The sequence below is a fragment of the Mesoplodon mirus genome (genome assembly GCF_964341445.2).
Source record: "Mesoplodon mirus genome assembly, chromosome: 15".
Lineage (NCBI taxonomy): Eukaryota > Metazoa > Chordata > Mammalia > Artiodactyla > Ziphiidae > Mesoplodon > Mesoplodon mirus.
This window is the reverse complement of record NC_138991.1, coordinates 21,445,532-21,513,572: the sequence shown is the minus strand read 5'-3', so window position 1 is coordinate 21,513,572 and position 68,041 is coordinate 21,445,532. Positions and strand designations below refer to the sequence as shown.

General features: G+C 48.5%; 1 protein-coding gene across 2 annotated transcripts; it reads right to left on the bottom strand.

Moving 5' to 3' along the window:
• Positions 1-17,993: 17,993 nt before the first annotated feature.
• On the bottom strand, positions 17,994-50,809 carry TGM2 (transglutaminase 2). Of its 2 annotated transcripts, XM_082600626.1 has the most exons (13): positions 50,721-50,809; positions 47,092-47,271; positions 42,064-42,306; positions 37,836-37,954; positions 35,015-35,143; positions 33,825-34,002; positions 31,406-31,541; positions 30,655-30,758; positions 28,834-29,076; positions 26,767-27,039; positions 22,264-22,424; positions 21,136-21,272; positions 17,994-20,416 (listed from the first exon to the last, which is right to left on the bottom strand). In XM_082600626.1, the coding sequence occupies exons 1-13, from the start codon at positions 50,728-50,730 to the stop codon at positions 20,266-20,268; spliced, it is 2,064 nt and encodes a 687-aa protein (XP_082456752.1). In that variant the 5' UTR covers positions 50,731-50,809; the 3' UTR covers positions 17,994-20,265. The 2 variants fall into 2 exon arrangements, with proteins under 2 accessions (XP_082456752.1, XP_082456753.1); XM_082600627.1 differs by lacking the exon at positions 42,064-42,306.
• Between the last annotated feature and the right edge of the window lie 17,232 nt (positions 50,810-68,041).

Below are 68,041 nucleotides of genomic sequence, written 5' to 3'. Positions count from 1 at the left end.
TGATGGAAGTGATCTGTTAGCATTCGTCAGGTACCAATGGTGAAGGTAAGTGGGGCTTATGACAGATGGGAAATGGCAGATGAGGGGGTCACACAGAGGCCTGGCTTCTTGTCCTGTTCTCACTCACTCTGCATCCCGGGAAGTCTTTCTCTGTCTCTGGGTTTCAGTTTCCTCTGAGGAAATTGTCTGGCTGGTTTCTGAGCCCTGGAGTTCTGTGATTCTAACAAATTATGTTTCAGAGTTATAGTTTTATCATCTTCCCAAGGACTTTAATTTTTTTTTAATTCAACAGGTGTTTCTTAAGCATCCCCTGGTGATAGGCACTATGGATGCAGCTAGCAAAACCAGATACAATCCCTGTCCTCATGGCACTTAGAGTCTTGGGGGGAGACAGACAGCGACCAATCAGATAAAGGCACAGTGGGCCCGGCAAAGTGCTATGACCAGAAGATGAGTCTTCAACAGGTGACGTGAACCTGGGTTGCGGCATCTTCCAGAGCTCATGGCCCCCTGTTTGCCATGTTGAGAGTCCAAAGGGAGGTGCCGAGGGGCTACCCCAATCCCCAGAGACCGCCAATAATCGCAGACAACATGTATGCAGCACCTTCTGGATGATGAGCCCTTACATTCACCATCTTGTTTAATCCTCACAATAACCCTGCGAAAGTAGGAAGGCCTATTAGCCCCATTTTGCAGGTGAGAAAACCAAGGCTCAAGGTCAGGTAGCTAGAGAGCACAGGACTGACCCAGGTCTGCATGCTTATGTGCTCTACCTCCTGGGCCCCTCTGGTGAGGATTATGGATTTGGTGGCTGAGTGGTATGGGGGAGCTGCTTTGGGGGATAAGGTGGCAAAGCTGAGAAGTCCAGGCCCTCCATCCCTGCTCCAGTGAAAGCAGCTCCACTGTTCTGTGTTGTGCCTTTGTGTTGTGCCTTTAAGGGACTATGTTAAATTTCACTTGAAAAACAGTTACAAAAACCAAACCAAACCAAACCAAACCAGATGGCATGGTGTTTCAGAGTGTGTGGCCTGAACTGAGAAAGTCCCAGTCCCAAGTCCCCCCACTTAGTGACCTGGGGAGCTAAGAATAGGTCCTACCTCATGGGGACTCATGGGGGATTCCATGAATCAAGCCCGTAAAGCCTTAGCACGGTGCTGGGCACCAAATAAATACTCAGTGGGGTGCTATTTGCAAGGAAAGATTTGCCTTTATCAAGGGGGTCTGTGGTGGTGGAAAAAAACCATGACTCTAGGCAGCAAGACTTTGAAGGCTTTGAACAGGGTGAATCCACTCAAATTTGTGCTTGTGGAGAAGCCCGTAGGCCGGCACCTACAGCCATCAGGGGAGCTGTTCCGTTTGCCACAGACCTTGAACTTGGTAGATAAGTCTGGTGGGGCCGGGGGCGGGGGCAGGAGGCAGGGCAAGAGAAATGCCGTTGTGGGTTTTCTCTGAAAGGAAAGCCTAGGAGAGGGAAGTGGACAGCGATAAGATTAGGGATTGTTACAACATGTTCTGGAGCCGTAAATCCTGGTTTATTTTACCCACTTTACCAGAAGGATTAAGTTGATTCTGAGAGGAACCAGAAGAAAGGAGAGAGGCTGCCTCCCAGGGACAAGTGTGAGAAGAGCTGAGGTCCAGCATGGGGAGAACCAGTCTCTCGCTCTGGGCCCAGTTTCTTTCTCCAGCACCCCTGGACGCAGCCCATCCTGTCCCTGCTTGAACCCTTCCGGTGACGGGAAGCTCACTCACACACAGGGTGACGGGAAGCTCACTCACACACAGGGTAACCTGTTCCAACAGGTTTATCTCTGAACGTTCAGAAGACCTTCTTGTCCCCCAAGTGCAGATCTTCCCCCCAGTAGCTTCTTTCAGTAATTCAGTGGGTGATTGATTATATGGAAACATATTTTTAATATGTTTATTTTGAAGCCAATAAAAATGCTAAATTTTCTTGTTAATTTAGATAACATAGTTGTAGATCATTTGGGGTTTCTTTTTTTTTTTTTTTTTTTTTTTTTTGTGGTACGTGGGCCTCTCACTGTTGTGGCCTCTCCCGTTGCGGAGCACAGGCTCTGGACGCTCAGGCTCAGTGGCCATGGCTCATGGGCCTAGCCACTCTGTGGCATGTGGGATCTTTCCAGACCGGGCCACGAACCCATGTCCCCTGCATCGGCAGGCGGACTCTCAACCACTGCGCCACCAGGGAAGCCCTGGGGTTTCTCTATACATACTAATTATAGCACCTTTGAAAGATGACTTTTATTTCTTTTCCAAATCTTACATCTTTTATTTCTTTTTCTCGCCTCACTGCACTGGATAAGACTGCCAGTAAAATGTTGAATAAAATGGGTACAGTGGGCATCTTTGACGTCCTGATCTCAAAAGGAAAAGCTTGCAATATTTTACCATTAATTATGGTAGCCACAGACATAATCTTTATCAAATTAAGACAATTCCCTTCTGTTCATAATGTAGATTATCATTTTTTTAGTTTTAAAATCATGACTAAATATTATTTTTTTATCAAATGGTTCTCTGCGTGTAGTTTTTGTCCTTTAATCAGTTTATGTGCTGAATTGTATGAATAGATTTTCTATTGTTAAATCAGCCTTGTATTCCTGGGATTAGCCCACTTTTGTGGTATCCTTTTATATAGTGATTTTTGTGGCTAACACTTTATTAAGGATTTTTCATTTATATTTACGAGTAAAATTGGTCTGTAACTTTCTTTTCTTGCTGTATCCTTTTGATGTTTTGGTAGGCAGGTTATGTTAATTTCATAAAATGAATTGGGGCTTATTTACTGTTTTTCTATTCTCTAGAAGACTAAAATTGTTTCTTCTTTGAATGTTGGATAGAACTGGCCAGTGAAACCATCTAGACTTAAAGTTTTGTTAATGAAAGCGATTTTCAGTGTTCTTAATTATTAGAGGACTCTCTAGGTTTTCTATTTTGTCTTGAGTCAAAATTGGTATATTACACCTTTCCACGTTGTCCGTTTCATTTAAACTTTCAAATGTATTGACTCAAAGTTGTTCAGAATACCCTCTTTTTTCTTTAATGCTGGCAGCCTCTGTAGTGATGTCCCACTTTTTATTCCTAATATTGTTTTTTTGGTGCCAATTCTGTTTTTCTCTAGACCAATTTCCTTCAGGGGTCTATCAATTTTACTACCTTTTCAAAGAACTGTCTTTTGGCTCTGTTTTAATCTTTGCTTTCTTATTTTATTATTTTCTGTTCATGCCTTTATTATTTACTTCTTCCTACTTTTATTGGATTAGTCTTGACATTCCTTTTTTTTTTTTTTTTTTTTTTTTGGCTGCGTTCCGTCTTCATTGCTGCACGCAGGCTTTTCTCTAGTTGCAGCGAGCGGGGGGCTTCTCTTCATTGCAGCTCACGGGCTTCTCATTATGGTAGCTTCGGCTGTTGTGGAGCACGGGCTATAGCCGTGGGGGCTTCAGTAGTTGTGGCTCGTGGGCTCTAGAGCGCAGGCTTAGGAGTTGTGGCACATGGGCTTAGTTGCTCCGTGGCATGTGGGATCTTCCCGGACTAGGGATCGAACCCGTGTCCCCTGCATTGGCAGGCAGATTCCCAACCATTGCACCACCAGGGAAGTCCCATGCCTTGACATTCTTTTTACAGCTTCTTGAAGTCGATGTTTATTTTATCAATTTTCAGCTTCTTTTCTTCTCTGACTTATGTATCTAAGACTATAAATTTCTCTCTATGTACTGATTTACCTACACTCACAAATTTTTATATGAATTAATTTGCTATCAGTTCATTCAAAATATTTTTTGGCTTCCTTTATCAGTTCTTCTTTAACCCATAGGATATTTAGAAGAGTATTTAAAATTTTCCTAGCATATGGAAAATTCTAATTATCTCTTATTATTGATTTATACCTTAGTTATAAGAAATAGCTGGTTAGCTAATATGCTCTATATGATTTTGGTTCTTTGAAATTTGGTGAGACTGGCTTTATAGCCCAGGTTATAGTCAAATTTTGTGAATTGTCTTATGTGTCTGAAAATAAGGTGTTGGACACAAGAGTTATCTATGTATGTCTATTAGGTCAAGTTTTTTCACTGTTTTGTTCAAATCCTCTGAGTAGAGACTATAGATTCTCACTCCTGCCTGGTTTTCCTTTTTTGGAGGCATAGGCAGACTACACTTCTCAGTATACTTAGAGATGGGAGAGAATGTGTGACCAGTTCTAGCTAAAGAGATGTGAATGAAAATGATATGTGTAACTTCTGAGCCAAGGCAGTTAAGAGCCAGTGTGCTTCCTCCACACTTTCCCTTCTTTAGAAGCATCTGTGGGAACCACAGAGTGAGATGGCAGAGGCATGTGATGAGAGCAGACTGGATCTCTGGGTCACTCCTTGGAGGAGAACTGTCCTGAGAATTGCCTGACTTCACTGGACTTTGTGTGACTGACAAATAAACCTTTGTTGTACCAAGCCACTGAGACTTCGGAGTTTTTCATTACTGAGGCATAACCTATCCCTATCTGATAAATACATCTTTTATATCCATACTGACTTGTCTCCATGTTCTGTCAAACACTGAGAGAGATGTATTGAATTATCATTCTATCAATTTTTGTTTTGTATGTTTTGAAACTATGTCATTAGGTGTATATAAAATTAAAATAGCTATATATTCTTTTTTTTTTTTTTTTTTAGTTTCTGCTTTATAACAAAGTGAATCAGTCATACATATACATCTGTTCCCACATCGCTTCCCTCTTGCGTCTCCCTCCCTCCCACCCTCCCTATCCCACCCCTCCAGGCGGTCACAAAGCACCAAGCTGATCTCCCTGTGCTATGCGGCTGCTTCCCACTAGCTATCTACCTTACGTTTGGTACTGTATATATGTCCATGCCTCTCTTTCGCTTTGTCGCAGCTTACCCTTCCCCCTCCCCATATCCTCAAGTCCATTCTCAAGTAGGTCTGTGTCTTTATTCCTGTTTTACCCCTAGGTTCTTCATGACATTTTTTTTTCTTAAATTCCATATATATGTGTTAGCATACAGTATTTGTCTTTCTCTTTCTGACTTGCTTCACTCTGTATGACAGACTCTAGGTCTATCCACCTCATTACAAATAGCTCAGTTTCGTTTCTTTTTATGGCTGAGTAATATTCCATTGTATATATGTGCCACATCTTCTTTATCCATTCATCCGATGACGGACACTTAGGTTGTTTCCATCTCCGGGCTGTTGTGAATAGAGCTGCAATGAACATTTTGGTACATGTCTCTTTTTGAATTATGGTTTTCTCAGGGTATATGCCTAGTAGTGGGATTGCTGGGTCATATGGTAGTTCTATTTTTAGTTTTTTAAGGAACCTCCATACTGTTCTCCATAGTGGCTGTACCAATTCACATTCCCACCAGCAGTGCAAGAGTGTTCCCTTTTCTCCACACCCTCTCCAGCATTTATTGTTTCTAGATTTCTTGATGATGGCCATTCTGACTGGTGTGAGATGATATCTCATTGTAGTTTTGATTTGCATTTCTCTAATTAATGATGTTGAGCATTCTTTCATGTGTTTGTTGGCAGTCTGTATATCTTCTTTGGAGAAATGCCTATTTAAGTCTTCTGCCCATTTTTGGATTGGGTTGTTTGTTTTTTTGCTATTGAGCTGCATGAGCTGCTTATAAATTTTGGAGATGAATCCTTTGTCAGTTGCTTCATTTGCAAATATTTTCTCCCATTCTGAGGGTTGTCTTTTGGTCTTGTTTATGGTTTCCTTTGCTGTGCAAAAGCTTTGAAGTTTCATTAGGTCCCATTTGTTTATCTTTGTTTTTATTTCCATTTCTGTAGGAGGTGGGTCCAAAAGGATCTTGCTGTGATTTATGTCATAGAGTGTTCTGCCTATGTTTTCCTCTAAGAGTTTGATAGTTTCTGGCCTTACATTTAGGTCTTTAATCCATTTTGAGCTTATTTTTGTGTATGGTGTTAGGGAATGATCTAATCTCATACTTTTACATGTCCCTGTCCAGTTTTCCCAGCACCACTTATTGACGAGGCTGTCCTTTCTCCACTGTACATTCCTGCCTCCTTTATCAAAGATAAGGTGACTATATGTGCGTGGGTTTATCTCTGGGCTTTCTATCCTGTTCCATTGATCTATCTTTCTGTTTTTGTGCCAGTACCACACTGTCTTGATTACTGTAGCTTTGTAGTATAGTCTGAAGTCAGGGAGCCTGATTCCTCCAGCTCCATTTTTCGTTCTCAAGATTGCTTTGGCTATTCGGGGTCTTTTGTTTTTCCAAACAAATTTTGAAATTTTTTGTTCTAGTTCTGTGAAAAATGCCAGTGGTAGTTTGATAGGGATTGCATTGAATCTGTAGATTGCTTTGGGTAGTAGAGTCATTTTCACAATATTGATTCTTCCAATCCAGGAGCATGGTATATCTCTCCATCTATTTGTATCATCTTTAATTTCTTTCATCAGTGTCTTATAATTTTCTGCATACAGGTCTTTTGTCTCCTTAGGTAGGTTTAAAATAGCTATATATTCTTATAAATTAAAACATTTACATTACATTAAAACATTATACAGCAGCCTTCTTATCTCTAGTAATACTTTTAATGATAAAGTCTCTTTTATTTTTTGTTAATATAGTCACACCACCATTCTTTTGTAAGTTATATTTTATTACATCCTTTTACTCTCAATCTTTGTATATCCTATGTTTCCTGTATGCTGCTTGTAAACCACATATAGTTGGATTTTTCAAATCCAAGCTATACAACGATCTTTATATTTTAACTGAAGCATTTAGTCTTTTGATATTTAATATAATTATTGATGTATATGGGTGTAAATCCACTCGCTTATTTTGTGTTTTCTTTTCATCTCACCCTTTCTATGTTATTTTTCTATTCTTTTTGGCTATTCTGAATTGATTATTTTTTAATTCTATTTCCCTTCTCCACCAGCTTGGAGATTATACATTTTTTCAATTTTTTAAATGTTGTCCTTGAAATTACAACATGAATATTTAAATTTATATAATCAGTACCTTTTATCTTTTCCCAGCCACTGCAATGCTACTTTGACATATATGCCATAGTTTTCATGTATTATAATTCTATCAAATACTAAAGAGAGAAAGAAATTCTACCAGACATATTATTGTTTATATATAGTTAACGTTCAAATAGACCTGCAGATGTATTTATGTTTCTTTGCTCTTCATTTCTACTTTTATCTCAAGCCTTCCATCAGGGTTAATATTCCTTTTACACAAAGTATATCCTTTAGAATTTTCTTTAATGAGGTTCTATGAGCAGAAAGTTCTGATTTTGTTTGTCTGAAAATGTCTTTATTTAAACTTTGTTCTTGAAGTACATTTTGGTGGGTATAGAATTTTATTTGGGTAGCTATTTTCTTTTGGCCCATCAAATATAGCATTTTACCATTACCTGGCTTCCATTGTTGCTATTTAGAAGTCAGCATCACCTGTCATTCTTTTGAAGGTAATTTATTTTATTCTCTAGATGCTCCTTAGATTTTTCTCTTTGTCTTTGATGTTCTTCAGCTTTACTATTATGTATTTAGACATGGATTTATTCTTATTATTTAGCTTGGGGTTTGTTGGGATTCTTGAATTTGTGGATTATTAGCTCTCATCAGTTTTGGAAAGTTCTCAGTCATTATCTCTTCAATTATTGCGTCTGCCTCTTTTTCTCTCTTACATCCTTCTGAAACTCTTAATAAATGTATTTTAGACTTTCTCTCCCTGTCTTCAATGCCTTCCCAATTATCTTTCATGTTTTACATCTATATATTTCTCTGTGGTATATTCTGGATCATTTATCTTCTGCTTCACTAATTCTCTCTTCAGTTCTCTCTAATCTGCTATCAAACTCAATCACTGAGTATTAAGTTTCAGTTATTAATAGTTTTCATGTCTAGAAGTTCTGTTTGGTTCTCTTTTAATTCTTCTAGGCACCATTTATGGTTTCCTATACCATGCAGATATTTGCAAGATCATACTCCTTCCTTCTTGCTGTTCCCTATCTGGATTGCAAATCCTCACTTATCCCTACCCATCCTCCACACCTGGAGGTAAGTCTCACCTCCTTTCAGAAACTTTGGCCGACAGTTATGATGGAAATTAAAGCCATTCATCATTTAATCATTTTGTGTTTACTCAACAAAAAAACCTACTAAGTGCTAGGCAATTTCTATGGGAGATACAATGATGAATCAGGCCTGGAACCTGCCATTGAGAAGCTGTGTCCTGGGAGGAAGCTGGTACGAGAAAAAGGAAATGTAGAATGAAATCTACATACCTTTCTTGAATGCCTTTCCTGTGCCAGTCACTTGGCGGGTTCTGAGTACACAGAAGGGAACAAGATACAATCTCCTCCCTCCAAAAGGTTACAGTGTAGTAGCAGAGATGAAATGAGGTCTTAAATAATCATGTGAAATGTGATAAGTGCCAGACAAATGATGGATGCCTTGTAAATTATCTCTGAGTGAATGATGTGAGTCAATGCGGCAATTCAGAGGAGAAAGAAATTACTTCTGATGGGAATGGATCAAGGAAATCTTTGTAATGACATTTGAGTTGGGCCTTAACAATCAGCTATTTTGGGGGCATTCAGATAGCAAGGAGAAGGTAGGGGCAATCCAGGTATTGCATGAAAAAAGGCATGGAGTATCTTTTTATTTTTAAACAGCTTTATTGAGATATAATTTATATACCATAAAGTTCATCTATTTAAAGTGTACAATTCAGTAGTTTTAAGTATATTTGAGTTGTGCAACCAACATAATAATATAATTTTATAACAATTTTCATCATCCCCAGAAGAAAATACTCATTAGCAGTCACTGCCTATCCTCTTGACCTCACCCTTCCCCATCCCCTGACTCTAGGCAACCACTCATCTATTTTCTGTCTATGTGTCTATTCTGGACGTGTGATATAGAATGGGATCATAGAATATATGGTCTTTTCATTTAAGATAGTGTTTTCAGGTTTCATCATGTTGTAGCATGTATCAGTTCTCTATTCCTTTTTATTGCTGGATAATATTCCATTGTATGGATATACCACATTTTATTTACCCACTCATGAGTTGGTGGACATTTAGGTTGTTTCCGCTTTGTGTGGGGGAGCGGGGGTTGTTTCTACTTTTAAGCTACTATGAATAATGCTGCTATGAGTATTCATGTTCAACTTTTTGGGTGGACATATGGTTTTTTTCTCTAATTCCACTAGGAATGGAATTGATGAATCAAATGGTAACTCTATGTTTAACCTTTTGAGGAACCATCAAACAGCTTTCCAAAGCAGCTGCACCATTTTATGTTTCCAGCAGCAGTGTATGAGTGTGCCAACTTCTCCACATCCTTGCCCACACTTATTATCTGTTTACTGGTTATAGCCATCTGGTTGCTCTGAAGTGGCATCTCTTTGTGATTTTAATCTTCATTTCTTAATGTCTAATAATGTTGAACATCTTTTCATTTGTTCATTAGCATCTGTATATCTTTTTTTGAGAAGTGTCTCTTCAAGTCCTTTGCCTATTTAAAATGTGGTTATTTGACTTTTTATTAATGAGTTGTAAGAGTTCTTTATATATTTTGGGTACTAGACTCTTATCAGATAGATGATTTCAAATATATTCCCCATCCTGTGTGTTGCCTTTTCACTTCTGGATGGTATCCTTTGAAATGCAAAAGTTTTAAATGTTTATAAAGTCCAATTTATCAATCTTCTCTTTTATCACTTGTGCTTTTAGTGGTGTGTCAATTGTTCTATTTTTTAACCTGGATGCTGGTTTCATGGCTGGGTTCAGTTTATGATTTGTGGACTTTTCTGCACATGTACTTAAGGCTTTTTGTTAAGGGGTGATAATAATAATTGCAGCTTCTTCCCCTGGGTCATTGTGGGGACCAAATGGGCAAATGCCTGCACAGTGCTCGGCACAGCATCTGGCTCCCCTCAGTGCTAATACACGGCAACTGTTATTGTTCTTTTATTGTTAAAATCTAGCTCTGCCCCTGATTGAGCGGGTGATCTTGGCCCCAAGTCACTTCACCTCATCAGACCTCACTTTCCTCATCTGTAAAATGGGTTAGTACTACCCACTTCACCAGGGCCACCAGGTGCCTCAGTGATACAAGATACAACATCATCGAGCTTCAAATCTGCCCCAAGGATGCCCTCACGAAGGTTTGAGTCAATAAGACAGGGAAGAGGGGGAAAAAAACCAGTCATGACTGAGGAGAGACAAATTGGCAGCGCTGTGAGCATCTGGGTGGCTGCCAAGAGCTGACTGTGGGCCTCTCAGAGTTTCCATGAGCAGAGCTGGCCAGGCCTGGGAAGGAATGAAGGGGGAGTTGGCTGACAGAGAGTTGGCTTCCATGTGGAGCTGGGTGTACCAGGCTTGGGCAGGGCTGGAGCTTGAGCCTGGCCGGGCAGGGGGCAAGGAAGCTCATTCTGGAATGATCAGAGACCAGCCCTCCCTCTCCTCCTCAGCCCCCCACACTGGGTGCCCCTGTTCCATTTCAGTCTCCCTGTCTTTGCCCAAAATATCCTCCCCAGCCACCTCCACCTCCCCACCCCTGTCTTGCCTTTGAGGTCCCGCCCAGGAAGAATTCTTTGCCCTTCCCCCATCACTGGGCATCTCTGCAGCCCCTCCCAAGCCTCCCCTCTACTACCCTGGCGTTATCACTCCCTCCCTGGGGTGGCTGGAGGGAGCTTCCTTAAGCATCAAGGAGATCATATCACCTCCTGCTCACAACCGTCCAGTGGGAACCACTGCATGGTAATAAATTCCAAACCCTTCTCTGGTCTCAAGGTCAAGTCAAGGTTTCAAGGGGCTTGAAGCTTATACCGTTGGAGAGGGAAGCATTCATTAAAGTACAACATGCATATAGAAAAACATACGGCATAAGCGTATGGCTGGATGAATTCCCCCAAATTGAACACACCCATGTAAACCGGCCCCCAGCTCAACAATCAGCCCAGCATCAACACCCCAGATGCCTCCCTGATGCCCCTTTCCAGTTACTAACCATTCCCTAAAGGCAACCGCTATCTGACTTCTCACATCATAGATGAGTTTTGCCTGGGGTTGAACTTCATATGAATAAAATCATTCAGTGTACTGTGCATCTGGCACCTTTCCTTAACATGCTTGTGAGATTCAACTAAGTTGTTGCATGTAGGTGTCATTTATTTTTTTCTCATTCTTGTAGTGTTACTTTGAATGACTATACCAATTTATATATCCATTCTGCTAGTGTAGGACTTTTAGGCTGTTTTCAGCTTTGGGATATTATGAAGAAAAAAAAAAAAAGACTGCTAGGAACATTCTTGCACATGTCTTTCAGAGAATATATGGACTCATTTCTGTTGGGTAAACATCCATGAGTGGAATTGCTGCCTCATAAAGATAAATGATTGTACATTTAGAAGATATGGCAAATAGTTTTCCAAAGTGGTTATAACTATTTACATTCCCCTCACAGTCACATAGGAAAGTTCTTATTGTTCCATATTTTCGCCAACAATTTGGATTTTTTTTCTTTTGCTTTGCATTTTAACCATTCTGGTGAGAAGGCTGTGTTATCACATCATGGATTTAGTTTTAATTTGGGGCAGGGGGACCATCTTTAATACAAAGAATATAAGATAAAATTACAAATATAAAATTGAGTATAAAAGTGATTATTTATGAAGAATGTGAAAAGAAATCATAATAAATTGCTGGAGACTTGCTAGCTTCAGATTCCCTTCTTGGCGTTTTTCAAGCTATTTCCCAGAAATGTTTACATTGAAATGCTTCCTGATAGCAATCTGGCTCCCCTCCCTGCCTGCAATACTTCACAGCTGCGTGTGATCTTTATGTGAACAAGGCCCCCACACAAGTGAGGGTCCCAGAACCTAGAGCATCAGCTTTCTGGGAAATGGCCTCTGCCCCTCCCCCACCCCCAAACCTGCCCCCAACTCTTCCCTGGGCTGGCTCCTCCTCCCTAGGGTTTCGGCTTCCACATCAGCTTCTCAGAAGGCTTTCCCTGACCTCCTTGTCGAAGAAGACCCTCTTGTTTTGTAAGTCCACATCACAAGACAGATGACAACAGAGCAGGAGGTTAGGAGCAGTTGCTGTGAACCCAGCCTGCCTGGTTGGCATCCCAGCTTCCTTGTTTTCTAGCTGTGTGACCTTGGACATGTCACGTAACCTCTCTGGGCCTCAGTTTCCTCGCCCACAGAGTGGAGAAGGTAATACTAGCTCCCACCTCACAGGGTGTAATGAGGACCTCGCAAGTTCAGGCATGTGATGCATTTAAAAGGGTGCTTGGCACCCTTGCTTTTATGATTGTGCTGACGGCCCCATTATCCTGAGCCTTAGTCTTTTTTTCTGACACATCTCACTTCACACTGGTGATCTGCTTGAATGCTCTGTAGGACAGGCCTGCCATGGTGATCACTGTATCCCCAGGGCCTAATGCAGCACCTGGTCCACAGTTGGGGCAAAAAAAGATGTTGAATGAATGAATCTCCTCTGTGTACCTCAAATCCATTCCGATGACTCCAAGACAGCCACACCCCGGTCCAGGCCACCTCCTCCTTTCCCTTCAGGCAGCAGCCACCTCTGCTGACCCCATAGCTGCCACTGGTTAAATAAATGAGCTTCAGTCGCTCGCCTTGATCTTGCCTTTCTCATTCATGGCTGGAGTTCCTGTTGGCTTCCATCTCTACAGCCCTTTACAGTTTATAAGGCCTGTTCCCATCATAATCACATCCCTGGGTTGGGTGACAGGGCAGTAATTGGGAGCTCCAGTGCGACAAAGGCCTGGAGAGGGAAAGTGGCTTCCTCAAAGTCACACAGCAAGAGAGAGAGGGGAGATGGGACACAGGCCCAGGACTCCTGGGGAGGGGCTGCCCACACTTGGTCAGAGGCCCTCTCTCATCCCTTCTGGAGAGCACCTCAGGCTGAGCACATAGTAGGCTCTTAGGCTTGTTCAAGACAAGTGGAAAGAGGAAAGTCCTTGGGTTCAGCCTTGGATCTGGGACCGTGGACCTGCCCCTGCCCCATCTGTGCCTGTTTCCCCATCTGTAAATGGGCTTCACTTACCAAGTGAAGGCGGATCCCCGTCTCACCAGGTCTGGCTGGCATTTCTCCTTGGTCTCTCTGTATGTTTACTCCAGATGACTTTGGAATGAGCTGACGTGGAGTTGGGAACTGACTAAGGGCCTAGAGAGAAACTGGGATTTCCACTGCACCTCTGGTATCCTTGACATGGAGCAGTGCCTGAAAGCAATGTTTAGAAAAGCATCTCTTCTCCCATTTTTAAAGGCTGTTGAGGAAACGTTGCACTTGTGACCAGAGTGCAAAGATCTCATGAACGGTGAGGGGTTTCCTAGCCCTGGGGGACCCCCAGACTCCACAGGCTGGGCCAGGAGCCTATGTGGTCATGGATATGATGCCCACATCAGCGGTGTTTCAGCACTCCTCTGCTGCTACTCTCTCCTCTCCCCTGTGATAGCAGGGCCAACTAAGGCCCAGAGAAGGGAAAAGCTTTACCCAAGGTCACCAGCACACCCAGGCAGACCTCCTGAATCTGAATCAAGCCAGATTCTGGGGCTCAGCCTTCTCCTTTTTCCCCCTGTTCATTATTAATTATTTTTAAACAGCTTTATTGAGATATAGTACATATACCTTGCAACTTACCCTTTTTTTTTTGCAACTTACCCTTTTAAAGTGTACGATTCGATGGCTTTTAGTATAAAATTGTGCATCTATCATTACAATCAATTTTAGAACATTTTCATTACCCCAGACCCCCTCCCAGTCCCTCCAGCCCCCCAGCCCCAGACAGTCACTAATCTACTTTCAATCTCCATACATTTGCCTCTTCCGGACATTTCATATAAATGAACTCATACAAATGTGGTCTTTTGTGACTGGCTTCTTTTCACTGATTATAATGTTTTCAAGGTCCATCTATGGTGGAGTATGTATCAGTACATCATTCCTTTTTCTTGCCAAATAATATTCCATTGTATGGATATGCCACATGTTATTTATCCATTCGTTGACTGATGGACATTTGGTTTGTTTCTACTTTTTGGCTATTATGAATAATGCTGCTATGAACATTTACATACAACTTTTTGTGTGGTTATATATTCTCAGTTCTCTTGGACTTATACTTAGGAATAGAAATGCTGGGTCATACGGTAACTATGTTTATGAGCCTAGCCTTTTAGCTCTGGCTTTCTCAGACCTTGGGGGGTGCTGATGGGAGACTTGTAACTCCCAGTGGCCAGGGTCTGTGGATCAAGTCTCCACCCCACTTTGGACTTCATTTTAGAAACTTCAAGGACTATGCTTTCTGAACTTGACACATTTTCACAGGCTGAATGTACTTGTTTACCTAGCACCCAGATGTAAAAAATCAAAGCCATCCCAGTGCCCCCAAAGCCCCCTCGTGCTTCTGTCTGGTCTTTCCCCTGCCATGGAAAACATGACCCCAACTTCTAACACCACAGATGAGTTCATGAACTTTGTCCGAGTGGAATTATGTGGATCATGGTCTTTCATGTCTGCTTCTCTTGCTCAACTTCAGGTCGTTAGAGATGCTGCGTTCTCAAGGCTGTATGCACCACCTTTTTTGTCATTCCTTCTGCTTTTAATGGAACACTTTGGACTTTGCATCTTGAAACAAGACACAGGGCTTCACGGTCTCGTGGGCGTGCGTCTCTGTGTGTGTGCTCAGGCCTGTCGGGGAGGGAAGTGGGGAGGCTGGGAAAGTGTATGTGATGACCTAGTCCTGGCCCCAAGGCGCATGTGCCTCTAGGAGGCCCCTACCTGGCCCTTCAACTTAAGCCTCTCCTCTTGGACTCTGTCAAAGTTCTGTTATTCTGGGTTTGACTTGAGGCCAAGGGGCGGAGCTGGCAGGCCTCCCAGGTAAACAAGAGCAGCTGGAAAGGAGAGGGACTTTTGGGAGTGGAAAGATAGACCTGATCAGACCTACATTCCACGAGGGCTTTTGTGGAGGCCTGTGCCCCGTGCACCCTAGCACTTGGTGGGAAGGGAGGGTTCCAGTAGAAATCGGGCCTCCTCTAGGCTAGGCCGTGCCCTGGGGAGGGCAGGCTGCCTGGGTTCAAGTCTCCCCACTCTGCACCTTACCAGCTGTAAAATGGGAAAAACTGGATAGGATTGTTTCAGGAGTGAATAACTCAGGGCATATAAATGTTGCTGACCTGGAGGAAAGTTGACTCTTATGGTTAGAATGTGCTGGGAGCCAGCTGAATATTTATGGACACTGTCATATTGAACTTACACATCAGTCATGAAAGTAGACACCAAATCATCCCCATTGGACAGATGAGGAAGCAGAGGCACAGAGAGGTTGAGAACCTGCCTGAAGCCACACTGTGAACCCGTGGCAGAGCCAGGATTTGATCCCAGGTCTGTTTGGCTCCAGAATCCAGGCCCCGGACACCCGGGCTATGAGCCGAGCTTTGGTGTGGGCCCAGTAGCTCTGAGCTGCCACGGAGCTGTGCCCAGCACTGTTGTGTAGGGCCCCAGACTCAACCCTTGCCTCTGGTTTGTGGAGAAGGAGCTCAGGCTCTTTTCCCCTGTCTCTAATGGGCCCATGTGACCAGCAAAGCCTTCCTCCTTCCTGGGTTCCTGGCTAGTGAGCTCTCAGGGGTGGGGCAGGCCTAGGGGGTGGTCAGGAGGGGCCTCCCGATCTGTCCAGCATTGGCAGACCTGGCCAGGGCAGCCCTGTCTCTCTTTAGGAGGCGAGGCAGTCAGGCCTGGGAGCTAGAGTTGGCAGTACCGCGTCCACTTGGTGACCCCCTTGTGTGAGGTGTGCCCTGACTCTGCTCTTGGGGTGCTCCAGAGCATGGGCCAGGCACATCAGCAGCTGGTCCTAATCCAGGCTAACCTGAGTATTGTAAAGGGCTCTCTACCATATGCCAAGGGGAACAGAGCTTGAAGCAGTTGGCTGCAGTCCAGGAAGGCTTCACAGAGGAGGTCTCTCTGGAGCAGGGTTTTGAAAGCTGAGTTCCTTAGGTAGAGATGATTGGAAGGGTGTTCTTACAAAGGGAGCAGCCATAGGTATCGGTTACTCAACTCCATGCCCCCCAACCCTTGCCTTGCCATCTCTGTTTTTCAGGGGCTGGAAGCCTGAAAATGATATTTGCCAGAGCCCCTCGCCAGCTATTTCTGGTGAGGATCTGCCAGTGGGGAGAAGGCAGGAGGATGAGAGATGCCAGCCTGCCTCTGGCTCCTACCAGGGCTGACTTCAGCAGGATTTGTAGATTCAGCAGCTCTGTTGGTTCCAGAGCTGGAGTGACAGTGCCTCCAGCAGCTGGGTGGTGGGGACCGGCTCCCGGACTCCTGAGCATCCTGGGTGGCAGCTGCTTCCCGATTTCTGGGTACCACTCCTTCTCCTTCTGCTCTTCCAGCACCTCAGATGTTTTTGGAGTCAGTTTCCCTTGTAAACTCCCTCTCCACCTGAAATAGCCGAGTGTTTTCTATTTTCTTGCTGGTCACTAATTGATAAAATGCTCAGGTCATCAAGGCCAGACCCAGGTGTAGTTTTTAAGGAACAGAAGGATTTAGCACCCCGAAAATGTGATGTCACACTTTGAGTTTGATTTATTTTTTGCGTGCATGTCAGATGTTTCAACATGGGTTCCCTGAAGGCAGAGACTGTCTTTCATCATCTATTTAATCAACAAACATTGATTAGTGCTTCATTGGTGGGGAATGAGATGAATGACCAAATCCCCACACTCCTGGAATCAGTCTAGACGTGGAACCATTCAGTTGAAACTGAGTCCCCTGAAACTGAGTTCCCCTGCTGAGTTTATGATTCATCTTTCTCTGTCCAAAACTTTATTCACTTTCTTGTCCCACCCCTGTTCCCCTAAGGATTGAAGAGTATCAATGAAAAGAGTGGATTGAAACCAAGCAGGACTTTGTGGGGTCTTGCCAGGTTCAAAAGTCCCTCTGTGTCCCCTGTTTCTTGTTTGTAAAAAAAAAAAAGCTTTAGTCTCCTAGGCCTTCCCTGAGTTCCAAAGAGCAGATTCAAGCAGTTAATGATGAAGACCATAGAGTCATAGGGCTCCCAGTTCCTCCTGAAAGGATATAGATAACGATCTGATGCATATCTTTGAGTTGTTCTGTAGAAACTAAGACCGTCCCCCTACCCAGGTGGAGGATGGCGGCTACATGCTGACCACAAGCACGTACCCCAGACTGGTTGGAACCAGAAGGTTCAGATTCCTGAAACGTCACCTGTTACCTCACCACCAATCAATCAGAAGAAGGTCCACAAGCTGATCACGCATCCTGGGACCATATCCCCTCACACTGTCTTTCCCCTCACACTGTCTTTCCCCTGAAAGCCAGACCATATCCCCTCACACTGTCTTTCTTCTGAAAGCCAGACCATATCCCCTCACACTGTCTTTCCCCTGAAAGCCAGACCATATCCCCTCACACTGTCTTTCCCCTGAAAGCCATTGGGGTGTTCAGGTCTTTTGAGCATGAGCTGCCCATTCTCCTTGCTTGGCGCCCTGCAAATAAAACCTTACTTTGCTTCAAACACCCACTGTCAGAGTTTGGCTTTCTGTGTGGCAGGAACATGAGCCCTTGCTCGGTAACACAATGTAGTAGCCAGTAGCCACCTGCAGCCATGGAGCACTTGAAACGCAGCTAGTTCGAATTGGAACAGGCTGTCAGTGTAAAATACACACCACATTAAAAGACTTTGTATGAAAATTAAGAATGTAAAATATCTCATAATTTTTATGTTGATTATGTGTTGCAATACAATATTTCAGACATATTAAATTAAATGCATTATTAAAATGTATTTTACCTGTTTCTTTTTCTCTTTTTATATGGCCACTAGAAAATTTAAATTACATATATGGCTTGCATTTGTGGCTCACGTTATATTTCTACTGGACAGCACTGGTCTTATGGGAGCTGAGTTGAAACACATTGATCCAGCATTTATTAGTGTCTGTTTAAGAGATGCTTGGTCTCTGCCCTTGGGGACTTCAGACAGGATGGGGAGCGGGACAGGTATATCAACATGGAACTAAAAGTCACTGTGATAAATGTTTGAGTTGTCCATGTTCCAGGGTTCTGAGAAGAAATCTGGGTAGGCTTCACAGAAGAGGTGACTTTAGTGTTAAGCATTATAAGATGAATAGGAGTTCACAAGCTGGGTAAGGAAAAAGAGGGGCATTCCAAGCTAAGAGGTTGACAAGTACACAGGATGTTAGAAGAGATACAGGCAGTTCATTCTGGTCTGAACATGGTTTGTTTGGAGAAGGGGCTGGAGGTGGAGCTGGACAGTTGTAGAGCACTGAATGCCAGTAAAGTTTTCGATCTGAGGGAGGTGCTGAGGCTAGGGAAAGGCTCTTAGGCAGGAAGTGGCTGGTCCAGATGTTAAGTGAGCTCACCCACCCACCCTCCTCAAAAGCAGGCAGCGAACAGAACAGACCTGGTTTGAATGTGAAAAATAAGCTCTTATTTCAGTACTTGCTCTGTGTGGCTCAAAAGCACATCTACGGCTTGCTTGGAACCCAAAAGTATTTATAAAACCATAGAGAAATCGAGCAATATGTATATAGAATAGAACATATATATTTTGGCTCAAGTGCTTCTTCCTGTGCAAAGCAGAAAGTTCTAAGTGCATCAGCGTGACTTTCCCCAAATCCCTCTCTGCGATTTGGAGGACTCTGGAGGCTTTGACCCCACTCCAGATACAGAATTCTCCCCGCTTCCCTTTTCCAGGCTGAGGGAGGCCCAGTCACATGGAGAGAGCGAGGGGTAAAGTCAGAGATGGCAACTTGTGGGGTCCCCGAGCTTAGTCAGGGGCAAGGGCTGTGTTCCAGGGCCCTGGCTCTTCAAAGAGGGGGTGGCTGAGATGCCAGCCTTGTTGGTGAGTGACCAGCACAGGCAACTAAGCCTCCTGTGAAGTCTACGCATTGTGGTGGGTGAGGTCATGGGTAGGACAGGGGCTCTGGGGCTCTTTTCCCCTAGAACTGGGCTCTGAAGGAAGATGCCTGGGCACAGGTGGGGGACTCGGACAGGGCTGGGGGCAGGAAGGTGGTCATGGTCATGGTCTCATTCTCCGAAACATCCTGGCCTGTGACCTAAGGCTCTGTGAAGCCAGGGAGTAAGACTCAATGTCATTGGCAAGGCTGAGTCATATAAGGCACCAGAAGTGCACAGCTGAAGGGGCCTTGGAGATGAGCTGGTTCAACCACTCTGTGACCGATGAGCAGACTGAGGCCCAGAGAGGGGAAGGCAGTGGCGGGCCAGACTTGGGGCTCAAACCCAGGGCTCTAACCCCTCCAATTTCCTCCCCACATCCTCATCCTAACTGGATCCTTTTTGATCAGGCCCCAAATGGCCCCTCTGACAGTCAGGTCAGGGCTGGTGTGGTGAACGGGGCCCTGGACTCAAGAGTCAGAAGGCCTGGCTCCATTCCTGCACCTTTATATTAAGCAGCCTTGCAAATATCCAGCGGTGCAGGGCGGGCCACCTCCCTTCTCCAAGCTGCAGTCTCCTCAACGAGAAAGCAGCTCCCACTCTGCAGTTTCCCATGGCAATTAAATGGGTTGGTGGCCGTGTGAGCCCAGGAAGCACTTAGTAGGTGCCTCACAATTGCGGGGTGCGGGGGTACTGTTGGGCCGGGGCTGCTGGGATGTGGGGAGAGCTTGGGTCTGGACTATTCCTGGGACCCTCCCGATCTGCACCTGCTCAGGCTCTGCCAACGGCCCCTGGGGCCTGGGCACAATCTGGGGAAGGGGTTCAGGACACCCTAGGGAGCTGAGCTCCTTGATCTGGTCCCTGGGCACACTGTTTTTCGCCTGCTCCCAGGGAAGGGGCTCTGGAGTTGATGAAAAAATATGGCGGGTGGTCAGTGGCTTTCCAAATGGCATCTGGGCTGGGAAGGGAGGCTGGAGTCCCTCCTCCCCGGCCCACCCCCCAGGCCCAGTCAGCCCAGATCAGGGCTCCTACTGTGGAGGCACAAAACATTCCTCACAGGTGAGGGAGGTGGGGAGCCAGGCTCAGGGGGACCAGATGGGCCGGAAGTACATTCGATTCCAAAGAGCCCCCATAGGCAGCCCACCCTGCCCTGGGGTCTGGGGCCCAAGAAGGGGCAAATTTTGCTCATTAGCTTGGGATAAAGATTGGGGTCAAGTTGGGGGCCATCGGCTGGCTCAGGTGGGGCTGGCACGGGGGCCCTTAGGAGGTGTTAACAATGACGTTCCTGAAGCCCTTCACGGCCTTCAGCCTGTCGCTCTCGAAGTTCACCACCAGCTTGTGGCGGCCCGCCTGCAGAGGCACCAGGTCCACCCTCACCTTGACTTCCTCCCCTGCCTCCACGGGGTCCGGGCTGGGAGAGAGAGAGAAAGAGGGCGAGGTCAGGGCCCTGGCCTCGTCCCCACGAGGGGGACAGGCCAGGATGACACGTGACTACTGAGGTCTTAGCCCAGAAACTCCATGGATGTATAGCTTTGTGCCAACAGAATAAAACGGGTCCCGCTCACCACTCTCTGAAGGCCTGGGCCATCTGCCCTCCTGTGTGTAGAGGGGCTGGTGTGTGTGTGTGTGTGTGTGTGTGTGTGTGTGTACATGAAAGTGGATGGTGTGCTTGGAGGTAAGAGTGTGGATGCTCACGTGACCACAGGCATGAAAATGCATTGAGCTGTACATACGTGACTTGTATGCTTTACTCTATGTAAATTACAATGAAAAAGTGACAAAGAAGAAGTGTGTATGCTCGTAAGTGTACATATATATAAATATGTATCCATGAGGGTAACCACACAGGCACGCATGTACACCTGTGTGTATGTGAGGACTCGGGTGTCCCGAGGTGGGTGCTTAGTGAATGTGTACCTGTTTAGGTCTGTGAACACATGTGCACAGAACGCAGCTAACGTATGGGTATTGGGGCGTAGACACGGGGGAATATTAGGCAGGTGTGTGGGTGGGTGTGTGGGAAGGGAGAAGGGGGGTTACGGGCCTGGGTTCAGTGCCGGAGGGTACCCTTCCCCCCGCAGCATCTGCCCTCTGCTCCCAGGCCCCCAAGCTGGAGGGACCAGCACTTACATTTCCACGGTCTTCTGCTCATTGGTCAGGCCCGCCCCCTCCACGGTGAAGGTGCAGCCTGACAGCGGCGCGGTGAGCGGGTTCCGCAGGGACACCTCAGCCACCAGCTTGCGATTCCGCCTGGGCTCTCCCAGGATCTAGAGGAGGCATGGGGCAGATGTAAGGGGCAGCACGGAGGGAGAGCAGTCCACAGCCCCTCAAGGGCATGCAGGGTCCCAACGGGGCCATCTCCACCTTTGCTGCAGTTTGGCCCAATGCCTGCCTAGCTCCGCCGCTAACATTCCTCGCCTCATCTGGAAAACACAGATGATGACACCTGCCCAGGCCTCCTTCATGGAGCTGAAGTGAGGCTCCACGCAACCCACAGGATGTGTAAAATGCCTCCCTCATTCTAGGGTCTAGGGTGGAAAGATCAGAGTCTTTGGAGCCAGGCTGATCTCTGCCCCTTTCTCACTGTGTGACCTTGGCAAAGTTACTACCCTCTCTGAGCCTTGGTTTCTTCACAGGAGAGAAATGCCTGACTGCAGGGCTCTCCTGAGGATTAACTGAGCTAATATGTGCAAGCTCCTAGCAGACTGTCTGGCACACAGCGCTCACTCCCTCCTTCTCTGCTCTTTACCATTTATTTGTAACTGCAGCGTTTGGGGATTTGGGGCTGTGACTCCTCCAAGTGAATCACTATGATGACCATAAAGGTGGTGATAAGAATAGTCAGTTTTTATTGAGCCCTCATAATGTGCTGGATATGGTTCTATGTGCTTCCTGTAGATGCACATTTAATCCTTACAACACCCATTTTATAGATGAATAAATAGACTCCAGAGTCTGTGCCCTTAACAACACATCCCTTCCTGCCCCACCAGGGCCCCAGGACCTGGGAATCTAGCATTAGTAGTTTAGCTTTTAAGGGTCCATGAGTCTGAGATCCCTCCCTAAGTGCCATGATCCTACTACTCTGGGATTTTAGGATTCATTCCTAGAGGCTGTGAGTCCCAAATTCTGCTTCATGATGCTTTTCTTTGATGAACCTAGGATCTGAGGAACCTGGGGCATCAGAGATCTTGAGGTTGCAGGGAGGGAGGTGCATGCACGTGTGGGCACCTGTCCAGGGACCCAGCCAGCCCTTACCCGGATCTTGATTTCTGGATTCTCCAGATAGATGTCCCTCTCAGCCAGCAGGTAGCTGTTGGCCGCTGGCTCGACGAAGAGGCCCCGCACCTTGATGAGGTTCGACTCGGTCAGGCAGTCACAATACTTTTCATAGAGGATTCGAAGGGGAATGCTCTTCTCTGCAGGAGGGGAGAGGGGAGAGCACGCATGACATCTGAATCGTGGCCCCCACCTCTCCTATGGCATCTCCACAAGGCACAGAGAGGGCAAGGAATGAACTCGAGGTCACACAGCTGGTGAATGGATGGGCATGTCCCAGCACTTTCCCTCACCTGCCCTGGCTCCAAGGCTCCCAGGGAGGAAGTGGGGAGGGGAGGCTTGGGCTTTAATCCTGCCTCTGCCCTTCGCTAACTGGGGATGCTGGGCAAGTCATTCCACCTCTCAGGACCTCCATTTCCCCCCATGAGGTCGGTAGAATTGCACCCATTTACAGATGAAGAAACACTTCTGCCAGTAAGTGTTCAGATCAGGAGAGCTGGCCCTGCTTGGCCACTGTCTGACTGTGTGAGCCTGGGAAGATGACCTCCCCTCTCTGTTTCTCCTCTGTTCCCTCTGTTCCCTGGGACATCTGGCACCCGCTGGGCAGAGCTAAGACCAGAGGTCATTTCAGAGCAAAAGCCACACAAGTGATAGGGGTGAGAAAAAAGCCGGCAGGGCCAACCCCTCCTGCTGCAGAGAAGCAAAGTGTGGATTGCAGCCCCATTTCTCTGACAAGAACACTGAAGCCTTACGGCACCAGGGGTCAGCTTACAGGAGGCAGAAAGGAGCAGTGAAAAGGGCACAGGACTGATTCTCCACAGGCCCTGCTTGTTCACCCGGTCGCAGGGAACCTTGGGAAAAATCCCTTCTGCTCCTCGGGCTTCCCCCCATCAAACAACAGTGTTGGAGGGATGGTCTTGGGGCTCCGTGGAGCCCAGCCAACCTCTCCTCACTGTCCCAGTGCCACGACGGGAGATGCTGTTTCTTCTTTTTCTGCCATCTGTCCCTCCGTCCCTGCACTAGACCAGCGTTTCCCAAACTCCAGCCATTCATGTGATTTTTCACATGTCTGAGTAACTAACTCCTCATGAAATAATTTTTCTTTCAGTCCCCTCGCTTTACACTTTTTAACCTTTTTTCCTTAGGGAACCTTTTCATCATTATTTGCAGAAAACCTGTCTCATTTAAACGTTGAGGACTAGAGGCTTGGTAGCTATACCAGCAGGAAGCTGGTAAAAACAAACACCAGCAAACAAAGTCATGTTTATTCAATTCGGGCCAATATTCTCACCTGCTGAGGGCTCTGAGTTTGAGACCTGAGCTTACTGTTAAAGAGGGAGGTTAGCAAGGGTCTGGGGTGCCCGGGCCAGTGAGCACCCGCTGGGAGGTCATCTCTAGGGCCGTGAAGGCCTGAGCAGACGGTCACCTTCTCTCTGCATGAGTCAAGGTCCAGGTCCTGGCTGGGCACACTGGTGTTCCCCGTCCCACTCTCTGGAAAATGTGTGCCCAGCCCTCTAGTCACTCATTCCTGGGGTGGATCTGCCCCAACCTCTGCTCAGATGATGTGTGTGTGGGGGGGAAACCAAAGCTTCTGCCAAAAAGGACAAAAAGGAGTGAGAATTCCTGGGTCAGGACCTGGTGGAGCACAGTGGAAACTCTGACCAGCTCCACAGGAAAGACGGCAACCATTGTCCTCCAGGGGCCTGGAGGAGGGGGCCCCAGATGTTAACTTTTCCAGGAGGCTTAGGCCAGGGTGGGGCTGGACCTTTGAGAACTGCCATCTACAGGCCAGGGGCCCTGGCCTTGGCTTCGGGCCAGATGCTGGCTGAAAGAGGGAAACATTTGCGGTTAGTGTCTATTCACTCCTTAGATGATTCCTTTGATCATCACAGAGATCACGCTGCCTGCATTCCTCATGACCCACCTGGAGGGGTGAGGGTATCCAGAGAGAGAGAAGGCGGGGGGATGGCAGGAAGGGAGAGAGCAAGGAGGCGGGGTGGGGGTCAGCTGGATTCAGTTCAGCTGTCCTAGGCCTGGCTTCCTGTCCGCTAGCACATGGAAATCCCCCAGATCTTATCATCAAAGAATAACCAGCAAGTCAGACAAAGTTCAGGGTCTCACAGGGTGGGAGAATCACTCTCAGGTTGACTTTGGCCTTGGAGGCCTCAATAGGGCATCCTGGCCTAGCCCCACCTGAGGGCAACACGCAGGACCACTGCCCTCCTCTGCCCTCTCCCGACAGGCTGTGCCCCACAGAGGTCTCCGTAGCAGGAGGGACCCCTCCGCTGTGAACACATCCTCAGGAAGAAACCCTGGCGGCTGTGGCTGAAGCAGAAGAATGCTGCGAAAGGCCTGAGGGTATCTGGGAGGCAAAGGGTGACTCAACAGCAGCCTGGGTGGAAGTTATTCTGGCATCCCTGGCTCAGGTTGGAGTTCACCTTACGATACACATTCCAGGAAAGGCAGTTCCTCCCTTTGAAGCGGTTCTGAGCCTGAGGAAGAACTGACACGTGTGCATTCACACAAAGGGGCTGGAAGGGCTCTTCAAAGATGAACCAGCCTTTGTACAAATGGGGAACCCGGGGCCTGGAATGGAGAAGAGAAATACCCAGGAGCCCACAGCCTGTGGGCAGAACTGCAGGAACTAGGACCTCGGTATCCCGACCACCCCACACACCTATAGGGATGGAGCCCTGCCCCTGCCTCGGGGCCTGGATGTGGAGATGAGAGCTGGGTCCTCTGCATACCAGCAAGGTTGGCAGTGACTCAGGAAGCACTGAGCCCGGCCCTGAGACCATTGCCTGGCACAGCAGGGTTCAGGAAAGACGCTTTACGGCCTCCCCACACCTGTCAGCACTTGCTCAGCGAAGAGTGAAGAGCCCCCCCGTGTCCAGGCACCATTATACACTTTCCAGATCTTTCCTGAGCACACATCTCCTTCGCAGCCCATGAGGGGCATGCTAATGCCCCATTTGATGGATGAGTGTGATTCAAGGCCCAAGGTTATACATCTAGAAGGTGGGAGAGGTTCTTCCCTGGTTGTCCAATGGTTAAGACTCCAAGCTCCCAATGCATGGGGCACAGGTTGGATCCCTGGTTGGGGAACTAAGATCCCACACGCCACATGGCGTGGCCAAAATTAATAATAATAATAATAATAATAGAAGGTGGGAGAGGCCAGATTCAAAGCCAAGTCTGGCCTCCGAACACGACTAAGTGTTGGGGCCCCAGCCCTGGTGCCACATGGCTCTGCCCTTAGAGTCTGCCGCTGCTCAGGGACCCTGACAGAGGGTCTGCTCTGTCCTGGTGTGTGGCTCCAGGGTGCCTGAGATGGGCCTGAGATAGAGGCCCCAGGGTTGACTGATGTTCTACTCAGATCATGCTGACCCCAGGTCCTCTCCCAACTCGAAGACCCCCCTGCCCTCCACATGCCCACAGTCTCCAAGTGCAGGAACGGAGAATGGGCTGCTGGGGGGATAGGAGACTGGGCTCCGTGCTGCCTCCCTAAGTGACCTCGGCAGCCGCAGCCCCTCTCAGGGTCTCCAGCTTAATTTTAGGGAGATAACCAGTAGTGGTGACAAAGCCAGCAGTGAAAGGGATCAAGGGGACGATGACTGTGCAGGCGTCCGACCAAGAAGCCAGAGCGACAGAGGCTCTGCCCAGGGTTGAGGGCTGGGTGAGCTACTGACATCATTTCAGCCCCAAGCGGGGAAGGGGATCTGCTCCCAGGGAGGCCGGGCCAGGCACTGGAGCCATGGAAGAGGAAAAGATCAGAGCTTTTCCTTTCCTATCACTGTTAGAGCCACACTGTCCAGTATGGCAGCTTCCGGCCACATGCGGCTGTTTAAGTGAAATTAAAACTTTAGTCCCATAATTACACCAGCCACACTGCAAGCCCACGATAGCCACATGGAGCTAGTGGCCACCGCACTGGACAACGCAGATACAGGACATCCTTATATCACAGAAAGTTCTCTGGGTAGTGCTGGTCTTGAATCTCTTCTCTCTGAGCCTGAGAACCTCCAGAGAAATAGGAGAGGTTCTCAAAGGGGCTCTGGGGAGAGGCACCTGTAGTGTGAGTTGCTGGAGACGGAGGAAAGGAATTTGCTAGAAGGGGCAGCAGAGAGTCTGGGAAAGCAGTCAGGGGTCCTGTGAAGATGAGATGGAATGAAATAGAATAGTTGCTACAAGTACAGGTTCAAGTCTCTGTCCTGTCACTTCCTGTGTGGCCTTGGGAAAGTTACTTAACCTCTCTGTGCTCAGTCTTCTCATCTGGAAAATGGGGCCATAAAAGAATCCACCTCCTACTTTTGTTATAAGAAGGAACTGGGTTGCTATTTATAAAGTGCGAGGACAGGGCCTGACCCACAGTGAGGGCAATGGGAGTGTCTGTGAGGTAGATGGCACACGTTCAGCTCTCAGGGCACGACCTAGCATGTCGTCAGGGTGGTCAACAGCTGCTCCAGGAACACAGGGCCTTACCAGAGAAGGGCTCCAGGGAAAAGTTGAGCAGGTTCTTGGTGCCACACTCGGGTCCCAGGATCCCGTTGTAGCTGACGGTGCGGGCACAGAGCAGGAGGCAGCCAGTGTGGTCCTTGGCAGTGTTGTTGGTGATGTAGGCAAAGACGTCGAAGTCGCTGCCCCTGTTCATGCCCTGGCCCACACGGATCCGCATGGCCACCCCTGTCTCCTCTTTATCAGCCAGTTTGTTCTGGTGGTTGGCCCTTGTGAAGGCTTCCCTCTCCTCTGCAGACCCTGTGGGGACACAGAAGAGAGCTTCATCACAGCTAGAAGGGGGATCAATGAGAAGGAGGCTGGGAGCAGGGCAAGCTGGCTTCTCAGAGTCCTGGTGACTTAAAGCACCCCTGAGGGAGCCCCTTCTTTACATTACTGTGCCAGGAGGAGGAAAGAGTATTTTATTTACTTTCCACAAGTGAACTCCTATACATCCCTCAAGACCCATCCCCAAATGACCCCTCTTCCAGGATGCCTTCTCTGACTCCTCCTTTCCCAGGATGAAAGAGTCACAATGTCTTTTGGAGTTTCATAGCTGCCTATTGCCTGTCATGGTGTTTTGGCCCACCAGGTTTTTTTTCTGTTCATATGCTTACACTCTCAAGCCTCTTGAGGAGTAAGACTGTGTTTTACTTAATCTTAAGTCATACCCAATGCCTACAACAGTGTTTGGTGCCTAGTAGGCACTGATACAATGAGAACTTTCTCACCTCTAAGCATTTGCACAGGGACCACTTCTACCTGAAATCCTTTCCCTCCCTTCTCTACCTGTTGAGCTTTCCAGCAGGAATGACTGCCCCCTGCTTTATATTCCATTTACTTCTCCCCATGTGCCTTTTATTTTTGTCCCCGGTGTTGTTGGGTACATATTTATTTCTTCTATCAAATCATCAGCTCTAGACCTTTCAGAGGCCAGGGAAAGCATCTTTTCCTTCTGCTTTAGCCCTTCCCACTAGAGCACAGCCACTTATTACCCAATCCCCAGTCAGCCCTGGAGAGTCAACAGGGGTCAGATAAAGGTTGTGGTTTCTTAGTCACTTCTGTGAACCCTACTGTGCTTGGCACAGACCGTAGATGCTTAGAAAATATCTGTCTATTGAATTGGCCATTGGATGTGCTCAAATTCAATTTTTAAAGTAAACCACATCTTTTTCCCACTACTGATTTAATATTAGTAGCAGAAAGAAGCTTCATCTTTGTGTCTGATTGAGCCCATCTTATTATCTTTAAGTTTCTTTTGGTCCATTTCTCTTTAAACCTTTCCAATCTACCTTCATGCCCACTTCCCCACCTGTGTGTGAAATGCTAAAACAATTAACACTACAGAGTTCCAGGAACTTCTCTTCCGTGGCCCCTCTGGACTTCCAAGCCTCTTCAGCACAAATAGGTTGCAATAAAAAAGCATGGAGGGACCTCCCTGGTGGTCCAGTGGTTAAGACCCGTGCTCCCAATGCAAGGGGCCCGGCTTCGATCCCTGGTCAGGGAACTAGATCCCTCATGCTGCAACTAAAGATCCCACATGCCACAACTAAAAATCACACATGCCGCAGCTAAGACCCAGTGCAGCCAAATAAATAAATAAATAAATAAAGATTTAAAAAAAAAAAAAAAAAAGCATGGAATTGACCATCTATTCTTGGAGCTCCCACCACTAATAAGCTCTGTTAAACAACATGGACATCATGATTTTTCTGTTAAGATGAAAGCCTCTCTTGTATAACAGCCATCCCTTTCAGTTTTATTGAGTCAAACTAACAAAGAAAGTGAGGCTTAAAAACCAAATGACATATTTTTGTGGAATATAGAATTCTTTTCCTAAATGAATAATCCTTTACCACTGTCCCCCTGCCCCCAGTGTGTTTGTCAAGTTTGCACCTGATTCTAAGGAATTTCTTGAAATGGAGAGTAACCTACAGATCATTGTTGTTTGCAAGCTGCCAGAAAACACACACACACACACACACACACACACGCCCTCTGGGCTGGTAAACAAGCTGCTTATCCACAAGGCAGTGATGAGCCGAGGGCCCCTACCCTCCGGGTACTTGTAGCTGTGGGTAATGTCCTCCCGCTCATCTCTGCCCACACTCTTTGTGCTGATCTTCTGCCCAACAACCAGGGAGCGGTTGATGGACTTGTGCATGGACCCATCATCCTGCCGGATCCAATCCACCACGTCGGCGTTGACCTCGGCAAAGACGAAAGGGGCATCGTACTTGGTGCTCAGGTCGCCCACCTTGATGGCACGAACGGGAACCGGGCCACAGCAGTATGTCCCTGGTTGGGAGGAGGAGGAGGGTAAGACAAGCCTGGGCTGAGGGGAGGGTGGTACCTCCAAAATCTTCCACAATTCAACCACACGTAGCTGAAAACCTGGAGACCATATAGCCTTTGACTCAGGGATTCCATTTCTAAGAAGGCAGCATCAGGTAAGAATTAAGAATTCCAGGGGAGGGAGTTCCTTGGTGGTCTAGTGGTTAGGACTCTGCGCTTTCACTGCTGGGGCCCTAGGGTTCAACCCCTGGTTTGGGAAACTGAGATCTTACAAGGCATGCAACAAGACAAAAAATGAAAGAAAAAAAAAAGAATTCCAGGGGACCCTGGAACCCAGCTTCTGGGGTTCAAATCTCAGCTCAGTCTCTTATTAGCTGTGTGACCTTGGAGAAGTCACTTAACTTCTCTGAGTCCTGGCTTCACGTGGGGATATTTGTACCTACCTAATGAGGATTGGCAAACACTTATGGCTATGTGTTTGATAAACAGAAATGTATCCCAAGGCACTTAAGGAAATGAGGAAGCCAACAGTAGGCAATACTTTACAAGGGTGTGTGTCTGTCTGGTTTCCTGCCCAGACTGAGAGTAGCAGTCAGTGTGTGACACTGACTCAGGGAGTGTGTGCTAACGAAATGAACAAGAGAGCTAGATGTTTATCTGGGTGTGGTTTGCCACTGCCTGGTCACAGATTTAAACGTTGAGGACTAGAGGCTTGGTAGCTATATTACAGTGCGTCCATTTGATGGAATGTGGTAACATTAAATTAAAATCACAGAAAACTATCTGATAGAGAAATGCTAATGCTATATGGAGAAGTGACAGGGCCAGGATGAAAGGCCATGTGCAGGAACAGTTCTTAACCTGGGGTCCATGGAACCCCCAAGGCACAGCAAATAGAATTCAGGAGTTCATAAACTTGGATGGGAAAAAATTACATCATTATTTTCACTTCCTTCGACTGTGAAAGAAGACCAAAAACCACAGTCTTAAGTGCACTTATGACTTGTCACTCATAAGAACCACAGATATTTTTATATCTCTTTATAGTTGTTACAGATAACTGGAAATATAGATTGCGTTCATCTCTACCACAAAATTATGGAACTTATTGATTCTACTAATAAATCTTGTTATATAAAGCATATATTACTATATCACAAATTTATTTTAAAAAATTTTGATAACTATATTGCAATGTAATTGAACCCTAGGTGTTATATTGTGTGTATTTAAACTATTATTCTGACAAAGGATTCATTTGAAATTATTGGAAGCTGTGTGTGAATGTTAATGAAATTTCTTGGGGGGAAGAGGACAAAGATGCTATTTGACTTTTTTTCTTTGTGCTTCTCCATATTTTCTGTTTTCCACAATGTGCATGAATTCCTTTTCAAATTATAAAGGAGGTGTTTTATAAAATATTAGTGAGGTCCCCCAACACTCAATGTTCTTTGGAGTCAGCCAGAGCTGGGTTAGCATCCCAGCTCTGCCCCTCTCCAGCTGAGGAGCCCCTCTGCTGAGTGGGTCCCCTCCAGCCTCTGTTTCTTCATCTCGGTAATGGGGCCACACCTGCCTACCCACCTTCGCTCTTCTCCTGGGGCGTGGGGTCCAGGGCCTGCCACCCCTCGTATCCCGGCTGCAGGTCAGGCCTGGTCATCCACGACTCCACCCAGCAGTGGAAGTTCCTGTTGGGGAAGCAAAGCAGAACGTGGACCAGGACTCTCACGCAGACGTTCACGGTCACCTCCTGCGGGCTGTCCACACTCGCCTTGTCCTAAGCTGACCCCGGAACATCCCCCCACACACTTTGCTCTTCCTCTGGGGGCCCCAGTCGGGTGCTCCCTCCTACACTGGGAGTCCTCAACCCCTCTCCCCTCCTCCTTTCCCCTCTCAGTGGCTCTGCAAGCCCAGCTGACCGGACCTCCTAATTTCTCGACTCTTCCTTCTTTTTCAGCTCACAGGCTCTGCCTGGATTCAGACCCCACCACCACCCACCTGGACCACAGCCCCGCCCCCTGCTTCCGATCTGTCCCCACGGTCACCAGCACACCCCTCTCCAGTCTGAAGCCTTTGGAATCAAGACCAGACCCCTAGCCCGGCAGTGCAGACCCCGGACGGTGTGTTCTCCCTGACGCCCTTTCATGCTCCCTGCATTGACTTTCCTTCCTCTTGGCCTTTGCTCCTGCCGCCCCCCTCCCGGAGCCTCTCCAAGGCCCGCTTCCTTTTGTCCAAACACTGTTCAACTTTTAACCCAGTTCAAATGTGACCTCCTCTGAGAAATGGCCCCAAGTTTCCTCTCCAGGGGATCCTTCCCACTGAGTGCCCCCCTCACCAGATCATCTCGCTCTTGTCACTCTGGATCTCCCCAAACTCGTTGCGGAAGTACTCGATGAGCAGGTTGCTGTTCTGGTCGTGGGCCGAGTTATAGTTGGTCACAACGCGGGTGGGGACGCCGAGGCACCGCAGCACTGGGTCGGGGGACACGGTGGAGAGAGCTTAGATGAGCTGAGGCCCTAGAGACATCTGCTCTGCTTGGGCCTCCACGTGGGAGCACTGCACACTGGTAAGGGTGTGCCATCCCCTTGCCCGGACAATGGCACCCACCTCGCTGGTTGCCCCATGTCCACTCTTTCCCTTTCACATCACAGCTAACAACAGACTCTAAATGGAAATCTGACATTAACAGTCCTCTGCTAAACCCTCAATGGCTCCCCACAGCCCTCGAGGTCAAAGGCCAGACCTCCACCGTGGCCCTTGCCCTGCAGGGTCTGGCCCCTGACCACCTCCTGCACACTTCGCTCCAGCCACACTGGCCTCACTGCTCCTCCAGCACTCCATGCTGCCAACAGCCCCAGGACATTGGCATATGCTGTTCCCTGGGCCAGGAAGGCCACCCGGCCAGGTTTAGATTACCCCATCATTTGCAGTCATAGCAAAACTGGGGATTCATCATCATTCTCAATATACAGGTGTGTGAAGGATTCTTTAATTTATCCTCTGAGGGCAGTGAGCGAGCTGTCTTATTTTATATCCCCAGAGCCCAGCACAGGCCTGGCACAGACTAATTTGTCAAATGGGATGAAGGAGTGGGTGAGGTAGAAAGAAAAGGAGGAAGGGAAGGAAAGAAGTAATGACAGAGATTCAGAGTGAGGAGTGAACAGCGGGGCAAGCAGAAGAGGGAACAAAGGTCAGGAGCCCTTCCGTTCCAGCCCCAGCTGCTTCAGGCTGTGTGGCCTGAGGCCAGTCCCTTCGCCTCTCTGGGCCTTGTTTCCTCCTCTCTAGCCCGGGGTTCAGGTGCACTGGGACTCCATCGTGGACCAGGAGGGCCTGCATTTGTGCCTCAGCACAGTTTACAGAGGGCCCGGAGTAACTGGGAAAGGGACTGGTGTTGGAATGATAGGTGACAAAGAGGCAGGATGTCAAGTGGCATCTATGGACCGCAGAGGAGGGACGAAGACCCCGGGCACGAATCCTGCCCGGATGGTGGTGCCAGGCGCTCCTGACAGAGGGAATTATGGGTGTTCTTCCTCCTGCAGCTTTTTATGTTACTTTTTATGTAAAATGTAAAAGTAACATAGTCTCAGGGTAAGGTAAAGAAAGTAACATCTAAAAAAAGAAGTGAAACAGAAAGTCCTACTAAATATAATCAGTAGGACCTTTGTTTTACTTTTAGTTTTGATTGAGGTTGAGTCTTTGAGACAGGGGAGGGGCAGGGATGTGACCTTTGCCCTGTGCCCACCATCAACCAGGGCAAGAGCTTCCCCGATGGCCCTGGATTCTGGCTGGGAGACATGAGGGCACTGGGAGGAGGAAGGAAGGAGCAGCTGTGACCCTTCACCTCTTGCCTGGTTCCTGTGCCCTTCAACTTGGGTAGAGTCTGGACGCTCTGCTGCCCATGGCAAGGGCTGATGTCCCAACCCCAGGCCTTGCCCCACCATGTGACAGGCTTCGGAGTACAGACCTGAGGCTTGGGGAGGCCTGTCCCTGCTGCCCAGGGAGCAAGGCTCCACTCCTGTCCCAGGGGCGGTGTCCCGGGAGGCCTCGTCATCACAGTCTAAGGCCAGGAGGCTGTGCCAGAGGCGGGCCCACCTCGTTCCAAGCCTGGCTGTGCCACTCACCAGCTGTGCGACCTTGGCCAAACCACTTCTCTTCTCTGAGCCTCCATTTCCTCCTCTAAGGGGAGCTAATAATAGCGACTTGTAATGATTCAGAGAGGAATGGGTATGGGCAGGCTGGCCAAACAGAAAAGTGTGTCACTGTGCCCGTCACTGCAAACGTCCATCCAATCACTGTCAGCCGACTTATGAACACAGAGAAAATGCCCCAAGATCCAGCTGAGGAATCCCAGCTTCCCCGGAAACCCACAAACCCCACCTAACTTGAACCGGAGACTGTGCTAAGTGACATCTCCCCAGGTCCTAAGCGCTCCCTGGGACTTGGGTCAGCTTCTGCTGTCTCCAGTTTACACATGAGGAAACTTAGGCTTGGAGACACCAGTTCTCTTGCCCAAGTCCTCCGGGGGTCAGAGGCAGAGCTGGAATTCACCCCGGGTGGTCCGTCTCAAGTCCCTGGGCCGATCCACCATTCAGCTCCCTGCAGAAACCCCGTGACCACGGGGGTCAGACGCCCCCTTATTTGACCGAATCTCCCTGGCTCCGTTACACATCAGGCCTGGGAGAAGGCTGCAGGGACCCGGGCTCACAGAAGCCAAGGGCGGTTCCAGGCCCTCTCACATCCCGTGTGCCGCTCACCAGTGCAGGCCACAGCAGCAAAGACCCAGCACTGGCCATACTTGACGCGCTGGCAGCCGCCATTCTTCCAGCGACGCAGGATGTCCACGCTGCCGATCCAGAACATGGGGTTGATGCCATCCCTGTAGTTGTTGTCCCAGCGTCCCAGCAGCACGCCCAGGTCATCATTGCAGTTGACCTGCAACCAGCGAGAGTGTCAGAGGGACCAAGCCTGGGGAAAGGGTGACGGCTGCACTAGGGTGGGCATGAGTTCAGCACATGGTGAAAGGCAGGGAAGGGCGTTCCAGGTTGAAGGAACAGCAGGTGCAAAGATCCCAAGGTGTGACAGACTGGGAGGTTAGAGACGGCTGGCGCCGGAGAGAGAAGCGGGAGGGAGGAGGCAGAGAGGGGTCAAGATCGTGAGGGTGATGCTGGAGATGTGAATTTGTCCACGGGGTGGCAGGGGAGTGACACGGCGTGACCTGAGTTTTACAAAGACCCCCTCTGGCCCCTGCCCAGATTGTGTCATTTGCCCCCAGACTCCCAGAACCTCGAGAATAAAATGCAGCCTCCTGACCGTGGCCCCGAGGCCCGCACCGTCTGGCCCTGCCCCCCCCTGCAGCCCACCTGCATCCGACCCTCCTGCTTGTGCCCTGCTCCAGCCATACTGGCCCCCCTTTTGCTCCTCAAACCTGCCACAGTCGTCCCTCCTCAGGGAGCCTTTGCACACAAGCTGTCCCCTCCGCCTGGGATGCTCTTGTCCTCCCAGTTACTACGTCAAGTCGGGACTCCTCACTCAGGGAGGTCCCCCAGCCCCTTGCTGGGGTTAGGCCCTGTGTTCAGACACTGTCACACACCTGGCCGCTTTGGTGAGTGCATCGTAACTTACAACTGTGCGCTCATGTGATACTGTGGTTCCGCCTGTCTCCTCCCACACACACCCTAGAACGGAAGCTCGATGAAGTTAGAGACCATTCATGTCTTACACCTGCTTTTCCCTGGTGCCTAGGATATGGGTGGCACTTGACGAATACTTGCTGGATGAGTGAGTGAATGAATGAATGAATGGATTGCTTTGAGGGACCACATGGCATTACCCGCATTTGTACCTTGTCTCTCCAAATACAAGGTCTCCTAGCTGGGACCCACCCATCTCTTGGGTTCCCCCACCATGCCCAGTGCGGGGCCTGGCAGGCCTGCTACTCACTCACCATGGCGCTCACCACCCGGCCCACGTAGACTGGACTGCTGCGGCGCGAGCAGTCGCGGCCAGCGTCCCTCAGGAACTTGGGGTTGACGTCCAAGAGCATCAGGCAGATGTCCAGAATCCCGTCTTCAAACTGTGTCAGAGGAAACAAGGGGAGGATGAGGGAGCTGAGAAGTCACCCCCTCCGGGAAGCCTGCCTTGAAGTCAGCAGCTGTGGGACCCCTCTGTTCTGTCTCACACACCAGATCGGAGGCTCGGAGGCTCGGGCTGGGTCTGTCACATCTCCGTGGTGCCAGCTTTTCCTGGCCCAGGAAAGGGAGGGTGAGGTGGGACAATGACTGAGTGTGTGAGAAAGGGGGAGGGGGTGTGACTGCATCCAGGCTGGGGGGGTCCTAGGAGCTTGGAGTAGAGCCCAGAGTGAAAAGCCCAGCGTCCCTGGAGCGTCCCTCCCCTCCGACTCACCTCAGGCCCAGCCACTGCACTCCCCCACCGCCAAGTCTTCACTTCCCTAAAGCCTGACTCACCCTGCAGAGCTGATGAGCCTCCCCTCCTTCCCCATCCCATCACCACACACCGTTCGGATTGGAACCAAAGTATAGACTGTAAAGCTGCACCCAGAGTAAAATCTAGACTTTTCCCTGTGGCCTGTAAGGCCCATTAAGATCTGTGTCCCATAGAGAACAAACGTATGGCCTCCAAGGAGGGGGAACGTGGCAGGGCAGGCGGAGGAAGGGAGGTGGTGGTGGTGGGATGACTTGGGAGATTGGGATTGACATATATACACTAATGTGTATAAAATTGATAACTAATAAGAACCTGCTGTATAAAAAATAAATTTAATTTAATTAAAAAAAAAAAGCTCTGTGTCCCACCCCATCTTTGACCTCATCTCTCACCGCTCTCACCCATACTCATTCTGCTCCAGGCTCACTGCCTCAGGACCTTTGTGCTTGCTATTTCCTTTGCTTGGAATGCTCTTCCTGCCTCTCTCTGTGTGACACACACCTCCTCATCCTTGCAACTCAGATGTTATGTTTTTCAAAATCTCTCCGTGTCACCTTCCATCGGACCACCCATCTGTCATGTTCAAGGGCTCTCCTGTCTGCCCCCTGTTCCCCGTCTCTGTGGTCTTGTCCCAAACCAGGCCTTATCGCAGGTTTCCCTCCGTGATGCAGAATAGCCCTCCCTGGCTTGAACAATTCATTTTGTGGCTCCCTATTGCCATCAGCCTGACATTCAGGGCTGTTCACAACCTGAACACTGCTGACTTCTCCCACGTCATCTCCTGGGGCCCCTTCTCATATAAGTGCTCCCCAAACAGTAACATCCTTCTTAGGTACAGCATAAACTTTCCCACCTCTGAACTTTGGCTCATGCTGTTCCTTTTGCTTGGAATACCAGGCACCCACCTCTTCCAAAGCTCAGCTCAAATGCTGCTTACTTCAGGAACTGCCTGATTCCCTTCCTTCCTTTAGGTCTTATCATCCTGGCTAGTGATGACTTCTGGAAGTTTGCAAGGCCATGTCCCACGGCCCCGCACAACCTGGACACAGACCAGGAACTCAGAAAATGAAAGGGAGGAGTTGGCTTTGTTCTGTCTCTCAGGGGAGAATACAGAGCCCTGGGAAATAAGAGCCAATTCATTTTCTGATGTATTTTATGCATCACAGTCATATCACCATTTCATTTATATCCCACAGAGGGCTACAGGGTTTCTGCAGTTATTTGGAGGCAGACAGTTTTGCAATTATTATCCCCAATATTCAGAAGAGGAAACTGAGGCCAGAGCCCCAGATCTCAGGGATCATCTTATGATCCCAGGGCAGGACTCCCTAGTCTTGAACATGGACCTTGATCCAGGGGCTGCTAAGAGAAATCTCAAGGTGAACCCTACCCCAGGAGGCCAACACCCACTAATACACCAGGAGGTTGAAGGGCGAGGGGTGTGATGGTTCTTGCTTCATGAGTTTTCTCAGCAATATCTCAATGAATTTTTATGGGGTGCTGGATAGCAGAGGAAATAAGAGTATTGATTTGGAGAACCAGCCCAGGCTGGCCTGCTGAAAGAGGAGGAATCACATGGTACAGTTATGAGCCAACCAGCTGAGATCAGCCAAGCCCAGCCTAGACAGTCATGTCCTGGTTGGCCCATAGATTTATGAGAAATAATGAATGATTGTTTTATCAAGCCTCCAAGTTTTGGACTTGTTTGTTAGTCAGCAGTAGCTAGCTGATACAACAGTGATTCTCAAAGTATCACTGGATCAATAGCATCAGCATCACCTGAGAACTTGTTAAAAATGCAAATTCGCAGCCCATACCCAGACCTACTGTATCAGAAACTAGGGATGGGACCCAGGAACCTGTGTTTTAACCCATTTTTTTAGGTGATTCTGACATATATTCGAGTTTGTGAACCACTGATCTAGATAATGGTTTAAAGCCCCTCTCAGCATATGCCTAGCATATCGTAAGCTTTCTCCAGTGCTGCCCATTATTTTGATATATGGCCTTGAATGTTCCCCTTCTCCCTCATGGAGCACCTGCCAGCCCCACAACTCTCAGAGGCCCTCTTATTCTTTCCCACCTTGAATCCAGAGCTGCTGCTCCCACAGTGGATAGGGCCACCCTTTGCTGTATGACCTCAGGCTTGGCCTGGGCCCTCTCTGAGCCTCTAACCATTTCAGGGCCCTTGAATCTTTGACAGCATGGCGTAGGTGACTCAGACCTGCTCACACTTCTGACTTTGATTTTGACTGTCTCAGAGCGAGGATCCAGCACAAAGTGGGCCTAAGATGGTTGGGAGGGTCAGGGTGTGGCCTTACCTGCCCATAATTCCAAGGTATGCTCTTGATGAACTTGGCTGAGCCCTGGTAGATGAAGCCCTGTTGGGTGAGGACGTACTCCCGCCGCTCCTCCTCTGAGTCCAGGTACACAGCGTCCGCTGTGGGTGAAAAGGAAAGGGCCTCAACTCTAGGTCTGGCAAGGCCCAGGTTCCCCACAGACGTGGCAGCCGGGGTGCCAACTCCCCAGGGCCAGGTCAGTTTCTCAGAGGCCTTTCTCTCTTTTAATCAGAAAAACTAATAATTAATTAACAATCCCATATCAGTGAGATAAGGTATTATCAGTGACAACAATGTCTGTCTTTTATCCAACACTTGCCACGTGCCAGGACCCATGAGAAATGTATGACATATATTAACTTGTTTAATCTCTCCAAAAGTCCCATGTGGAAGGGATCCTTGGAGCCCCCATTTTACAGATGGCAAAACTGAGGCTCAAGAATATATTACAGATGGGAAAACTGATGCCAAAACAAGAGACAGGCACACTCGCTGGGCCACGAGTCAGGAACCCCCTAGCTCTGAGTCTCCTTTGCTGTGTGACCCTGGGCAGGTCACTTCTTCTCCTGCCACCTGACTGTGTTCTCTAGGAGTAAACTGTGATCCCAGATCTGAAAGGTGCTTTGCAAGCTAAAGCCCTGAGCCAGTGCGAGGAAGAAGCATCATTCAGGCGGAGAGAAAGCCGAGAAAGGGTCACTGCAGCTCAGGGGAGGAGGGTCCTTGTCCAGCTTGGGGGGTCAGCTGGCATCTGAAGGTTGCCTGGATGACATTCTAATCAGAGGACCAGAGAGAGCAGAGGTGTGCCTGCTGGAAAACACAGGGCACTTAGTTCCCTGTGGCTAGCGCCGACAGAAAAGGGCCTGGGGCGGTGGGGCCAGATGACAGGAAGGCAAAGGTTAACCTGGCCTTTCTAATCCTCACTTCACAAGTGAAGAAACTGAGGCTGGGAAGGGGAAATCCAGAGCCATGGTATGACTTTGGTCGGCTCTGGGCATTTTTGTCTCCGTGGGCTCCTTCCTCCACAAAAAAATAAAAAAAACAAAAATATATTTTATTTTATTTTATTTTTTTTTTTTTTTTTTTCGGTACGCGGGCCTCTCACTGTTGTGGCCTCTCCCGTTGCGGAGCACAGGCTCCGGACGCGCAGGCTCAGCGGCCATGGCTCACGGGCCCAGCCGCTCCGCGGCATATGGGATCCTCCCAGACCGGGGCACGAACCCGTATCCCCTGCATCGGCAGGCGGACTCTCAACCACTGCGCCACCAGGGAGGCCCCAAAAATATATTTTATGACTGCATTGGTATAATGATGAACATATTAATATTATATGTTAAAACACATTCTCTGGCCTGAACATTCATTTTGTTTCTTCTGATTTTAAAAGAAATTAACACATTTTCATGGGTCCCTAAAAGTATGGCGGGCCCAGGCAGCGTGCCTACTGAAATCAGCCTGGGGAAACATGTCCAGTGCCTGGGATGCAGCTGCCCGGCCCCTCAGACCCCTGGGCTCCTCTACAGCAACCAGCAACCTTATAGCTTGGAGGAAGCAAATGTGAAAGTGGCTGGGTGTCTTTTGCATCCTGCCCTGTGGCTCGGAAGATTGCGCAATAAACATCAGCCTTCAGATAAGTGAACTATGTGGCTGTAAATCAGCGGGCAGCGTGGGAGGAAGAATTTAAGAGAAGAAAAAGCCCACAGTACTTTCTCATCCAGTGAAAGCGTCAGCACATGTTGAATTGTCCCCACCGCAGCCCAGGAAGCTGGGACTATGATGTCCCCGCTCAGGTCTCTAGCTGGTAAAGGTGGAGGCCTTGGGGCCGCTAGATCCCAATCCCGACCATGTTGGTGCTCAGGGACGGGAGGCCTCCAGGTCACGGGCAGATCCCCCCTTCCCCCAGAGGGAGAGCAGTTTCCTCCCCTAGCGCGCCCACCCCCACTGAGCCCAACTTCCTGCCTCCGCATCACCAGTTCCCGTCCTGGGATGTGGGTCCCTTTAGTCACTGTGCTGCTTGGCTGACTGTCAGCCCAACCCTCCGGGCAGGGAGGAAGCCAAGCCACAGGAAGGGGACATCCCCCAGACCCTCACTCCCCGTTCCCTGAACTCTGAAACCCCACGGTGTTGGGGTCGGGGAGGGGCACTGCCACGTTCCTGCCCTGCGGGCAGGGTTGCCAACTAGCTGTAAGTTCACATTGACTAAAATCAAAATGAGCGGACGGTGGGTCCAGCAAGACCACTTCTGTCCTGAGAAACCATTCCGTGTGGCCACAGGGCATGTGATCAAGGGTGCTCCTCCCTCTGATAAGCCACTGGGAACCAACTCATGCCTGTGGGTGGGAGCCAGACTAATGAACCAACCACCCGGCAAGACCCAGGGCACTCCCAGCTCTTAAAAAGAATGAGCAGATGTCTGCAGACTGACGCAGAAAGAGCCTCAAGATGTACAGTAGAGGGAGAAAAAAACCAACCCAAGTTGTAGGCTGATGTATATGGTAAGATTCTTTTATGTTTAAGAAAGACAGGGAAACCCATAATGCAGTGAGGTCTTGTACAACATGATGAATGTAACTAACACTGCTGTATGTTACATATGGAAGTTCTTTTTTTTTTTTTTTTTTTTTTTTTTTTTTGCTGTACGCGGGCCTCTCACTGCTGTGGCCTCTCCCGTTGCGGAGCACAGGCTCCGGACACACAGGCTCCGCGGCCATGGCTCGCGGGCCCAGCCGCTCCGCGGCATGTGGGATCTTCCGGGATCGGGGCACGAACCCGTGTCCCCTGCATCGGCAGGCGGACTCTCAACCACTGCGCCACCAGGGAAGCCCCTGGAAGTTCTTAAGAGAATAAATCCTAAAAGTTCTCAACACAAGGAAAAACTTTTTTCTATTTCTTTAATTTTGTATCTATATGAGATGATGGATGTTCATTAAACTTGTGATAATCATTTCACGATGTATGTAAGTCAGATCTTTATGCTGTACACCTTAAGCTTATACAGTGCTGTATGTCCATTATATCTCAATAAAACTGGAAGAAAAAAAAATACAGCGACGTCTCCAGGCACATACATTGGAATCTAAGGAGATAAACCCCCCAAAGACATCTAATAATGGTGTTTCCCAAGGAAGAGAGTCAAGGGGGGGTTGTCTCTCTGTAGTGCTTAAAGCTTTTATAAAGAGGGTGTTCTCATGTCTTACTGTTATAATTAGAAATAAAAGCCAAAGTATGTAAAAGAGAAAATAAAAAAAAAATCTTTCTGTTCAAATAAAATGCCCCAAAATGGAGAAAAAAGAAAGAAAGAAAGAAAGCAGTGGCCTAGTAAGAAGCTGGTTGTCTTGATGCTGGAGAGGCCAGAATTTCTGCCCTGGGCCCGGGCTTTGAGGAGGGACAACCCATTCCCAGGTTGGGCCCGCCCACAAGGCCCCTCTCTCTGCTGGGCTCCATAGGAGCAGGAAGGAAAGAGAGTCCACTGTCTTGTAAGCCACATGCGAAAACTGAGGCCTGGGAAGGCCTGTGGTGCGCCCCTGTCTCCTCCCATCTGCTCGAGATAGACTCAGCCCTCTCCCTGACTCTCTAGTTTTGTCCAGAATCGCCCACTTGCTCCTTGAAGGACCTGCCTAAAACCATTTATCTCTGAGCCTCAGTTTACTGTCTGTAAAACAAGGATGCTAACCTCTCCCCCTGGGGATTGTTGAGAGCCACACCGAAAGAATGTATAAGGAGACACCTAGGTGACCAAACTGCTCCTGCCCACCTCTCCTGGGTACCCCACCCCTCCACCTCCCTGTTTCCCTTCCCCAAGCCAGTCCGGTGGGATTTAAAACAGAGCCCCACGAAACAGAGCCAGGCATAAAGCTGCGGCCCTGGGCATCCATTGGGCAGCCCTTTCCTGAACGGGGCTTCTGAACCTGGGTCACCTCCAGGCCCAGCTCACAGTGCCAGGGCCTCAGACACAGGGTGAGATCCCTTTGTAGCTATGTAGGCTGGGGCAAGTCATTTTGCTTCCGCGAGCCTGTCTCCTCCTCTGTAACTGGGAATAAGTGAGTTCTGACATCACAAGGTCTTAGGGAGGCTGGAGCACGGAACTGTATAGAGTAGGCCTCACTCAATTCAATTGGATGTCTCTTCCGCCCCATCCTCCCACCCTCAGTGGTTCCCATGGGTGGGTCCAGCCCTGCCCATCTCCCCACCCCGCGGATGAAGCGCAGCTCACCTGGGCACCAGGCATTGAAGAGCAGGGTGAACTGACCCAGCACGAAGCTGGAGCCCTGGTAGCCAGTGGAGGCCTCCAGGCTGAGGCGGTACAGGCCAATGGGGGAGCTGGCTGGGGTGCAGAGCTGCAGTGAGAGGGCACTGCCCTGCCGGTCCACCACCGTGGCCACCCAGGCACCCTCCTCCACAGCATCGGACAGCCGGAAGCGGGCCTTGGTCCCGGCATTCTCGATGGGGACTGGGCCTGCAGAGGGAGAAAGCAGGGGCCGTGAGCCAGGGGTGGTGAGGGAGGGTGAGCGCCAGGGCTGGCAGGAGCAGAACACATGTCTGGGGTCCCCTGGGCCTGGGTCTGAGGCCTAGTTCTGTCACTAACCATTGAGGGAACTTTGGGGACAGGTTTCATCTCTCTGAGCCTCAGCTTCTTCATCTGTAAAATGGGGATCAGACCCCAAAGTGTGCAGGATGGTTTTGTGGGAATACATGAAAAGCTGCAGGCACACAGCACATCCTCAATCTCCTGGGAGATTCCTCCTGGAAGAGGGGACAGCGTGGCCTGGGACAGGGTCACAGTCACACTGTTCTGGACTGGCGTGACTTTGGGGAAGACCATTCTCTTCTCTGGGCTCAGTTTGCCCATCTGTAACATGGACAGGAATTAGGCAAGATACTCCCCGAAGGTCCTCCTCTCCTGCCTAAATCCTTTAACTTTCAGAAAAAGAAGCCGAGACTCTGAGTAGAATGGGACCTTGGTCCTCTGATGTCCCCAGTGGGGCCTGTCTGAAAGCCTGCTTGCTCTTGGCTAGCAGAGGGTGCTGGCCAATGCAGACCTAGGTGTCTATCTCCCAAGGCCCCTCCAACTTTTTGCCTCTGTATCTCCATAGGCAGCCACGAAGAGCCAGAACTATCCCTCACCTCCCTACAGCCTTTTACACTTTACAAAGCACCTTGGCACTTACTGCTTCTCCAAAGACCCCTTGTACAGGAGGGAAAACTGAGGCTCAGAGAGAAGGGCTCTCCCAAGAACATCCCAGGGGTCTGCAGCAAAGCTAACATCTGAGCCCACATCTCTAGGCCCTGGGCTGCCCCCAAGGTGCCTCTCATTCCCAAAAGGGATGCTCCCTAGTCGGGGGGTTTCAGGGCTCAGTGTAGTGAGAGCCTGCCTTGAACTGGCTCTTTTTCAGATGGAGGGCAGGGCCTAGCCCATGAAGGCAGGTCTGAGTCATGGGGAGGGTGAGGGGTGCTGGTCACTCTTTCTGGACTTGGGCGGCGCAGAGAAGAAACAAAATCTTCTCTGCCTGGTTGGGCGGCTGCTTGGGAGGGTTTCTGTTTATTCTTGCATCTCCCTCCCTGCAGCTCTACCCCCCCCACCACTACTGACAATATGGGGGCCTGCTCACTGAGGGGCTACCTGCCAGCCCCACCCACTCCCAGGCCCAAATATAACTATGAGCTAACAGGCATGACACAGGCCTCTGGGGCCCTGTCTGAGTGCCAGGAGCCAGCTGTAAGCCTTTAAATGCTCCCTGTCTTCCGGAGCCAGTATTTAGGGGAGAAGTTGGGCAGCACTGGGGCCCGAGAGCCAGCCTAGGTCTGGTTCCACCACTTAGACCCTGAGTGCTGTGTGACCTGGGCTAAGTCACCAGGCCTCTCTGATCTGCGATTTTCTCATCAAAGAAGAAAACAGGCTTAGACTACATGCCTAGAAAGGTTCGACTCCAGGTCTGAAACTGGCTCTGTGACCTTGGACAAGCAATTTAGCTTCTCTGTGCCTCAGTTTCCTTACCTGTAAAATGGGGTCAATTGCAGTACCTCCTCATAAGGTCATTGTGAGGCTCAAAGAAGGTGACGCTTGTAAAGCACATTGCAAGGTGCCTGGCACATGGTAAGTGCTCAATAAATAATAGTTATTATTTATTATTGTCACTACCACCTTCTAATGCTGTTTAGAGGAATCAGTGAGAGTTTAAACCAGTGACTAGCACATAGTAATTATGCAGTAAATATGAGCTATCCCCAGTGTCATCCAAAGAGACCATTACAAATCAGAATTCCCAAGCCAAATAACAGATTTTGAGACTGGAGTGGAATGCGTTAATTGTCTAGTTCAATTGAATCACTTCACAGATATAGAAACTGAGACCGAAAGGGGTAAAGTTGGGGTGACTATACGTCCCAGTTTTCCCAGGATAGTCCCATTTTATGCCTGTGGTCCCAGCATAATTCTTTTTTTTTTTTAACATCTTTATTGGAGTATAATTGCTTTACCATGGTGTGTTCGTTTCTGCTTTATAACAAAGTGAATCAGCTATACATATACATATATCCGCATATCTCCTCCCTCTCCCAGCGTAATTCTTAATGGCACCCCTTTCATTCTCAGAAAAGACTCTGGATGATCAATGATCTGGTCTCCATGGTAATGGCCTGGGCCAGGTACCATAGCCACCATCACTGTTGATACACCACCCTCAGGGACAGGCCAGGAAACACATTTCCCTTTCTCTCTGTCCCGCGGCAGCTGTGTACATACACGCACTTACACACCCCTTTCTTCTGAGGGGTCCTGGTGGATGGGAGGAGGACGGGCTGTCCCCCAGCCCCACTGCTGCTCACATAAACTGGCTTAGAAAACCCCTTGGCTGCGGTTCCACACGGAACCGTTTGTGGGGCTAGAGGTGTCACAGAGACCCCCCTGGGTAAATGGCCCTGGAGGTCTGAGGGGTCCTGGCCACTCCCCCGACCACGGCAGTGAGGGCCTGGGTGGGGTGGATGAGGGGAACCTTCCAGAGTCAAGCCTTCTATTAGCTGCATAAGGGTTCTCTTCACTGCTTCAGGATGACCTCACTCTCACCCAACCCACCTTCCCAACCCTGGCCCGCCTTGGGGGAAAGCAGAGCTTTATTCCTTAACAAGGATGGTGCTTGTCTGCTGTGGTCTGTACCCCACAGCAGAGCCTGTCCGGCCTCGAACTGTCAGGGTGAAATGCATGGCATCTGGGCATGGGTGGGGTCAGGTCACACACCCCATTTGCTGAGTGACCTTCGCCAGCTCTCTCTCCTCTCTGGGCCTCAGTTTCCCTGAAGAGGTAGGACAGGCTGATCATAAGCTAGAATGTTCCAACACTAGGGCAGGGTGCCCAGGCCAGGCCCAGGGTCGGGGGCTGACCAAAGCCAGGCATCAAGGCAGAAGGCCCCCCTTCCTGGTATTGTTTCTCAGCTTCCCCAGCCCACAGGAGGGTCTTGGTAGCTCAGACAGGGAGGCCGAGTGCACCCAGAGATACAGTGCCTTCTGTGGCTGCCCCGGGGGCTGTGGACATTACCAGGGCAGGTTGGCTATGGTTTGAGATAAGCTGGCAGAGACTGGAGACCAGAGATTAGTTGTTGGGGTAAAAAGGTCAGCTCCCCGCCTCCCCTGTGGCCCCAACCCTGAACTTGGGGCCTCGTGACCTAGTGTCAGGCTGCCTAGACAAATGGAGAAGAAGGAGAAAGAAATTTGGACGCCTTGAAGTTGAAAGAAGGAAAAAAAGATGGGAAATACCCAAGTTGGCAGTTCATCGACCATCCATTTCACAGAGGAATAAACTGAGACCGGCAGGCACTTGTGGTGAACAAGTAGATGTCCCTGCTCTCAGATCACATCAATGAAAAGCCTCAACTCTGGGGTCAGGGTTTCAATTCTGCTGTGTCCCTAACTTACTGTATGACCTGGGCAAGTAACTTGACCTTTCTAAGCCTCGGAGTTCTCATCTGTGAAATGGGTGCTAGCTACACTTCTAGAACAGAAGGTTTCAGGATGAGTATGCACATACCATAGATGTGATTTTCATCAAGCCCAGCCTGCTCAGGGCACAACACCCAGCCCTTAACTGCCATGGATTCAGCCTTCCGCTTTACAGAGGGGGAAACTGAGGCTGGAAAGATCAGAGACTTGCAGGAGGCCCCTCAGATTTATTGGAAGAACCCCAAGGATGCTGGGTATGTGTGTGGGGGGGTATCCTGGCTAGTAGGTGTGCTCCTGCCAGAAGGGAAGGGGGAGGGAGGAAAGGGATGAAGTGGATATCCGTGGCCGGTCTGCAGGCGCTGTGATAAGCTTTATCAAACGGCCTCCCAGGTAGTATGGGCCTCAGCCTGCTTGCTCTCTGGCCTCAGAGACCTCAGAAAGAGCTAAAGCTCACCTTTCCCACGCTTGGGCCAGAGTCCCAGCCAGGCGGCCCCTCTCTGACCTCAAGGGAGTGGTTCCCATCAGAAGCCAAACCCAGGGATTTAGCATTTAAGGCCACTTTCCTGGGAATAGCAAAGAAGACTGGACACTGGGCATCTGGGGATGGGGTGGTTGGGGCCTCAATGTCCCTTCATCCATCACTGGAGTCCCTGGAGCAAGACCAGCAAACAGCTGCTAACATCTGCAGGGCACTCCCTCATGTCAGGCCCTTCTCACCTAATGACCTTCCACCAGGAGTGCTTTACCTCAGAGAGGCTAAGCAACTTGCCCAGGGTCACACAGCGGGTAGGCAGTCTGGTCCACACCAGAACCCAGGTCTGTCTGTCCAGCTCCTGAGCCTGAGGCAGCCTCCGAAGGCTTAGAGAAAGAACTAGGGGAACATAAAACTGCCCACTCAGAGGGCTGGAGCAGCGGGGGTTCTCTCCACCAACCAGACCCCCTTTGGGCCTGATACCATCAGGTTGTGTGGGTTTGCAGGGGTGGCTGTTGATAAGAATTGGGAAGTTGTTCTGATGTGGGAAAAGGCAGGCAGGACCTTGATGGACCCGTGTGGCGGCAAACCCCCCCTTCAACCCTGGTGACAACAGGTTGTCAGGAACGCAGGCGTCCAGAAGCACAGACTTATCTACAAGACTGAGCGGCCTGCGGAGACATCTCTGCACTCTCTGGCCTCAGTTCCCTCATCTGTAAAATGGGGTATGACTGCTGGGAATTTCTCAGGGGGCGAAGAGGAACGGCGTCATCTGTCCCATGGTCTGTCAGGGGACAACAGAATCACAGAACAGGGAGGTGCGGGCGTGGGACTCACCAGTCACGGCACAGAAGGTGAGGCTATCCACGCCAGCCTCGTAGTTTCGGCCCTCGAAGTGCAGCGTCAGCCAGAAGGGCTGGCCCCGTCGCACCACCAGCTTCTCCCTGCACAGCTCAGCCGTGTGGTGGTCACGGCCATTGGCCTCCAGCTCCAGGTCACATCTCTCCAGAACAAGATCTGTGGAGACAGTGAGGGGCTTGAGCCGTGGTTCCATCCCTCAGTCAGCTGTGAGCCCTGAGCTCCCTGGACGTGAGGGGTTCAGGGCACCCCCGGGAGCCAGCCTTCCCAATGCCCACCCACCCTGTCACCCAGGGGCTAACTGGGCCTGAACCTCCCCAACTCCTTTTGTTTTTTGGCCGTGCTGCGCAGCTTGCAGGATCTTAGTTCCCTGACGAGGGATCGAACCTGGGCCCACTGAAGTGGAAGCCCGGAGTCCTAACCACTGGACCGACGGGGAATTTCCTCCCCAGCTCTTAATCACAGGTTGTGCGCACTGCGGCAAGTGGGGAAGTCTTTGCACCTCCTAGCCGTGGGCCCTCAGGCAACTCAGCTTTCCTGGGCCTCACTTTTCCCCATGTGTCCACAGGTGGGGACAGCAGGATCCACCTAACAGGGCTGTGGTGAGCCATTTAGCCCGGTGCCTGGCTCATAATAAATGCCTACTAAACACGAGCTAGTCTACTGTGATTGGAGGGCTCTTTTGGTAAAAAGGGGGGTGGTATTCGGTATCGATTAATTACACAGGCTTTGCCTTTTAGGTTCAATTTCCAATTTCCAGAAAATACAGAGGACTGAGGAAGATGTAAACACAGAACCAGGAAGCAATCAACAAAATTCATACTCTGGGAAACTATAGGTAAAGTATTCGGTTTCTTTAACCAATAAATTACAAAAAAAAAAAAAAAAAAAAGACAAGAAAAAAAAGTTGAAGGGATAACCTATAGACTAAGAGAAACCTAAAACACACTACAACCCACTGTGCTGTGTGACCCTTATTTGGATTTTGATTTTAAAAACTATTTATTACATGCATGAGGCAATTAGAAATTTGAATACTGATGTGTAATGGTGATATTAAGGAATTTTGTATTTGTTTATGTCTAAAAAGGAGTCCTTATTCTTTGGAGAGATATATTGAAATATTTATGGATGAAATGATGTGATGCCTGGGATTTGTTTCCAATTAATGGGTTGTGGGGTGTGAGGGCAGGAGGCAACAGTAGCCATAAGTTGGTGGTAGTTGGGACCAGGTGACGAGAACATAGGCATTTATTCTACTGTTCTCTCTACTTTTATGTACGTTCAATTCTCCATAAAAAAATTTTTTTTTCAATGACAGAGGTTTTGGAGTCTTCTGGACCTGAGTTTCAGTTCTGCTGTGCCGCTGTGTGATCCTGGGGAAGGTGTCTCTCCCTCTCTGTGCCTCCTTTTCTGAAGCGTCAAAGGGCTGCTGTGAGGTCTAGCAGAGGACACCCTTTCCCCAGGGCTGAGCCCAGGGCAAAAGTCTGATATGTGAAAGTTCTCTTTTCCCATATTTTCAGAGGGAACTGAAGACCAGGGGAGGGATTGGGGTGATGGGAGAGTGAGGGTCAAATCTCATAAACCTTGGCAAGCTCAATCTGACCTAATCAAGGTCAAGATTAGGGGACCGTAGGGTGAGAGGAGTGGGCAAGGGAGATGCTCAGAATTATGGGACCCTTAAGAGTATGTGGTCCCACTGAGGCCCAGGGTCAGGGATTTACCAAAGTCACCCAGCAAGTGGGTCCTTCCACAGAGACATACATGCAGGTCTCCTCCCTCCCGCCATGGAACAAATTGCCCAGTAACTGCCGAGGGCTTTGACATGGATTATCTCCACTTAAACCTCACAACTACCCACCTAAACAGCTACTATCACTACCTTCACTTTGTAGACAGAGACATTACACGGCCCCAGGTCTCACGGCAAGCACAAGCTGAAGCTTTGGGGTTTGAATCCAGGGCTGTAGATTCGGGAGCCCGCACTGGTAACAACCTCACTCACAGCTCAAGATTTTGTGGTCCATCCCCCTGCCCGCCTCCACTCCTCCCATCCCCCGCCCACGTCCTGTGTTGTTTCAAGCCTAGGAGGAGACCTGGGAGAAGTTGAGGCCCCTGCAATCACAGCAAGAGAGACCTCCGCTAGCCACAAGGAAGAACTTCCTGCTGGCCTGCTGGGGTGAAGAAACACTGTTTGGGGAAACTTCAACTCCAGAGAGCTTAAGCAAGAAAGAGGCCACTGTTGTCCCCCTAGGAGACCTTAGAGAGATGGTCAGTCCCTGGTCTGGGGCAGATGCAGCTCTTTCTCACTCTATTGTCTGAAGAAAGATTTCCAGAAATCATGCCCAGCTCTAGAGGTGCAGAAACACTGGGGTCTAGGGTCTCAGGATTTCCACACTGAGAAAGGACCCGAGGTCTTCCAGGCCACCGGGACCTCTGTAGGAAGTGGCCACTCTGGCAGTGGGGCAGGGGGCTCATCATAATTGGCATCTCCAGAGTCCCCCAGGTCTACTGAGCCCCACTCTTGGGGACAGGGTGGGAAACTGCATGAGGCACAAGTGGGCCGCCTAGGTGACGCATCACAGCCAGCCCTGAGCTGGCTTTCGATCGCATGTGCTGGGGAGCTGGGTCCCAGAGAGAGACAAAGATGGCCCGAGATCACACAGTAGGTCAGGCACGTCGGTGGTTCCTCCTGCTTGTTCCTGCTCCACGTGCCCCGGGTCCCTCTCCATGTTCGCTCTGCCCACCCTCCTTCCTGGGGGCTGTGGTGGTGCAGAGGCCACCTCCAGATGGACTTGACCCAAGAGTCAGCCAGGATGCTGAGTCCAGCAGCATCAGTACAGGCGCATCTCCCATCGTAGAAATCCCTCTGAAATGGTAGCCCTGCCCGTGTGTGTTTGTGTGTGTGTGTGTGTGTAGGAAATGAATTGAGCCCCTTCTCCAGTCCTCTCACAGATGTACCGAGGACTGGCATTACTGTCCATGTTTTACAGGAGGGGAAACTGAGACTCAACCAGTGGCCAAGGACCAGGTTTGCAGAACTTGAGGGCAGGGAGGGACCTAGGAGAGCAAGTCTGCTCTCAGGCCTTTCCTCCATAGGATGCTGGGAGCTCCTCTCTGGCCCCCGAGGCCAAGGAGACAGCCGGGCTTGGGTTACACACCACCACAGACTAACCAAAACTAAGTACTTGAGTCCAGGCCAGCACCCTCTGTACAACTTCACTCCTGGCATGCAGCAGGGAGCCAGCTTCCACTAACTGCCGGAGGACAAGTGACAATGGTCTGCTAACACAGTACTTTACCGTTCATAGCACGCCTTCGTGTTCCATCGCCTCATCTGATCCAGGAAGGCAGAGGTTAATGACTATGCCCTGGGGATGGGGAAGCTGAGGCCCTAAGCAGAGCCAGGACTGGGAGCCAGGCACCTCTCACCCAGCCCAGCCCACTTGTTGCGCTCCAAATCGGGGACTTAGGGATTGAGCCCATCCCGGTCCTGACCCCCACTGCACCGGTGGGACCACAGAGACCAGGTAAGGATGGCTGGACCCGGGGCCCCTGAACGGTCGCAGCGGCGCTGACCCTGATACTGCGCTGACCCTGATACTCACCCTCGGCCATGGTCGGGTGGTGGCTGTGCTCCTCAGACCGGTGGCAGGACTCTCCAAGTGCAGACCACTAGCGACGGGCAATGCAGAGGCTGAGACCGACGGTGAACTTATGGCCCGTTTAGGGGCGGGCTAGGGGCGGGGCCTCGCGGGAAGGCGGGGACCAGGCGGGGACCTGGCGGGGAGGCGGTGCCCTGTCTGGGTCCACGCTCCTCTCCACCAGCCGGCTGGGGCGCACCCAGGGGTCAGGAGACGAGGGAGGAAGTGAAGGTTGGGCAAGGGCGCCCCCTGGGGAAACAGCGCAGGGCTGGGACGGCAGCCACAGGGACACACAGACCAGGACACCCAGACGCACCTGGATATGCAGAGTCAGATCTTGGGTAACAGAGAAACCTGCATACAGAAACACACACACAGATACAGACACACAATTGCACCAGGACACACAGGCGTACTTCGATAGACAGACATGGACCCGCAGTCAGGTCAGACCCGGGATCAAGAAGACACACACACCGTCAGATAAAGATACATATGGAGCAGACACAGACACACAATCAGGGACGTAGGGTTGTGGACGCACAGAGACACAGACACACTGTGACAGATATGGCAAATAAACCTGGACACACAGACACGGTGACATGGACAGAAAATCAGATTAAAATCCGAGACGTGACTGCACATAGTCACAGCCAGGCACACACGGACAGGTACCCACCAAGAACCACACACAAATAAGCAGGTGTCCGGATGCACCCAGCTCATAGACACACAGACCACACACCACCAGAGGTGGACACAAAATCAGATTGGGGCACTTACAGACACACAAAGGTGCAGATACTGGGAGACGGACACACAGACAGACATGGCCTCATGTACAAACATGCAGACACACCCACAAAGACAGACACAATACACCTGACTCTGTCACAAAATCCAGAGACATCCCTCTATCTCATCCATCCGTCTATCCATCTAATCATCCATCCATCTCATCATTCATTCATCCATCTACTCACCCATCCATCCATCCATCCACTTACCCCTCCCCTACTCCCTCCCTCTACTGATGATGTTCCTTCAAGTCCAGCCTGTGCCAGAAGGAAACAAAGCCAACGTCCCAGGGACTCAACCTCTGACCTCTCACTCCTAGTACCCTAGGGGGTGGGGGGATCACCCATTCTTCTCCCTCTGGTCCCCCAGCCTCCTATGGTTCTTAGCCACCACAAATCCTGAACAGGGAGGGTCCTTAGAGAGGCAGGGGCCTGTGAGCCTCCTCCAGCCCTTTTTCCATATTTATGGATGGATTAGGCTACAAAATTGGCCCCAGTTTCCATTCCTGTGTGACACAGCGCAGGGAACAAACCTGTGTTGTTTTCATAGATGTGTGTCCCTGAGTCAAATGGAGCCTGCCTGAGGTCTTAGTGAACCAACTTACAACAGTTTTGGGCCCTGCGGACCCATAAGATAGCCCAATGGGTGAACCTTGTCATTGCCCCATCTCATAGATTGTTGTAGAAACTGTTTCCTACAGCTAAAAAGAGCTCAAAGGAAGGAGTGAGTGCACGAACATCAGTCAAGAAGCCAGGGTTTGAGATCCCGCTATGTAGTCCTGGGCAGGTATTTTGGCTCTGCAGGCCTCAGTCTCCCCCTCTGCAAAATGAGGACAAGAATTCCTCCCTCACAGGCCTGGAGGAAGACTCAACCATAATGACTGAGTTTGGGCACCTAGTACATAGTGATCACTCAATAACTGGGGCCTCTGAGTTTTGGAGCAAAAATGCCATGTGTCCCAGAACCTGGCTCTGAGAGTAGGGACCTCAAAGAGAAACAGGAGGCCCCGGGGACAGTCAGGCTCTGCAGAAGAAAGGCTGCAGGCTCAGCGTTTCTACAAGAGTCAGACCTGCCCCACATGAAAGGATGGGTTTTGCCTTTGTCCATTCTTTTCCATTTGGAAATGACATTTCTTCTCCACTTGGCACTAATCTCCCCTTATCACCCCCACCTGGGAGTTCCCTGGAGGGCAGGAATACACTGGAAGCTTTTTACCCATCAGGTTGTTCCTGGTGCCCTGCATGGGGCTTGGTACAGAGTCCCAGACCCGTCCCTGACCACGCCAGCTTCCACCTCTTCCTTCCTCTCCCTGTTTCTGTAGAACTATGACCACCTAAGTGATTCAGGCTCTTGAGCAATCCCAGGGAAGTCCAAATCAGAACTGGCTTCCAAGAAGTGACAGGTCAAGACCAGACCACAGGCTGAGCCCAAAGACCTGGATTCCAGGCCTGGTGACCAGGGGGCCCTTGCCTCACGCTGGGCCACAGTTTTCCCATCTGCTCAGAGGGGTTGGGAAACTCTGCCTTGTCTTACCTTACTGTGCAAGTAAAAACTCAAAAACCATTTTACTGAGGGGGAAACTGAGGCCCAGGGAGGGTGGTTGTGAGCTCAAGGTCCCCAGACAGTGCAGGAGGTGACCCTTCATCATCCCTTACAGGGGACGTGCAGGGCAGGGCACAGCTGAGGTCATTCTTCACTGTGTGATCCTGGGTAAATTACTAGACCTGACCAAACCTCAATCTCCTCATCTATAAAGCAGGTATAATAAGAATCACCACTTCTGGGAATTAGAGATAATGTCTGTGCAGTGGGGGGCACATAGTAAGTGCTCAGTAAATGTCACCTAAAACTTTTTTATGATGATGTCATCAAGAGTCAAGCCTCCCGTTCCCCACAAAAGGGAGATTCTGACGTGCGTAAGTGAAGCAGGTTGCAAACAAGGTAGAATATTTGCATATTCTCTAATATTTGGGGGCTTCTTAGAAGAACTCCCTGCCTCATAAGTAAGTCTTGGACTTAGGGTCACTGATGGATGCCTGAACTCCCCCATTCGAGGGATCAGTCCTTCATTCCATAAGGATTTCCAGGCCTTGAGGTGGAGACAAAGGTGCATGTTTAGAACTTTGGAATAGCCCATTACCAGTCAGATATTCTGTTTAAATCTCACAATATGATTTTAGTCATTTATTAAATGAGGAAACTGGGGCTCAGAGAGGTGAAGTGACTTGCCCGAGGTCACACAGTCAGTAAGTCGGGGCATGGAACTTGGGCTTGGTTCAAAAGCCTGGGCTGGCTCTTCCAGGGTTCAGAGGTCAGTCCTATCCTGCACCCCCCCAACCCCATTCCTGCCCACCCAGGGGTGGGGTCTCAGGGGCCTGGGGCTTGTCTAATCTTACAGCTCTTGGCAAGTGAGGCCTCCAAGAGCAGTGGTCCATGCTTGTGACCCATGGGTGTCTGGTGTACTGTAGATGTTCAATAAATGTCTATGGCATGAGAGAGGGAGGGAAGAGTCAGAGAAGAAGGAAGAATGGAAAGAAGGAAGGAAGGGAAGAAAAGGAAAAGGATTAAGGTTCAGAGAGGTTGGGGAAACTGCCTGAGGTTACAGCATAGCTGGGCTCCCAAGCCCTGGCTGGGCTCCGCTATTCCCTAAGGACAAGGGACCCCCAGACCAGAGATGCCCCTGGATGGCTGAGCTGGGAGGGGAGGGAGGGCTGGGCGGTAGTGGGTGAGACCGTAATAAGGACATGGTCTCAGCTTTTCTACCAGCTGGTGACTAATGGCAAATGAGCAAAGTCTAGCATGAAGCCCATGGAGGGCAGGGCCAGAATCCCCTGAGGTGAGAGGGGCTGAAGTAGGGGTGTTAGGACAGGGGACTTAGGGAAAGTGTCAAGGGGCAGGCATGACCTTTTAGGCCCTTTGAGAGGGAGTATGGTGGGTGGCCTCTCCGAGGTAGGACCTGGGTGTCCCAGGCTGTGGGGAGCAGAGAGCAGGGCACCTGACTGGGGAGGGCCCTCCCAATGTGTCCATGTTGCAGATGGAAAAACTGATCTGGCCATGGTGTCCTCAGCTCCACCCTTAGAATGTGCCCCCCTCCTAACTCCCTGCCCCCAGCATAAGGTCTCAGCCCCAACTCTGCCACTTAAGCCCTAGGGACCATGAGTACTTTAGTTTATTTCTCTGAAACTTCAGTTTCTGTTTCTGTAAAAGCAGGAATCACAACCCAGCCCTCCTGGGGCTGATGTGAGAAAGAGAGGAGGTATGGGGTCAAAGGGAGCCTTCTGAGAAGTGATCTGAGCTTGTCCCTCTCCTTCTGAAACCCCTGGGGGAAGGTATGAGCTCTTCAGCCGGCATTCGAGGCCCTGCAGCTCTGGCCCAGCTTACCCTCCAATCGCATCTCTCACATTTGTATCCTCCAGCCTCACCAGACACACTACCGGCCCCCAAATGCACCCTGCAATTATCTACCTCCAAGTCTTTGCTCAAGGTGTGCCATCTGAGATGCCCTCCCCTCTTCACCTATCAAAATTTCACCCAGGCTTCACGCCCCTCCAAAGGCCACCTCCTCCTAGAGCAGGATTTCCCTTCCCTCATGCCCAGTACCTGCAGGACACAGTCACAGTCTGCGTTGTATAAGGACCAATGTGTGCGTGTGTGTGTGTGTGTGTGTGTGTCTGTCTGTCTGTCTGTCTGTCTGTCTCCCACTGCCCACCTGGCTCTTAGTGGCTGCTCAATAAATGTCTGTTGAATGAATAAGTGACCTGCGGCAGAGAGAGAGAGAAACAGAGACACAGAGAGAGAGAGATTTGTTCAAGCTTGTGCCAGACTCAGGGGGTTACCCCCAGAGCCTTGATTGGCAGGATTTGTGGTGCCTGGGGCAGGATCAGGAGCCAGGGCATGGTGCTGGGGCATCTTTCAATTCTTGTTGCCTCCACCAGAGATGAGAAGTCTGGGCCCAACTTACTCTCCAGTCATATCTCCTACAATCCCAGGAGTAGGCAGACTCACTGCTGAGCCTCAGAGAGGGCAAATAGCTTTCCCCAGATCACACAGCAAGTTAGGGCAGAGTCAGGGTGGGGCCTCCAAACACAATAGAAAAACAAGTCCTGGCCTGTACCTCTACTCTCCATTTTGGAAAGGTAGAAAGCTGCTTTTATTTAACTTGGCAATAGGGCATTGCGTTGTAACTGGGAATGGGGTGAAACAAGAGACTTGTACAATGGAACCAGGGTGAGTTGGTGTGGCAGGGGCTGACGTGGGGTCCGAGAGCACTAGGCTCCAACCCTGCTCTCCCTCTTACTGGCTGTGTGGCCTCAAGTCTTAATCTCCCATAAAAAGGGACAACTTCCCTCCACCCCCAGCTCACTGGCTCAGAGGAGGAGACCCAAAGACGTGAAAGCCCCTCCCAAGGAGAGTAACTTGATTCTATTATTGTTGTCACAATTATGTGGTTACAGTTCTTAACTCTCCAGACACCCCGGGGAATGGAGAGTTTTAGGATTTTGGGGGAGTGGAGTCCTGACCATTTCAGGCAGCAAGATTTGCTTTAATCATAGGAAAACCCACTTCAGACCCTTACTCACAACCAATTATCACTTACTTGGCATACAATCCTAGCAAAGATGTAACACCGTCACGGAAGTAACAGCCCCTAAAGGTTAGACGTTAAGACCTTAGGACTGGAGAGAAGAAACACTAGAGGTGGGAAGTGCCAAGAGAGAGGGAGACGACAGAAAAGCTGCACAGGCGGGTGCAGGTGCTCTGACATTGGTAAGGTCTAGGACCATTTGGAGTTGGGTAAATAGTCCAGCCTCATGGGGCAATCATCAGCGGTCATGATAGTGACCCAGAGGCATCCTGTGAGTAGAAGGAACTGTCTGTTCTGCCCACTGAGCCCCTGAGACACTTACCACTCCTTCCCTGCTTCTTTTAGCAGCAGTGCAATTCAGCTGCAAGGACACAGGTATGGGGGCTCAACACACCTGGGTTCAAAGCCAGCTCTGCCATTTACTTTCCTGTGTGTGATCTTGGCTAAGTCACAGCACTTCCAAGCCCCAGTTTCCTCATCTGTAAAATGGGCATGATAATAATCGTGCCTACTTCTCAGGCTTTTTGTGAGGATTAACACCATGCCTGGTAGAGAATAAACACTCAAAAAAGTGTTATTTGACAATTTAAGAAAATGAAGTAGTGATGCATCTACAACACGGAGGAAATTCCAAACCATTATGCTCAGGAAAAGAAACCAATCTCAGAAGACCACATATTCTGTGATTCCATTTATATGAAATGCCCAGAATAGGCAACTCCACAGAGACAGAAAGTGGATGAGTGGTTGTCAGGGACTGAAGGGAGGGGGGATGGAGAGTGACTGCTAATGGGCTTGGGGTTTCTTTGGGAGGGTGAGGAAAATGTTCTACCATTAGATTGTGGTGATGGTTGCACAAATATGTGAATATACTAAACACCATTGAATTGAACATTATAAATGGATGAATTTTATGGGGTGTAAATTATATCTCAACAACATGGTTTTTTAAAACGAAAGTGGATTTAAAAAACAAAACACAAGAATAAAGCTCTGAAAGCCTTTGCAAATACTGTCCCATTTTCAAATTAAACCTAAGAGAAATACTTGCACTTGTGCCCAAAGAGTCTGTAAAGGGAGGGTCTTTACATCATTATTCCTTCTGGCGAAAACTGGCCACAACCTAAGTGCCCAGCAAAGGGGGATGAATAAATAAGCCATGCCTGGGAATATTATATGGCAGTTAAAAACCAGAAGAAGTAGTCCTCTGTGTATGGACAATGAAAACAATTCCAAGCCATAATGTTGAGCAAAGAAAGTAAATTGCAGGACATTACGTAGGTTATGATTCCACAAGACTGTTCATTTCCCATGAGAACAAATAAGTAAATATATGTAAAATATGTAAACAGAAGTATACAAAAGAAGGTTTGGAAAAATTCTCTCCAAATTGCTGATGGTGATGGGAGGAGTACTGTGGCCATATTTAGGGGGTAAGTAGTGGTGATTAAAGGTGGTTTCAGTATTTCCTGGAAGGTGGAAAATTTTTAAGAGGGGAAGTGTTTTTATGTATCCCTTTGGTAATTAAAGATTAATTTTTCAAGAGAAAAAGAATAACCTGTTTACATTTAGAACTGAGCTTTTATAAAAATGGAAATACTCCAAAATAAAGAAATTCTGGCAAAGAAGGTAGAAAAAATATAGACTGAGAAAAAAAAAAAGAAAAGAAATCTGCCCCCCACCCCCTTCCAAAAAAAGAACAAAACAAAATCCACAATCAGCCCATAAAAAAAACACTTTTGTTAGTACTGGAACAATCTTACAAAACCAAACCCACGATCACAGCACATGAGTAAAGGAGAAATTCACAAGTGTTCCCACATCTGAAATTTGGAATTTTGAGAATGGTACACTGAGTTTCTGTTTACTTCACAATCCTGTTTATGTCTTTAAATGCTTCTGGAGTGCTTAATCCCAGTGAAATCCAAGAAAGTGCTTGAAAAATTTTTACTGTGTTAAAAGGAGGGTCAGAGAGGTGAAGTGACTAGCCCAAGGTCACACAGTTAAGAAGCGGCAGAGCAAGCGCTCTGAAGTCCATACCTGTAACCCACACTGCTGGAACTCATGCCAGGGGAGTTAAGCCTTGGCATGGGGACCTGGTTAAGCCCCCATGGCCGTTTGGGGCTGTGAAGACATGGGGGATGAACCACTGGATTCGGTAGCATTACCCTGCCTCTCCCCCACTTAGGCTAGGTCATTGGTTGTGTCTGCTTGACACACTCCACTCAGTCAATAAGAATCAAACACACTTTCTTTCATGGAAATAAATAACCGTCTAGGGCAGTGGCTGAGCTTGTCCAGCTAAATTGAACACTTGTGTGGCTGAACTAATCGTTGTTTCTCCCGCCTGTTTGATGAGCCACTCGAGAGATTGTCCGAACCCAGTGTTTGTAGGTCTGAAGCAGCACTCAGCTCGACCCCATTAGTCTGAAACCCAACTTTCACATCTGAAGGGAGTCTGCCATCACCATGTCCCATCGTCACAGAAGATGCAAGTTTTAGTCTCATTCCTGCAAAGGCAGAGCTCAGTATCCAGGATAATATACCCCAAGGCTACAGGCCTCTGCAGTTGATGGAGTCCTCTTTGTAGACACAGCTCATTTGCCTCTGGGTAAACTGCCCTTTTCTACAGGCTTGATGGGGCTGTCAATCAGATGGCCCTGCCCAACTCTAGTTAAGGTGGGCCTGGGACCCAAACTCAGCCAATCAGATGCTCTCCTGGGACTTTGAATCTTCTGGCTCTGACACAAGTTATAAATGATGGTTAAAGTTCGCTGGTTCATTCCTAAAACTACGTCACTTTTTGTCTTTTCTTTTTTTTTTTTTTTTCTCGTACGCGGGCCTCTCACTGTTGTGGCCTCTCCCGTTGCGGAGCACAGGCTCCGGATGCGCAGGCTCAGCGGCCATGGCTCACGGGCCCAGCCGCTCCGCGGCATATGGGATCCTCCCAGACCGGGGCACGAACCCGTATCCCCTGCATCGGCAGGCGGACTCTCAACCACTGCGCCACCAGGGAGGCCCTTTTTTGTCTTTTCTGAAGCTAGGATTTTTAGCTTTTCTTTGACTTTTTTTTAAGTCACATTTATTGAGTTACAATTTACATGCAATCCATTTCACCTTTTTGAGTGTACAGTTCAATGAGCTGACAAACATATACTGTCCTGTTACTATATCACAACCGTGATAGAACATTTCCATTACCCCCAAAATTTCCCTCCTGCCCTTTTCCTGGCAATTCTCTCCCCACTTCCTCTGTCCCTGGCAACCACTGACTGTTTTGTCTTTTCGGATTGCTGTATGAATGGAATCATGCAATAGATACCCTTTTGAGTCTGGCTTCTCTCCCTTAGCATAATGCATTTGAGACTCATCCAGTTGTTGCAAGTATTGGCCGTACCTTCCTTTGTGTTGCTGAGTAGTAAATACTCCATTGAATGAATACATCACAGTTTATTTCTACATTAACCAGCTGAAGGACATTTGGGTTGTTCTGGGTGATTATAGATAGAGCTGCTATAAACATAGAGGTACAGCTCTTTGTGTGGACATATATTTTCATTTCTTTTGTGTAAATACGTGTAAGCCATTCCCATGTCCTTCCAAGTGATTTTTTGGGAAATTGTTAAGCTGCCCTGAGTCTGTGCCTGTTCATGTAACCAAAGACTGGAACGGACATTTCTCTTATTTAATTCTCCCAACGACTCTATGGGGTTTAGGGATTGTTGTCCTCATTTTACGGAGGAAACCGAGGCTCAGAGAGCCTAAATAACCTGCCCTGGACCACGGAGCAGAGACTTGAATCCAAATCAAAGTCATGAAGGGAGCCATAGCTGCCTTTCTAAATCACTGGTCACCTTGGTGGGAGGGGAACAGCTTCATAATGCAGGTTCTAACACCTGTTGATTGACTGACGGTTGGTAGAATAAATGCTTTACTCCCTTTCTCTGGCCTCAGTTTGCCCACTTGAGAAATGACAAGGTTGGGCCAATAATGAATTTCTGATGCTCTAGATTCTGTGATTTTGACATGCTGTGACTAAGATGGAGTCGTCTGATAAACCATTCCTGGGAAATGGAGCTGGTAGGGGAGTGGAGCCCAGCGCTCACCCCACAACAGCCACACTAGGTGGCTTCCTGAGCTTGCACCCCAGCTAGCTGACCCCCAGAAGAGCAATTTGCACTCTCTGCCTTTCTGGCCTGAGAAAAAAAATACCCCTGTCACACTGGATTAGCATCACCCCTCTTACTGAGAATCTTCTCATGGATGCAGTCCCCTCTCTTCGTCAATATTTTCGCAACGTTCAGGTTTCTAAATAAGACCTGACAGGTTGAGTTCTTTTTTTTTTTTTAAGCTTTTAAAAATAAAATGAATCACCTTGTGCATGGTCTGGAGGCTCAAATTAGATTAACCCTGTCCTTTCCTAAGCGACAGTCAGGCCGTAGGCCTTGCTGGGGGGATGGAGAGGTGGGAGGAGGGAAGTGGCTGATGCCTCATCTCAGATTAAGTCCTGCATGAAGACCCACCTTCTTCCTAGGTCCCCATTCTACCTGGGTGGTACCCAGGCTTATCAGGAAGCCCAGAGGCAGAGTGATGGAGAGCTTCCGGGTGCAATAGCTGCCCAACCTCATGCAAATAACTTCATGTCTCTGCACCTCAATTTTCTCACCTGGATAATGGGTATAATGACAGTTCCAGCCTCCCAGACTTGAGAATATATGCGCTATTGTATGGGATAGCATAGGTCACAGCAAGAGCTACACAAGTATTGGCTGTTTTAATGACTCATTATTATTTTCAAGGGCTTCAGGTGCCTCAATTCCATCTGTACCTGCAAGTCAGCTCTGGGGTGTGGGTGAGAGGGGATGCTAGCATCTTGTGCACCTACTGTGTGCCAGTTCTGTGTGAAGAAGACTTATGCATGTTCTTGCTTTTTGTTGATTTGTTTGCAGTCCCATCTGGCCCTACAAAGACTCTAAGTTGTCATTCTCTCCGGTAATTCTCTGTCTGCGTGATGAATGGCTCCACTCACCAATTTCCAATGAGAAGAGTGAGGTTGAGAGAGAGCAGCAAGGTTGCCTGCGGTCACTGGATGGAAATTCTGGAGCTGGGCTGAACCCAGGGGTCAGTCGGGTGGTTTCACACTTGGTCTGCCCATTCCCTGTGGATCCCAGGATCCCAGCCCCATGTTTTTTGGGGTTTTTTTTGCCACGGTGCACAGCATGTAGGATCTTAGTTCCCTGACCAGGGATCAAACTCATGCCCCCCTGCATTAGGAGCACAGAGCGCAGAGTCTTAACCACTGGACCGCCAGGGAAGTCCCCCAGCCCTGCGTTCTGACACATCCCGCCAGCTGAACACAATGGACCACCTCCACACACCACCCCCCACTCCCACCCTTTCTCAGCTGCCATCTGGCAGCCCTGGAAAAAGTGCATCTTTCCAGACCAGCAGCTCCAAGACCCACTGGGACTGCCTTGCTGGAGCTCAGACAGGACATTCACTGCGGTGCCCTGAGGACCAAGAAGCCAGCCGGACTTTGGCCTTCATTAACCCTCCCTCCCAGGTTCCCAGAGAACAGCCAGCACCAGCTCAGCAGCTCAGCCACCTCCAATGGCTTTTGTTAAAGCCTTTCAGTGCCAGTCCCTCACCCCCCCGCCCCGCGCCTTTTACCGATGGGGAAACTGAGGCACTTGCCCAGGACCAGGTCCGCCTAGCTCTGAAACGCATGCTTTTTGCAAAATATCTTTCCTTTGTCAAGGGGCCAATTGCTCACTGGGGTGGGAGCTAGGATGTGGGGAGAGCAGAGAAGAGGCTGGTGTTACAGTCCAGGCAGGAGAGGATGGAGGCCCAGGCTAGCGAGGTGGTGGGGCCCTGTTCACGCCTTGGTGCCTTTGCCCTTTGCCCTTTGTTCTTTGTGCTTGTCTATCCTTCACATCTACCCCAGGGTCACATGTCCCAACAATGGCTGCCACATCAACATCTGCACGGCCATCACTCGCTAAGCGCGCGCTGTGTGTAGGGACCTGCGCTTTCCATCCACCATCTCCATTCCCTTCCTGCTCACTCAGCTCCCGTCATGCTGGCCTCCCTGCCACTCCTTCAGCTTGCCAGGCATGCTCCCAGCTAAGAGCTTTTGCACTGGCTGTTCCCTCTTTCTGAGGTGCTCTTCTCTGGTGTGGTGACCTGGGCACAATGTGGGTGCCGAGAAGGGTGTGCTGTATCTGAATGGGGGGCAGTGATAAGCTTGGAGGAAACTCAGTGAAAGAAGGGGTGAAAATGGGCTTCCCTGGTGGCGCAGTGGTTGAGAATCTGCCTGCTAATGCAGGGGACACGGGTTCAAGCCCTGGTCTGGGAAGATCCCACATGCCGCGGAACAACTGGGCCCGTGAGCCACAGCTACTGAGCCTGCGCATCTGGAGCCTGTGCTCCAGCAACAAAAGAGGCCTCGATAGTGAGAGGCCCGCGCGCCGCGATGAAGAGTGACCCCCCGCTTGCCACAACTAGAGAAAGCCCTCGCACAGAAGTGAAGAACCAACATAGCCAAAAATAAATAAATAAACAAATGTGGGTTTAAAAAAAAAAAAAAAAAAGAAAGAAGGGGTGAAGAGTTGGCCCTAACCCTAACCCTAACCCCACCCCCAACCCCACATTAGATGCTGTAAGACCCTGGAGATTGCTTAACTCTCTTCTGTCTCGAATCCTCTTTGGTTCTTAAGTGAGCCGACAGCAGCACTGGGCTCTCTGGCTCATCACAGCTCATGGGAGAGAAGAGGTCGTGTCCTCAGAAGCCCACCGGTTCAGCTTTGTCATTTTATAGCTAAGGACACTGAGGCCCAGAGAGGGCTCTCTTTGTCTTGAGACCCATAAACCATTAGAGACAAAGCTGTGGGTTTTTTTTTTTTAAGTGATTACTTTACTTATGGGATACTTTATTTATTGAACTTTTATTGAGCACCTACTATGGGGTGAATCATGAATAAGACACAGTTCCTGCTGTCAAGGAACTCTCAGGTCAGTGAGGGAAACAGGTTAGAAGACACTCACTGGGTAAACATTAATTCCCATGTACTGTGTTCAGGGCTGTGGTGGAGGAAAGCTTGGGGCCTCAGGGAACCCAGATGGGAGAGAGAGTCTCTCTGTGTGGCAGATCAGGGCAGGCTTCATGGAAGAGGTAACACTGAATCTGGGTTTTGCAGTACGAATAGGAGTTTGTCAGGCAGATACCGTAAAGAGGAGCATTTCATGCAAAGGGACCTATCTGTGCATACCGGGGCAAAGTCATAGGGGTGAGGAAGAGTGGAAAATTCATGGGAAGGGGATGTCACATGGAGTGGCTGGAGTTTAGGGGTACTTGGAAGGAACGTTAAGGCTGAAAAGCATGGAAGGGCCCAGACCACATGGAAGGGCCTTGAATTCCAGGCTCAGTTTAGGCCAAAGGGAGCCATGGGAAAGCTTTTAAATGGGCGAGTGGTGTGGTTAGGGCTGAGTTTGGGAAAGATAATGAGGTAATCATTAATCATGGAATTTTAGAGCTTGAATTGAGTGATTATCATGATCCCTGGGCCCTATTTTATTTATTTTTATTTATTTATTGGAATTTTGGCTTTTTATTTTATTTTTTTATACAGCAGGTTCTTATTAGTTATCCATTTTATACATATTAGTGTGTATATGTCAATCCCAATCTCCCAATTCATCCCACAACCACCACCACCCCCCCACCACTTTCCCCCCTTGGTGTCCATACGTTTGTTCTCTACATCTGTGTCTCAATTTCTGCCCTGCAAACCGGTTCATCTGTACCATTTTTCTAGGTTCCACATATATGCATTAATATACAATATTTGTTTTTCTCTTTTTGACTTACTTCACTCTGTATGACAGTCTCTAGATCCAACCACATCTCTACAAATGACCCAATTTTGTCCCTTTTTATAGCTGAGTAGTATTCCATTGTAATATATGTACCACATCTTCTTTATCCATTTGCCTGTCAATGAGCATTTAGGTTGCTTCCATGACCTGGCTATTGTAAATAGTGCTGCAATGAACATTGGGGTGCCTGTGTCTTTTTGAATTATGGTTTTCTCTGGGTATATGCCCAGTAGTGGGATTGCTGGGTCATATGGTAATTCTGTTTTTAGTTTTTTAAGGAACCTCCATACTGTTCTCCATAGTGGCTGTATCAATTTACATTCCCACCAACAGTGCAAGAGGGTTCCCTTTTCTCCACACCCTCTCCAGCATTTGTTGTTTGTAGATTTTCTGAAGATGGCCATTCTAACAGGTGTGAGGTGATACCTCATTGTAGTTTAGATTTGCATTTCTCTAATAATTAGTGATGTTGAGCAGCTTTTCATGTGCTTCTTGGCCATCTGTATGTCTTCTTTGGAGAAAGTCTCTGAAGTGACAAATTTCTGAAGACAGCAGTTACCAAGCTTCCAGGATGTTGTAGAGGCAGCAGCTCCCATAGGTAGACAGTACGGTGGTGACTTACGAGTCATTCCCAGAGACACAGCCCACTCACCAGGTCTTTCAGTAATTTTTCAAGAACCCAACTTCCAGTATTAAGTCTCTTTCTGTTTAAAGCAGAAAATGTGGTTTCTGCTTCCTGCAACTGAACTCTGAATGATATAAACTATGCTTTTGAGCCTGTTGACAATGATTGCCTCAGGATAAATTTCTAATCATGGAATCAAGGATTCAATCTTTGTTTAAACAGTTTTATTGAGATATAATTAATGTACCATAAAATTCATCCATTTAAAGTGCACAGTTTCATGGCTTTTAATATATTCAAAGTTGTGGATTCATCACCACAATCTAATATTAGAGCATTTTCTTCACCTCCCAAAAGAAACTCCATACCCATTTGCAGTCATTCTCTACACTCCTTCTCATCCTAGGCAACTACTAATCTACTTTCTGTCTCTATGGATTTTCCTATTCTGAACATTTCGTATAAATAGAATCATACAGTACGTGGTCTTTTTGACAGGCTTCTTTCACGTGGCATAATGATTTCAAAGTTTGTCCATGCTGTAGCAGATATCAGAATTTCATTGCTTCTTATTGCCGGATCATATTCCATCAGTGGATATATCATTCATCAGTTGATGGACATTTGGGTTGTTTCTAGTTTTAAGCTATTGTGAATAATGCATCTGTGAACATTCGTGTGCATGTTTTCGTGTGGATGTATATTTTAATTTCTCTTGGGTATATACTTAGAAGTGGAATTGTTGAATTACATGGTAACTCTTTAATTTTTTGAGAGACTGCCAAACTTCTTTCCAAAGTTGTTTCACTATTGTACATTCCTATTAGCAATGGTTGAATTTCTATTTTCTCCGCATTCTCCCTGGCACTTAATATTGTCTCTTTGTTTATTATAGCCATTAGAGGATGTCATGGATTTGAATTACATTTCCCTAGTGACTAACTATGTTAAACATCTTTTCACGTGCTTATTGGCCACTTGTATATCTTCTTTGGAGAAATGTCCATTCAGATCCTTAGCCCATTTTTAAGTTGTTATCTTTTCATTATATATATAGTTCTTAGGGTTATTTATATATTCTAGATACAAATCCCCTATAATACATGTGATTTGCAAATATTTGCTCCCATTCTTGGGTTGTCTTTTCGCTTTCTTGATGATATTATTTGCAGCACAAAAGTTTTTTCTCTCACCGTTGTGGCCTCTCCCGTTGCGGAGCAGAGGCTCCGGACGCACAGGCTCAGCGGCCATGGCCCACGGGCCCAGCCGCTCCGCGGCATATGGGATCCCCCCGGACCGGGGCACGAACCCGCGTCCCCTGCATCGGCAGGCAGACTCGCAACCACTGCGCCACCAGGGAAGCCCAAAAGTTTTTAATCGTGATGAAGCCCTATCTATTTTTTTTGTGCCATTTGTGTTTTTGGTGTTATATTTAAGAAGGCTTTGCCTAACCTAAGGTCATGAAGGTTTACTCCTGTATTTTCTTCTAACAGTTTTATAGTTTTAACTCTCGGTTTTTTAAAATAAGTATATTTATTTATTTATATTTATATATTTTTTATTTTTGGCTACGTTGGGTCTTTGTTGCTGTGGGCGGGCTTTCTCTAGTTGTGGGGAGTGGGGCTACTCTTCGCTGCGGTGCGTGGGCTTCTCATTGCAGTGGCTTCTCTTGTTGCGGAGCATGGGCTCTAGGCGCACGGGCTTCAGTAGTTGTGGCACGCAGGCTCAGTAGTTGTGGCACACGGGCTTAGTTGTTCTGTGGCATGTGGGATCCTTCCGGACCAGGGCTCGAACCCATGTCCCCTGCATTGGCAGGCAGAGTCTTAACCACTGTGCCACCAGGGAAGTCCCTATAGTTTTAACTCTTGCATTCAGATCTATGATCCATTTTGAGTTGATTTTTTTTGTATGGTGTGCATGTGGATATCCAGTTGTCCCAGCATCAGTTGCTGAAAGATTTCTTTCACCTATTGAGTAGTCTTGGCATCCTTGTTGAAAATCAATTGACCAAAAATGTAAGGGTTTATTTCTAGACTCTCAATTCTATTCTCTTGATCTACATGTCTGTCTTTAATGCCAGCCAACATTGTCTTGATTGCTGTAGATTTGTAGTTAGTTTTGAAATTGGGAAGAGTGAATCCTCCAACTTAGCTCTTCTTTCTCAAGATTGTTTTTAATATTTGGTGTCCCTTGCAATACCACGTGAATTTTAGGATAATCTTGTCAATTTCTGCAAAAAAAAAAAAGTCAGCTAGAATTTAGATAGAGATTGCACTGAATCTTTAGATCAATTTGGAGAGTATTGCCATTTAAACAATATTAAGTCTTCTGGTCCATAAACGTGGAATGTCTCTCCATTTATTTAGATCTTTCATTTCTTTCAACAATGTTTTGTAGTTTTCAGTATACAAGTCTTGCACTTCTTCTGTTAAATGTACTCCAAAATATTTGATTCTTTTTGATACTGTTGCAGGTGGAATTGTTTTCCTAATTGCATTTCATTTGTTCATTGCTAGTGTATACAAATACAATAGATTTTTGTATATCAATCTTGTATACTGGAACCTTGCTAAAATCATTTATTAATTCTAATAATTTTCCAGTGGTTCCTTAGGGTTTTCTCTATATAAGATTATGTCATCTACAAATAAACATAGTTTGACTTCTTTCCAATCTGGATGCCTCTTATTTTATTTTCTTAACTGATTGCTCTGGTTGGAACCTCCAGTACAATATTAAATAGAAATGGCAAGAGAAGACATCATTGTCTTGTTCCTGATCTTACAATGAAAATATCTAGTCTTTTGCCAGTAAATATCATGTTAGCTGTGGGTTTTTCATAGATACCCTTTATCAGATTGAGGACTCACCCATTTTTTAAGACTTCTGCTTTGTTATATGAATCATGCTCCACTGACATGCCAATCATTTTCCTCTTGGCCACATTATTCCAGTGAAAACCTGAGTCACTATCAAGGTGTAACCTCTAGAAATGACCAGAACTCTGCAGGTGATGACTAATCAGCAGAGAGAGAGAGAGAGACTGAATGAATCACCTCCCTTGATCTAGTTACAATACTCCTATTCATGGAACTTAATGTAGAACTGGATTTATGATTGATGACTGTAATCATACTGTGGATTTCTTTATGAGCTTCAGCTAAGTTAGTGGCTCTCAACCCTGTCTGTCCAAAGACACTGCCCCCAATAGCTTTTTATTGAAGTAAAACATTGTTATGTGTCAACTTGGCTGGGCTACAGTACCCAGATATTTGGCCAAACATTATTCTAGGCATTTCTGTGAGGATATTTTTAGATGGGATTAACAGTTAAATTGGTAGACCTTGAGTAAAGCAGATTATTCTCCATCATGTGGGTGGGTCTCATTTAATCAGTTGA

Excerpts from the sequence above, each read along its gene's own strand:
- TGM2 (XM_082600626.1), bottom strand. Across the intron at positions 34,003-35,014 it reads GCCGGGTGGTGAGCGCCATG|GTCAACTGCAATGATGACCT; the intron begins GTGAGTGAGTAG and ends CGCTGGTTGCAG. Across the intron at positions 21,273-22,263 it reads ATCCAGAAATCAAGATCCGG|ATCCTGGGAGAGCCCAGGCG; the intron begins GTAAGGGCTGGC and ends TGCCTCCTCTAG.